Genomic DNA, 72,089 nt, shown 5'->3' with positions numbered 1-72,089 from the left:
AGACCCCGAATAGCCAAAGACATACTGAAAAAGAAAAACGAAATTGGAGGAATCACACTACCTGACTTCAAAACATACTATAAAGCTACGGTGGTGAAAACAGCATGGTATTGGCATAAGGAGAGACATATAGACCAATGGAATCGAATTGAAAGCTCTGATATAGAACCTCACATATACAACCACATAATATTCGATAAAGCCACCAAACCCTCTCAACTGGGAGAGAGTGGCCTATTCAACAAATGGTGTCTGGAGAACTGGATAGCCATATGTAGAAGAATGAAAGAGGATTACCATCTCACACCTTATACAAAGATCAACTCAAGATGGATCAAAGACCTAAATATAAGAGCCAAGACCATAAAAACCATAGAAAGCAGTGTAGGGAAACATCTACAGGACCTTGTAATAGGTAATGGATTTATGAATATCTCACCAAAAGCACGAGCACCAAAAGAACTAATAGATAAATGGGACTTCCTCAAAATTAAAGCCTTCTGCACCTCAAAGGAGTTTGTCAAGAAAGTAAAAAGGGAGCCCACACAGTGGGAGAAAATATTTGGCAATCATATATCTGATAAGAAACTTATAACTTGCATATATAAAGAACTCCTACATCTTGAAAATAAAAAGATAAACAATCCATTTAAAAAATGGGAAAAAGACTTAAACAGACACTTCTCCGAAGAAGAAATACAAATGGCAAGAAAGCACATGAAAAAATGTTCCAAATCTCTAGCTATCAGGGAAATGCAAATCAAAACCACAATGAGATACCATCTTACACCCATAAGATTGGCAGCTATGAAAAAAACAGAAGAATACAAGTGCTGGAGAGGATGTGAAGGAAGGGGAACACTCATCCACTGCTGGTGGGAATGCAGAAGGATCCAACCATTCTGGAGAACAGTATGGCGGTTTCTCAAAAAACTAGCCATAGATTTGCCATATGACCCAGCAATACCACTGCTGGGAATATACCCAGCAGAACTGAAAACAAGAACACAAACCAATATATGTACACCAATGTTCATAGCAGCATTGTTCACTATTGCCAAAAGTTGGAATCAACCCAAATGCCCATCAACAGACGAGTGGATCAATAAAATGTGGTATATACACACAATGGAATACTACTCGGCTGTAAGAACAAACACACTACAAACACATGTGATAACATGGATGAATCTTGAGAACCTTATGTTGAGTGAAGCAACCCAGACATTGAAGGACAAATACTACATGACCTCAATGATATGAAATAAACAAGCTGCCCTAGATAGCAAGAGACTGAACGATAGGCTTGCAGGAAATCGGAGGGTGGAGGAAGGATATGAGCCGATGTCTGCAGGGGTGGAATTTAAGACGAGATGGTGGTAAGTATGAACACAAAGAAGAGATAAAAGGGGGGCAAGGGGTTGCCTTTGCTTGGGGCTTTGCGGGTTTGAGGGTGGCTGGGGAGGGACGGGTGGGTAACGTTGCCCAAAAGTGGGGGGAGGGAGGGGTAGCATACGAACCAGGAGAGGGTCAGGTGTTGGTGGAGAGTAAAATGCCGAGAAAATCATATCAAAATATAATAAAGAGGGTTACCTGTTTAGAATGCTCGGAGGGGAGGGTCTGATGCAGGACGGGCTCCTGGGGAATGTCTAAATGCTCATTCTGCCAGAGTGGGTGACACCATGGGGTAGAAACCCAAGTAGTGAGAGTGGGGGTGGACCCACATCCTGGGGAGGACTAATGCCATCCAATAGAGGGAACTGTATCCCTCGAGAGAAAGGGTGGCTCCCAGGGCATTGGGGCAGTTGAGCAAGTTAGGCCCTGAACACTATTCCATCTATCTCTGGAAGTGGCTCCTCAGGAAACGGAGGTTGGCTATCACTGAGGGCACCAAGGTGGAAGGGAAAATGGACGTTAAATGTGTGGAACCAAAGTAAATGGGGGGTAAGAGAGGAGTTTCTTGAGAGTACACAAGGATGGATATAAAACATGTAATATTACACCATAACATATAGGAGATGACAGACTGATAATGTAAACCATAATGTAAAACATAGGATAACTAAAAATGTAAAGAACTGTGTATCCTAAAGTATGCACCATAATGTAAGCACAGATGTCACCTTGTTAGAAAGCTAATGTCTCAGACTCTGTACATCACTTTAAGTAAATATGATATGAATAGGGCGTAAGAGTATCACTGTGGAAGGGAAAAGGTTTTCTGGTGGATGTGTGGGAGTGCTGTATATTATATATATACATTGCTGTGGTCTAGGACTCCTGTGAAGAAAAGCTGAATAATTAGGGGGGGGGGGGGGGGGGGGAAAGAAAAAAATAGGATGTGGAATTTTTTCAAGTCAACATTCTTTATCTAAGTTCTTTATCTAACTTTATCCAAGTTCTTTATCTATCCTTTAAACTCATCGCTATATGCCATTCCCTAGTAAGGGACCATGACATTATATTGGGCTTCAAATTTCGGGGAGTTCTGGATCACAGAGTGTTTCAACAATGGCAATGGAGGGATACTGGTATGGGATACCAATGACAGGTGATATATGACTGACAGGGAGCTGTACAGAACATATGTCCAGGGTGCATGGTAATGTTTGGATATACTCATAGTGGCAATAATTAAAAACCACAGTAGGGGGGGTACTGGGTTCCTGGCCAGTGGTGCTCTGTCGTGGTCCCTAGGGGAGCAGCGACAGTCTCCCAGGTACAGTGGTGGGGACCGGGAGGGAGTGAGGGTTCAACAGTGAGCCCCAGATGCTAATGACTATGCTTGTGAGCTGATAAACCCAAAATAAGAACAAGGCCTAGAGCAACTTTGTGCCTGGGAATTTACTTCTGTCAGCCTTCATGTTACTCAAATGTGGCCAGTCTCGAAGCCAAACTCAGCATGTAAATGCAATGCCTTCCCCCCAGCGCGGGACATGACACCCGGGGATGAGCCTCCCTGGCAACGAGGGACCACTATCAACTACCAACTGATGATGCAACTGGAAAATGACCTTATACGGAAGGTTCAATGCGGATCAGCAGAATATCCATGTCTACATAAAATACCATGACTTTAAAATGCTGTTTGACCTAAAGTAAGGGGGAAATGGAAAGGAGAAATGAGTTTATATGGCTACGAGTTTCTAAAAAAGAGTCTGGAGGCTGGCAGAAGGTTTGCCCTCATGCACAACTGAGCAGAGTCAGAGAGACAGATAAAGCAGATACAACCCCCAGATATTGGTTCCTTTGAGGGCTAAAGAGACCCATGGGAGTTATGGTCATGGCCGATGGGGTTAACTACCAGGGCAGATGGCCCCTCTTTGGAAATGGTGTTTATGTGTGATGAATCTGGACTCAGATGGGATCTCCCTTCATAAGACTTTCATGCTAATGTGCTGGAGGTGCAGTTAATGTTGGGGTTTAAGATATATTTAGGGGATTTGAATCTCTGGACTGACAATGTGATAGCCAGATCCTGAGCCTCAACAGACTCCAGCACCTACAATCTGATTTATTGGACTTACCACACTCAGCTAAGATGGAGGTGAAGAAGGACAACCACCACACCATGGAGCCTAGAGTGATTACAACTGAAAATGGGAGGATTGCATCCAGCATCCAGGTGGAATCTGAGCCTCCTCTTGACATAAAGGTGCAATGGACACAACCAATCCAGTGTCCACATAGAAGAGGTGGCATTGGATTGGGAAAAGTGGACATAATGGACAAAGGGTATGGGGAAAGGCAGGAAGAGATGAGAGGTGGAGGCGTCTTCGGGACATGGAGCTGCCCTGGATGGTGCTTCAGAGGTAATCACCGGACATTGTAAATCCTCACAGGGCCTACTTGATGGAATAGAGGAGAGTATGGGCCATGATGTGAACCAATGTATATGAGGTGCAGAGGTGCCCAAAGATGTACTTACCAAATCCAATGGATGTGTCATGATGATGGGAACGAGTGTTGTTGGGGGGGGGGGGGAGAGGGGGGGGTGGGGGGGTGGGGTTGAATGGGACCTCACATATATATTTTTAATGTAATATTATTACAAAGTCAATAAAAAATAAAAAAATTAAAAAAAATAAAAAAATTCTTCACTTGGCAAAATGGGGATAATAACTTGCCCCAGAGGGTTGAGATGATGTCTATAAAGTACTCAGCATAATACCTAATAAGTACAAATAGCTTCCAAATGTTAGTATTTCTAGTTCACCGTCTATTTTGTAAGAGCCAATTAACTTCCTTCCAGTTTCACACCATTACGTAATTTGTCAAGTTCCACATCAAACCCATGGATTATCTGTACTTCACTGAATGTGAGTTTGATCATTTTGCTTACTTATTTTTTGACTAGTGTTCACTAGACTGAGAGTCAAAATATGTTGCTTTTAGTCTAGAGTCTCTCATCAAGCATGGACAATTTCCTCTCCTATAAAACTTGGGGGTTGGATACTAGGTATTATAATTTCCAAAGGACGTCAATGCAACATATCAGAAATGGGTTGGTTTTTAAAATGGAACTATACTGGGTTAAAAGCTTGCAGTTCTGAGGCTGTGAAAGCTTCCAAATCAAAGCATCTTCAGGAGATGCCACCTCCCTGAAGCACAGCTGCAGGCAATCCTGGACTCCTTCCATGTGGCAAGACACAAGGACAGCTCTCGGTCTGGGCTTCTACTCCAGGCTCACTTTTCCCCCAAACTCAACCATTAGCAATCAGGCATATGGCTCATCTCTCCCCTCTCCTCCAGGCCTCCTCTCTTTGAGCCTCTTGGGGGCCCCTTTCTGAGCCTCTGTACCACCGATTCCAGCCACGGCCTCCAGGGCCCCTCTTTCAGCCTTTCAGGGTTTCTCTGTCTCTGTTGCCATCTTCTGAGTGTCTCTGCTTTCAATCCTCCATTTATAAAGGACTCCAGCAAGAGGGCTGTAGCAGTTTGATTTAATTGATGAATTCCAAAAAGAAATATTGACTTACGCTTGTAATCTGATCTATACCTAGGCATGATTGAATTATGATTAGGGCTTTGATTGGGCCACGTCATAAGGGTGTTGAGTCCCACCAAGGGGTGGGGACTCACAGATAAAAGGCATGGCAAAGGACAGTTGGAGCTTTTGATGCGAGGGTTTCTGATGTTGGAGTTTGATGCTAAAGACTTAAGCTGGAACCCTGGGAAGTAAGCTCACAGAGGAAAGAGAAGCCAGCCCCAGGAAGAAAGGAAACTTAAACCCAGAGAAAAGCAAGCCCCAGGAAAGCAGGAACCCAGGAAGCCTGACCCCTCGCAGATGTTGGAAGCCATCTTGCTCCAAATAGACTTTGGTGAGGGAAGTAATGTATGCCTTATGGCCTGGTGTCTGCAAGCTCCTACCCCAAATAAATACCTTTTATAAAAACCAGCCAGTTTCTGGTGTTTTGCATCAGCACCCCTTTGGCTGACTAATACAAGAGCCAAGACCCCCTGGTCATGCCTCACTTAAGCAATCCAATCAGACGGTCCCACACCCACAGGAATGGATGAGCTCCAAGAGCATGATTTTTTCTGGGATCCACAAAAAGCCCCAAACTGTTACACTAGGTAACCCCTAATTTTCCTTCCAGAGCTAAAGTTTCTGTCCTAAAAAGGAAATAGAGAAAACCAAATACCACATGGGTTACAAAACATTTTCAACCTTCCAAAACACTTCCACATTCATTATTCATCTTCAGAAAAACACTGTAACATTGTTCCTGTACAATAAAGAGAACGTTCACTGACACGATGTGACTAACTCGAGTCTTTCTGCTTGTGCCCAGAGAGTCAGAGCTCACAACTAGGATTGCTGATCCCCAAATCTGACGTTCTTTCCATTATATCTTCTACATAGATGGCTAATTGTTGACAAAGCTTGATGCTACCATTTCCCTACATAGAAACATCGTGGATATGCATAGAGTGTCAAGCATCGTTACCTTAAAGCACAGCTTGGTCAAGTTAACTTGATCACTATAATACTTTCTTGAGCCAAAGCCACTTTGGAAGGGGCTTTATTCCCCATCTCCCTTTGCTTTCCTAAGTACACTGGGTAGAATTGTGAAACTCTACTATTTTCAAAGGCAAAATGTCTAGAGAAGTGGTTCTCAAACTTTATGTGCATCAGAATCACCTGAGGACCTGTTAAAATAGATTACTGGGCTTTAGGGTGGGGCTGGAAGAAGTTGCATTTCCAGCAAGTTCCCAGGTGATGCAGGTGCTTCTGGACTTGTCGCCACTGTGAGAACTATGGTTCTAGACAGAACAACCATATTCAATCTCTTTTTGGAATCCTCAGCGTGGGTGCCATGCTGTCACACTTTTTCCTTATTAGGTGGTTTTCCTCCCCACCATGCACACCTAGAATCATGAACTAGAACTTGAACTGCGATGACTGTCATTTCAACAATGGAGAAAGAATGAAGCATGTGAATTTGGCCTCAAGCCCACCAAAGGTAGTGAAGGAGGTGGGCTCTGTGGGATTCTGAAAAGCTGAGAGATTACTTAGGGACATCTTGTTTGATAGTTGAGAAAGATTTCCTTATAGGTAAACTCAAAGATCGTTAAATTTCTCAGGTAATGAAAACCTGAGTGTGTGTATTATTTGTGTGTGCATATCTTTTTTAAAGTAGCTTCTTTCTCAAATTCAACAGAACCCTATATGGCTATCATGGCAGCTGCATGTCCCATGGATTTAGTAACCATATACTCTATCATCCAAACCAAGACACTTTTGAGAGTCAAAGGGAGCAGCACATTTTTAATATAATAAACTTTATTTTTGAAGAGGCTTTAGATTACAGAGAAGTTACATTGGTAGTACAAGGGATTCTCATATACTCCAAAGCTCTGCCTCTCACATCTTTCCCCTATTAATAACATCTTACAGTAGTGTGGCACATTTGTTAAAACTGATGAATAAATATTGAAGCATTTCCACTAACCAAGGTCTATAATTTACATTGTGATTTACTCTCAATTCCAGTGCCCTAAAAATGTCCTCTGTTCCACTTATTATTCTCTCCCCCTGCCCTCAGAACCTCTGGTAACCATTATTTTCATATCAATGTACATGTTCTTCTATTACTAAAATACTAATGTTTACTGTGTCCATGGTTGCATTCCCCTTTATGTTTGTTCATTCCTCAATCATGAGGATATGAGGATGGTGATGCCCTCTCTGCCTCAGATTGAGAGGGGACTTAGATCTTCTGGGGCAGATGGAAGGAATTGTTTTCCTTGCAGTTTATAGATACTCTCTTTTTGGGGGTGGGGGTTGTCCATCTTCATCATTTTCTTAGTTGTCCTGGGCAAGGCAATGAGCTGGAGCATAGGTGTGCCACAACTCTGCTGAGATTCAGCAGACATATGAACAGACCGAAGATATAAGTCTCTGGGACATACATTTAATAGGTATAGTGCTAATTATAGGTTCAACTAAAAGGGGTAGAAGAATCATGTGTATGGAAATTATACGTGAGTAGTTCTATTACATTGGGGAATGGGTTGTCATATATTTCAAAGTAAGGTCCACCGACAGGGTGCTGATTAAAAGGGGTTGTGGGCCTTGCCTACAGAGTCCAGATGGTTCTAGAGCCCTCAGAAGCACCCCTCTTTGAGGCTCTGTTCTCGGTGGCAGTTAGTGAGATCTGCCCGAGACATGCATAACCTCTAGAATGATTTCCCAACTCATTTTTAAATCTCTTAGCCATCAAAACTCTTATATTTGATGTTTCCCCCTTTTGGACAAGGTCTTTTTCCACATGCATTGCTGGTTGGTGCCTGGTATTAATCCCTTGATGCCTGGGAGGCGCATCACTGAGAGTCATGTCCCAAGCTGGGGGGAAGGTAGTGCATTTATTTGCTGAGTTTGGCTTAGAGGGAGACCACATTTGAGTAAGGAGGAGGTTTTCAAGATGTAACTCTTAGGCAATAGTTATTAAGTTTCAGTTTTATAAGAATCAGGTTCATAGTAATATTCATAATATTGGCATATTGGTCTCTTATCTTTTATTAGGTACTGCCTATGTATTTGAGAGACTCTTGCCCCTCTATTTGAGAATGTAGCAGGACTCCCCAGGATGGGAGTTTAATATTTTCTCGTTTATTGTATGGGTCTCCACCCACTAAGATAACACCCTATGACATTTCTATGGAAGATGAACACATTCATATCCCACAAAAAGGGGGGTACTTTTAATAATTTTGAAGAGACCATTGTAGGCAAGCAAGGATGTCGGTACAGGATCAGTCCACCAAAAATGAACCAAGGAACAAGAGAAAACGTACACCTAAGTATGCTACACCTGACCTTGCCTGGTGCAGCCACGAAAATTCTAAATCTTGGTTGTAAGTTAGGAAACTTCAAAAAGTATTTGAGGTTACAAGTTCTTTTCCTTCTAATTTTTTTTCTTTTTTTTTTTTTTTTTTAATTTTTTAATTTTTTATTGACTTTGTAATAATATTACATTAAAAATATATATGAGAGGTCCCATTCAACCCCACCCCCCCCACCCCCCCCTCTCCCCCCCCCCCCCCCAACAACAAACTCACCTACAAGGTAAAGTAGCAAAATGCTTTCCCAAAAGGTTGGAAATCGGATGTGTTCACTCGCTCATTCTAATCACTTACTTCATGGTAGCTTCCTTCAAGGTGGCTTTTACAGTAGTACCAAGGCCACAAACAATGGCCAACACTAGCTTGTTCTGACACCCTTTCCTTGAAATTGGCACAGCAATGAGCCAGACACCAAAGGTTGCCTCGGATGCCCACTGCCTGGTTAAACATCTTTGAGTGGTCCATGTCCGCGACTTACCTCCAGTCTTCATCCTGCTTATCTCAGCTGAGCAAGGTTACCCTTCTCCCACCTGTGGATCGCCTTCTGGCTCCTGGAGGGGTGTCTTGGGACTGGACCTTTCCTATCTTTTTTCCTAGGCCAGAAGACTTGAACTGGCAGCTTGCTCCTAAGTCAAAAATGGCCTGGAGGGGTGTTTTACGTGGTCCACATAGTTTGAGGCAACAACATAGTTTGTGGGTGTTCCAGACATAATTTTTTATAAAAATCAGAGGATGCAATAACCCCAGGGCCATTTAATAAAGGATGGGAGGCGAAGGAAGAGTTGGAGAAGAATGGAGTCATGAAGACAGACAAAAGAGAAGGCAGTAGGGCCCTGGAAACTAGAAAAGCGAACAGTGTTCCAGTAAGAGAAGCCAGGCAGTGGCGTGGACAGCACAGATGCTGTGGATGACAAATAAGAAAATGCCTTCATAGTTGTCTAATAAAACCTTAGAGGTTTATTAGCTGTGTGGGTGGAAGAAATACTGCAAGTAGTTAAAAAGGGAGTGAACAGGACTAAAATTAGTGAGCAAACATCAAGTGCCTAGGCTTCAAAATTCATACCTGCTACAGGAGATTGCATGATTATAAAAGTTCGAATGCTGCTATGATAAAGGGAAGGTAATGTCTGGCAATAGCAAGAGAGTTGCTAATGCAAAGCAAAGAACTGAACGCACCAAAAACCAAGGGCATAATCATGGCATGGCATCCCAGAGAAAACGAGAAGAGTTGAATTATAAATTCCGGATAGAGGGGCTAACTTAGGAGAGAAGACAGGATGACTGGAGAATGGATGATGGTTTTGGATGTCAAATTCACAGTCATATCATGCACCCAAAGTGCCCAGGTGTGTGTTACCACTGTTTCCAGGTGGCACACTCTTGAGAGAAGGCTGCTTTTGAGGGCTCTTGAAGGATCTACAGAATATATCTGCAGTTTGGTAAAAAAAAATTTTTAAGTATTTTTCTTATTTGTCAATAAAGTAAACTAATGTTTTTTGGAAGCTATTGTGAACTAGTAGGAAAGACCGCCTAACACTTCCGTGCATAATTTTATAAACTTAAATATATGAAAATATGACAGAGAAGCGCCAAGCTTAAGGGAATCTTTTTAGAAACCCAAGGAATATCTCTGTTATGTGAATATTTACTTAAAAGGATGGCAGTCTCTACTATTTAGGTATCTACATCACCTAATGCTTAAACAAATTTGAGGAGTTGAGTCAAAAATAAACTAATGTGCTGCAGGTTCACAAATTTACATAAGATTAGTTCTTATAACCATTTTGGTAAAATTTTATGTAAAGTAAAATTAACAATTTTTTAAATGGGTTATGTACAGAATTTTTAAATACAATGCAAGACATCAAGAATATTTTTTCATTTTTTAAATTTATTAAAATAAATCTACACTTCTGTGCTTCTTACAGTATATTAACAAGCATAAAAAGCAATCAACATTTCCAAATAAGTTTAGCTCCCAAAATCAGGCAGTGTTAATTTACAGCACTTTATAGTAATTCTCTTTACAACAATCTAATATTTCTTTGTACAACAAGCAAATAGTTTAACACCTTCCATCAAGGCATTTCAGAGCTTTGCATGTTCAAAAATAATGTCAAAAGGCTCTTTCAAATGCAATCATTAGTTTGTATTAAAACTAAAATGCCAGATGCAAAGTCTCCAGTTACCATAAGTGTTAAAAAAAAAAAGTCAGATTTTACACCCCAAATTTCTCATATTATGTCTTAGAAATCTCAATATATGTTCTATCCTTTCTAAACACTAAAACCATTTGTGGGTAAAAAATCTGCATTCACTTGTGCAAGGTTTTCTTCTAGATCTGAATTAAAACCTTAACTATTTGTCCCAATTAATCCTTGTGTTAATTCTGCCACTGTCATTGAAAAATCCAGTATTGTTGATGGCTGATCTTTCCACTGAAGGAAAGAGCTCTGACCACCACCCGTATTACCAGTTTTCTGTGCTTATGATCTGCAGGGAAGGCAATATACATCCATTAATTTCAACATTCGCTTATACAAAATGCATGCAAATTATGCCTTGGTGCCGTTTGTTTGTCATTGTTTTATCCCCTTAAAGAACTACCTAATACAGTGCTTCCCTAATGTTTTCCCTGGGATTCTAGTGAGATTCATAGGTGTCCACAGGAGGAAAATGTCCTTGAGTCACAAAAGTTTGGGAAGTACTGGGATAAGCAGGCTCTTTACTGCAGGATACTGAACCCTTAATGCACTAACATGCACTACAAGTTTCCAGGAGAAAGGTTCCCCGAGCAAAGTTATCTTACCACCAACACCTTTTCTACAAAGCACCTCTGAACATCTCACAGGGCACTCAGATTACATGGAGCACTATGGAAATTGCTTTTCAACCTGAGGTGACTGGAAATTCCACCATCTGAGCTTATAGTCACTGCATTCCCTGCATATATATCCTCTCCATTTACCCTCCTAACTTTGTGAGACTCCACCATCCGAGAAGGAAGACTCACGGTGCTTCCTCTGTTATCAGTTCTACACGTCATGCTGGTCCTTCACTTCAGTTTTTCTTGAATTTTTAAGCAAGAGGAAATTACTTCTCCTCTTCTGAATCACTTACAAATTCTCATTTAAAAAAGGGGGGGGGGGGGGTACAGTTTTATATTGCTTATTAGTTTTGTTACTCTTTTTAATTTTACTCACAGTCTTCCCCAGGAGGGCAAGCATTTCAGCTTTACAGAAATGCAATAGGATAAACTGTAATTAATTATTTACAAGCACCTACTTGGTTGAATCTTACATGAAAGCATTCTGCTTTTGGAAAACAATGAAAATATATCTGTTAGCAAAACTGTACCACCTGGAAGCCTTACAGTGATGATGAATGTTTTTTTCAGTAACGAGGCACTGAAGAATGAGTTGTGCTAAAATTAACTCAAGGGTCAGCTTGTCTAGATAAGCATAACTTTGGTTGAGATTTTTCTTCCTTAAAAAGATTTTCAAAGCACCAGTTAATTACAAAAAGCATGCTTATTTATTCTCACAGTGAGTTTAAGAGATGAAAGAGCTAGCGAATCAGGCATTGCATTTCCCCAAAACATCTGAATAGATTTTTAGAAAACAAACGAACCAAAAAGGAAAATAAGGCCAGAAAAGCTGTTGTTTCTCTGCTCAGGCTGGCACAGCAGCAGCTCTTCACAGAGGTAACAGGACAACAGTCTCCACTGGGAAGTCAGCCCCAACCTGGGGTTTCCAGATAACTAACAGAGAGTTTGAGTATCCCTTGATCTCTAATTTAGAGGATAAAAAGAGAAAGCAGTGAAATGTTTGATTCTCCAGATAAGGAACACTCATGTGAATAAATGTCTCCCTGTGCATTAGGAAGAGTTTCAGCCAAGGGAAGTATCTTCTACCCTGGTTAATAAAAGAGTGAACAGACAAAACAGTGAACAGGTGACTCAATTATTTTTAAAGGACCCATTAATTATTAATCAAAATGCTAAAAGGTGAATATCTCACTCCATACCAGGGCTGCTACAACATTGATAATGACTTAATGGTACAAGTTCCTATAAACATAAAGAATATATTTTAAATGTGGAATTTGAGTGGGAGAATATCACAAGAGTTTAGCATTATTGCTATGGGTTTTGAACAAGAAATTTTATACACTTCTATAAATACCAGTCAGTATCCTTCCCTCTCCCAAACGCACATGTATATTATTCACAAGACACTATTAGTGTTTAAAATCCATCCAAGTTTATAAAAGTAGTAACTTAATTCTCAGTACATTTATATTAAATTAAAAATATATACACAACATTCAACATGAAAAATTCTTAATTCCATAATATTGTTGAGATAAGGGACAGTCAGCTGTTAAGAGAATGTTTTAACATTATATGATCTTTAAGAAACCACCAAAATTACTACGATTAGCTAGGAATTATGCTCCCTGCTCACAAAATAGACAATTATGAACAGACAATTTTTCATAATTATTTGCTTCTGTGTGACATTGGGGTTTAGGCATGTACTCATAATTTTTTTTTAACTCAAATTTTTAAAGAGTTTTTCCTCAAAGCTAAAAATCCATAAAAGTTTCTGATCATTTACTAGTGTGTAGGGCCATCAGGCATACTGCACAAGCTGCACACTGTACAACTGAGTGGGTACCACTCACCCAGGCAGCACCTGTCACTGTGTGCCCTACAGCCAGCAGCCTCTAGCCAGAGTGCTAACAGAGTCTACCAGGCCAAGTCAATCGAGTTAGGATAGGTGCTATGCAGCTGGAGGGTTTCAAGGAAACAGCTGTATACTGTGAGAGGCAGGTACTACCTGGAGAACAGAAAGGGTACAGACATAAAACAGTAGTTCCAAAATACTTGCTGGTCATTTAAAACTCAATGGCACATTTTTATGAGGGCAAAGATTTTCAAAGCCAGTTTTCTGGTCAAGTTTATCTTCAATTTTGCCAGACAAATTTACTTGCTGGTGTTGCCTATTTGATTATCTTTATACCAGACATACTACTATTGCCTATTTCGTGTAGCCCTTAAGACACTCTCTAAATCTGATGGCAAAGGATGGCACAGTGATATCTGGATATGGTGTATATCAGCCCATTCATTTGTAAAGCACTTTGGGATGAAAGGTGCTCCCATTTAAAATATGGCTGCGATGATAAAACTGAAGAAAAACAACAGTGAACAGATGACTATTACTTTTAAAGGAAGCATTAACCATTAATCAAAAAATATACCAAGGAGCTACCCAACAGCATTAAGTATACTATACAAGTTTCGGTTCTAGCACACACCTACATTTATGTGTCCATCACAGTCCTTAAAAGCAGTACTTAAAATGTGAATCTTTAACAACCTCCAGAGTAATTTATTGAGATTCATTTGAAATCTACTAATTATGACTTGCAGATGGAGGCCAGGGACCCCCAGACTGTTATCTGTAGGTTGCTGGGTCATCTCAGAGTTGGGACGAACACAGATCCATGGAGGGGAGAAGGCACTTGTCTTCCAGGAGGTCGGGTGAGGTCATGTCAGGCCTGACCACACGACGGCACCTTCCGCTCTCGAGTCAGAGGCTGGAGCCTATGAGAGACTCGTCCCCATGCCCTTTACTTGCTGGAAGTGCCGGGAGTTACCTACAGCACCACAAAACTCAGAATATATTCTAGGAGTCGTTGCCGGTTGCACTGAGGTAGAAAGGTGCTGCTTAGTTCTAAAACAGACCCTCTCTTTTGTCTGGTCTCTTTGAAAACCTAAAGAGAAAGTTTAGATTAAATTAAAGGGGGAAAAAAAAAACCCAGGACGTTTCTGTTGCCAACCCTGAGCAGAGTCCTGGACAGTGACACTTAACCCCAAAAAGCAACTAAGGCACATAAAGCCAAACCCTGACTTTAAGTAACGGTGTATGTGGTTGGGTATGACTGTGGGGTGTGGAGGTTATGGGTGCATGTGGGGTATTTTCTTGGGTAGAGTTCATCATTGTACTTTCAAATTAATGTTAGAATTAAGTCACAAAAAGTTCCTTACAAAGGCCACTAGTATGTCCGTGAACACGTGTTGTTCACGTTCTGTGATGAAGGTAAGGGACACCTGAGGATGTGCCTAGCGATACTGGTAATACTGGTAAAGGTAGGAAAGTAACTGCAATGAGGAGCAATAACAAATATCCCCCCTAAACTTGCGGTAGCATCTTGGAACACTCTGATACTGGTTATATAAAAACAGTTTTGAAATGAATGTGAAGCCAGCAGAATCCTATGACATTTGAGTACATCGACACCGAAAGGCCTCACATGCAACTTCCCCCCTTCCCCTCCAATCCCCAGCAATGCCTTCAGGATAGACCCAGCAGAAACTGCTTCTCTCAGGGTCCACCCACCACAAAGGTGGCTAGAACAGGGGACCAGATCTAATTAGAAAGAGCACAGAGGTTAGCACAAGCTTCTGTATCCTAAGTGTTGGATACCTACCCCAATATCCTTAAACATTTTCACAGCATTCTTCACAAGACAGTATGTGGCACTTTCAGCTGTGGAGAAAGAGTAAGACGATGTCACATGTTGCAGCCAAGGCAAACACAAGAATCTTGATATCCTTAGTAAGAAAGTAGGGGAGGCTAAGGAGGATTAGAGCGAGGCAGCTGACAGGGGTCAAGCTCCCTTTCTGCTACTGGTGACTTGCAAGGTCTCGAATAATTTGCTGCTTCCTTAAACCTCCTTTGTCATCTATTAAGTAAAAGAGAGAGGCAGGGGACAGAGGGAGAGAAGAGAAGAGAGAGAAAGACAGAAAGAGAGAGGGAAAGGAGGGCGGGAAATACCTAAAACATCCATCTTGAAGGGTTTGGGGAGGACTAAAAGAGAGGGCGTTTCAAAATTCTTTTTCAACTACACTATGACGCATGAATGATTCCTACATCAGTGGTGCCAGAAAGAAGACAAACCTAGAGGTCAGAAAGCAAGAGTTCTAAGCCCAGGCTTGGCCTGTCAACTAGCTATGTGACCTTGGATAGTTTCCTCATCTTTAAGTGATGTAATTGGATTAGATTATCCCTAGATCCCTCTGGCTCTAAAAATTACTGATCCAAAGTAGTTTCAGTGATATTCCAAACAATCACTATAAAATGTGGTATTCCCACCCCCACTACACCTGTTATCGAAAGGTTATATAACAGACCACCACCGAGCACTGGCCGGGATATGGAGCAACTAGAACTCTCACATGGCTGGGGGAGTTGTAAATTGGTATAACTACTTAGAAAACTGTCTAGTGGTATCTACTAAAGTTGAACATACATGTACCCTATGAACCCTATTCATAGATACATACTAAAAAGAAATGAGTACCTATGTTCAAAGACATATTCAAGCATGTTCATAACAGCACTATTCATCATGCTACACTGCAAACAACCCAAATATCCATCAACAGAAGGAATAAACAAAATACGCATGCAACATACATGAATCTCACAAATAACATTAAGGGGAAAAAGTCAGACACAAGAGTATATAACTGTATGATTCAATTTATATAATATACAAAAAGAGATAATCTATGATGTGAGACATGGAATAATTTTGTATTTTTCTAAATTTTTAATAACAGGCGGATTTTGGTAAATAACGGTTTAAAAAAAAAAAGTGACCTAACATACCATATACTGCAACATTTCTTTCAGTTCTGGTTATCAGGTATTTGTGCAACTTTTGCAGGTATTCATGCTCCGGAACGGGACCGCTGAAGTTGTGAACAAAGATGGCAGCAGAGCTATAGGCCTCCAGCAAAGGCCCAAGGAGTCTCTGTAGGAAGGTGATGAACTGCTGGTGTTCCTTGGATTGGCTCACCTGAGAGTGCAAGTACAGGAAAGGAAGTCAGGGGAAAGGGATCTAAGAACAAAGCAAGCTGACAGAGAGCTATCTTAGGAGAACCGGGAACATGAGAAGATGGTCATTCACGCCAGCTTCACATGAAAGCAGCCTACTACTCCCTAGGCAAATAATCTCTGGTGAAACAAGTGCTGGTTTAAAAATGCATTCCTTATTGTAATCACTCACTTTTAGAGCATTTGAGGATTGCATTCACTAAGTTTGTTGAAAAGCCTGCCATAATGGAATGACATAATTATGCCATATTGTCATCATTGAAAATAGCTGGCCCTGAGGGAGACCCTCCAGGGTTTGAAGCCTGGGTCCAACAGTCATTCAAGTGTGCAAAAATGTCATATGCTAGGTCTGCAAAACCATCTCTGCCTTCCTCCCACCCCACTTCCTACCTCCCCCACATGGCTTTCAGCCCACAGCCCAGCACTGTGGGGAGTGGATGGCAGTGGTAGCAGGGGGCTTGGTTCCAGTAAAGCTCTCACTGTATATCCCCTCAATGAAAAAAAACTGCAGGCTCATTTGAGCCCCTATGGAGTGTGGAGTGTGGAAACAAAATCATTACCCCATCAAGAAACTAACAATACCCTACATGGAAAAAGAGAGAAACTTCTATATGTCATTTGGAATCTCCGGAAGCTACACCTTCTGACTACTCATGTGTGCATATGCATGTGTGTGTTTATGTGTGATCTACTTAGGGTATTCAGAAGATGGGCCATCTAATTTCGAAATTACAAATTAGACAAAACTGAGTTTTCTATATCAAAGGCAATAGTCTTTGAAAAATCCAAATTTTCTCCTGTAATAGGATGTTTTAATCAAAGGCAAAGAGTTTCATTGTGTGAAATTTTGGGAAGGAGGGCAAGACTAAGAGAAACTCAAAAACCAGCAGGGGAGGGAAGAGGATTTGGTTCAATGGATAGAGCGTCCACCTACCACATGGGAGGTCCGGGGTTCAAACCCAGGGCCTCCTGACCCACGTGATGAGCTGGCCCATGTGCAGTGCTGATGTGCTCAAGGAGTGCTGTGCCACTTAGGGATGTCTCTTGCATAGGGGAGCCCCACATGCAAGGAGTGTGCCCCGTAAGGAGAGCTGCCCAGCACAAAAAAGTGCAACCTGCCCAGGAGTGGCACCGCACACATGAAGAGCTGACACAGCAAGATGATGCAACAAAAAGAGACACAGATTCCAGGTGCCGCTAATAAGAATACAAGCATACACAGAAGAACACACTGAATGGACACAGAGAGCAGACAACTGGGGAGGGGGGAGAAGGGGAGAGAAGTAAATAAAAAATAAATCTTGAAAAAACAAAACAAAACAGAAAAAATACATCAGCGAGGAACAATAACAAGCCAATGCCAGCTGAGTATTAGTTTCTCTCCATGCCTGGCAAACTCCTTTGCTTTGTTGATGACTGAGCTAAAATACTGTCTCCTTAGGACTGGGCACATGCATGAGTAAAAAGGTATGTACTTGGGTATTCTGGTGAGAGGGTTGTGAAAGGATCACCTCTGGTGTTCATCTCCCTGAGTTTTCAGACTCATTTCCTTTTCCATATACCTAGGCCATGTAGAACAACTTAAGGTATTAAATGAATTCAAACACTTTGAGTGTTTTTACTAGGAAGAAAGTACCACAGCTGGTTCATGGGTGCTTTAGAAATGAGTAAGTCACCACAACCTGAGTTTATAGGAACCTCATAAATAGTGGCAACATAAGCCTCAACTCATCACTGTAATGCCCACCAGAATTCTTCACCAAAGTACCTTCAGGAAGCAATCTCGCTGCTCTTCACCAAAATCACTGTCTTCATCTTCTTCGTCACTTCTCCAAGATAAAGGTTCTGGAAGTTTCTTGTCCCACTGCTGCTCAGCAAGACCTGGACTAATGTCTTCCTGATCATCTTGCTATGCCAAGGAGATGACCAACAGTAAATGAAGGTGCACAGGGGCCCCACACAAAGCAGTCCTTTCACCTTCTCTTCCAGACTCTTCTATGCTTAGTCATTCACAACATTAACCACTTTCCTTTCCAAACTCAAAAATCATTTGGGAGGAAATAAAGGAGGAAAGAAGGAAACAAGAGTTGGGGAGAGGAGAGGGTTACCAGATAGATCACATAAAAATACCTTCCCCTCTTCAAAACTGGTCTCTACTTTCCCAGGCCATACCCTCTATACTAAATCTACCAATATCAAAATAAAACCTCAAAAGAAACAAAAATGGGTATGTATAAGTTGCAAGCACACTGGTATGTTTACTATCTCATTTTAGAGTGCAAACTTCTGGACATCAAGGAATCAAATCAAGATATGTTTTAGCATTCTAAAATTGACTGAAGTGACTACAGTACAACTCTGTGATGAAAATGAGAGCCACCGAGTATACACTTTTAAAGAATTGTATAAAACATGGGATTATAACACAGGGAATCCAGGGGTAGATGAGGAACTATAGTTAACAAGACAAATATGAGAACATTCTCTCGTGAATGATAATAAATACGTAATACTAATTTAGGGTGCATATATTGGGTAGTAAGTCAATTTGATATTATTTATAAATTCCAAACAGAGATATTGATTATGTTTATAAACTGGTCTGTTCCTCTGGGTTTGATTGTATTTGACTGTATTAGATTTGGCTTAGCCGTCTGATTAAAATGTTAAGATTAGGGCTTTGATTCAACCGCATCATTAGAGTACAACTCAGTGTTGAGTCCCAGCCCCCTTGGTGGGCTGATAAAACAGACTCTCACATGAAAGTAGATATACAGGAGAAGAACAGAGGAAGAGAGATGGCTCATTAGACACTGCAGAAGTCCTGGGAAGAGAGATGAGCCTCACAGTCTACAGGTGATCTTGTGAAGAGAACAGAACAGTTGAGCCTGGAAAGAAACAGCCCCGGGGAGAGAGACAAGCCTTATGCCAGCTGAGATCTGAAGAAGAAGCTGGGACCAAGGAACCTTAAGAGTATAAAGGAAGGCTAAACCCTGTAGACACTGCCTGCCATTTTGCTTCAATACATGGCCAATGACTTTGGGTGAGAAAGTACCTCTTATGGTACCTTGAGTTGGACTCTTAAGGGCCTTGTGACTGTAAGCTTCTACCCCAAATACATACCCTTTTTAAAAGCCAACAGAGTTCTGGTACTTTGCATCAGCACCCCTTCGGCTAAGTAATACAGGTGGGGGTGGGGGAAAATACACCAAAAGTAAGATACAGGCTTTAGTTAGTAGCAATATTTTGGTAATGCTCTTTCATATAATGTAACAATGTGTCACATCAATGTAAGGTGTTGGTGGTGGGGAGATATATGGGAGCCCTGTATGATGATATGCATGTTTGTTTTGTAAAGTCACAAATTTTACTATAAACTTAGTAAAAAAGATACATTTTAGACACCACCAGTTACATAAAAAGAACTAAAATATTAAACAATCCCCAAAGACACTTACTCTTCCCATTTTTATTTTTCTCCTCTCTTCATCTGAACATGACTATGTATCAAACATAATTACTGGTTAAAATAGAAAATAGAAAAGGTAGGAAAATGAAGAATAAGAAACTAAATAAAAGAAAGCTATTCCTCTTACCTCTGCCACTACGAGAATGCCATACTGGATAAACCTTCCTACTGTTTCATGGCAAACTTGATAAAATGTCTGGCAGGGCTGAAAAGAAAAGGCATTTAAATGTAAATTGTTCTTTACATTTTGGGTTTTCTTTTTTTTTTTTTCTTTTTTTTTTATTAATTTTTTTTATTTTTTATTGACTTTGTAATAATATTACATTAAAAATATATATGTGAGGTCCCATTCAACCCCACCCCCCCACCCCCCCTCTCCCCCCCCCCCAACAACACTCGTTCCCATCATCATGACACATCCATTGGATTTGGTAAGTACATTTTGGGTTTTCTTGATGACAGGAAAGGCTGTACAAAGCAGCTGCCAAATACTTCCGTTGTAATACCTACCTCACTAGTCCAGTCCTATGATTTCCGATGCCCTCCCTCCTGATCAGTACACAGTCATGGTCAAAGCATGAGGAGGGACCCTTAACGTCCAGTGGCAGAGAATCCAATGCAGCACTGCCTACAAGGGGTGCTCCTGAGCCAAATTTTCTCTGCCAAATGGAGTAACCTCTCTGAAGGACTGCTTGTCAGGCCTCCTACCACCAGTTTCTTTTCTTTCTAAGACAATGCCCTTGCAAAAGTCATTTACAATAAATACTATACAACAAAAAGGTGGTGGATGAGGAAACGCAACATTCAAATAACTGAAAAAGACCCAGAAACAGAACAAGGACAATTTTGGGAGCCTAACTTGCCCCTTCCCATGTTGCCACCCAAGGTCTATGCAAAACAGATTCTCTATTAGGGCCACCAATACACCACAGACGAGGCAGGATGTAGATGGGCACTGTATTAATAATACATGTACTTAGAAATACCTCAAGACATCCGTATAAGTGGAAGAGAATATTATAATTTCAGTAAAATCTGAATTCTACCTGTTGACTACCCGGGGGAAAAAATCTCTCCATTGCTTAATACATATTCCTCATTATAAATGTCTAGAAGTGCTCGGATATATAACGAATGCTTATTTAAATGACAAGGGGTTATAGTGCAGTGTAACATTCATAAAATGCTAATTAAAAATGAAAATTGGGGTTCATATTATTGTAGAAGGTAAAGCTTAACATTCTGATGCTAGGCCTTAGTTTCCTCATTTGTAAAAAGAGAAAGGGTTGAGCAGGTGATTTTTTTTTAAACTGGGTACAGATGCATTTATTAAATAATCTTTACCACAGATAGTTGTTTAAAAACACACACAGAAACAGCACAGCCTCAACATTCATTTCGCTTTTCAAGTACCTTGGGCTGCATGTGGGGAAACCCTCTCTAGAACAAAGCTGAACTGATTCAAATCAGCTGTTTCCAGGCACCTCAGCTTTTGACACATATCCAGCTCTCAGGGAGAGCAGCAAAAAAAGCTAATTTTATATTCTCCTACATTGTCAAATGTTTGGGTGACCCACAAGTGCTCAGTAACTCTGGAGCTGACTGACTGCTAATGTTGAGCTATCTGTCCTATAACCCTGGCAAGCTGCATGAAGGGGTCACTGGAGCTGGAGCAGTGACCAAGACTGAAAACTATGATAGTAAATGATGACTGGTGGCCCAGGAGTGGAATATAAATCTTCGGTAACAGGCCAAAAATTCTCTAAAGAGAAAAAAGCAAAGGTGGATTGTATTTTCATGAAAAGGTTCAAGGAAAGAACAATCTGGACATAAAAAGAGGCAACACTAAGCAGCATTCACTTACAAGCGATATGGTGCCTTCGTTAGAGAGCAGGTAACACAAGCTGGCAGCCTTCCGCACCAGCTGCTCCTGGCTAATCAGGTTGGGAGGTGCACCAGCAGACCCTCCTGAGCCCCTCTTGTTCAGAACCGCATAAAGGCTGCAGGCTAAGGACACGAAAGCATCAGTGAACCCTGGGAACTCTTAAACTTCCACGAAAAACTTCACCTGGCTCTGATAACCAGTTACCTTAATAGATTTTCAACCTCGAAAACAATGACCTGCATTCAATGGCGACACTGAAGTAAAGCCCTTCAAGATCAATTTCACATGATTCTGTTTAATCCCAATTCCATCAAACACCTTCCCCAATGGCATTTGCTCCAACCTTCTTCTCCATCATCTTTTTAAATTTAATTTTAATTATCTTTTTTAAAAATTAATAAGTCACACAAAATGTTACATTAAAAAACATAAGAGGTTCCCATAGACCCCACTCCCCACCCTCCACCCCCATAATTTAATTGTTTTTTTTTTTGAAGATACATAGATCACAAAAAATGTTACATTAAAAAATATAAGAGGGTCCCATATTACCTCCCACCCCCCTTCACCCAACTCCTCCCACATCAGCAACCTCTTTCATCATTGTGGCACATTCATTGCATTTGGTGAATACATTTTGGAGCACTGCTGCACCACATGGATAATAGTTTACATTGTAGTTTACACTCTTCCCCAGTCCATTCGGTGGGTTATGGCAGGATATATGATGTCCAGCATCTGCCCCTGTAATATCATTTAGGACAACTCCAAGTCCCGAAAATGCCCCCACATCACATCTCTTCTTCCCTCTCCTTGCCCTCAGCAACTACCAGTGGCCACTTTCTCCACATCAGTGCTATCACAAACTAGCCCCTTTACCCTCTTCACTGTCATGTGTATTTCTCATCTCAGTAATTAGACTTTAAACTTCTAAATAGCAAGACACCTGACCACTCCTCCTACTATGCATATGGTAATTCAGTAACTAGCCACTGAATAATAAAATTAAAAACAAACTACAGTGATAGAGCAGTAGATTACATTTTCATTAGAAAGCTGAAAACATAGCAAGCATCCCCTCCAACAAGGGACTTTCTTCTAAACTTAGGCAGATACTGCTACATGTGTTAGGCCCTTTATTTTCCATGAAAATAACTGAAAATATTTCAGGGCCTGACATACCCACAATGGCCTCCATGACAAAGACATGGAGCACCCCATTGCTGTAGAAGTTGAGTTCGAAGACAGACGGAACTGTTGTGCTTGGAGTAATAAAAAACTCATCATTCCTACTAGTATGGGTGATTGTAATGCAATTTCCCAACAGCTGTATGGCATGCATGACTACATCTTCAGAACTGCCTGAGAACCCCAGGTCAAAATCACGAGCCAAGACTTCCTCCTTCATCACAAAGAAGTCTTCCACCAATGTGGAGAGATCAATTCCCTAGAGAAACAGACAGAAATGGTCTCATGAGAGCAGAAAACCTACCTTCCAAAAGGCTGAGGGGCCAGCATTCCAAGGACATTTTATTTTGCCCTGGATTTCATAAGCTCACGGTTGGCACATATAAAAATAAGGCCAGAATGCCAATGCAGAGCGAGCTGGAAAACTCCTTAAGCTGGATCACTAGGAACATCAGGGAAAGCTTCCTCATGCCACAGAACACTCTAGCCTTAATACATGATATGAGCACATAAGATTACCAAGGGAAGGGGAAGCCATCTGAAAGTAGGCTGATTGCAAATCCAGCAGAGAACATTCTATTCATTTTTAGCAGAAATCTCCCTCATATTAAATAATTGACAAACATTTATTTGGTGCCTGTCCATGCATTATGCACCAAGTACTAGGCTTGGTGCTGAAAACATGACTGTGAACAAAACAGACACAGTATCTTCCATCACAGAGCTTAGTTAGGCAAGTGCACTGTGGGAGGCTGGGGAAGTGGGTTGTAAAATACAAATCGAATCACTTGGAAATTGATTCGAGTCAGCGTACTGACCACAGGTCAGTGAAATACACCTTATGATATTAACTATATTACCCAAGGAATGCCTTATTGTTACATATCAAGAAGTCTGATATTTTTTTCAGGTAGATTTCTTCTCCACCAGGTTTTAGGCTCCTGTGAGCAGGGTCCTTAGCTTATATTACCATTTATGGCACAGCACTAGCCAGGAGTGGACTAAATCTATCAGTGAATAAGTATCTGAGTAGCTAAGAAGCACTCTTGTGCTGTCTACTTAACTCTAGGTGACAAAAGAAACATACCTGCCGGTGTCTGTAGAGGAGCAGACAGGCCACAATATGTGTTGACATAATGGCACAGGCTTTGCTAGCAGCTGGAAAGCAAAAGCAGAGTTTCAGTTCCACATTTGTTTTATAGAGCTGAAAATTTTGTAAAGTACCTAAATCTTCAACAGAAGCATTTAAAACTAAAAAAGTCCTCTAAGGTATTTCCCATGACCGTGATTTGGCCAAAAGAAGTTGTAACATTAAACCATCTTCTGATACAACGGAACCTCATTGGAGATCATAGTTCATCAAATAACAGAATTCCATCCAAGAAATGGCATTCAAGCCCAGCCAATAGAATTTCATTACTGAATGATCAAAAGACACATTTATTGAATACTGAGACCCAAAGCATGAGCCTGTTCTAAGAATTGTGTGGGGTGTTCCATTTCTGTGCATCTTGCCTTGTTCCTGGCTACAGTCTGGTATAATCTATAATTCTACCTCACTCTTATTGCAGGTATTCACCACCATACCAGGACGACAGGGTAGTGGAAAGAGAAAGTAGCTTTAAGGTCAGAAGGAACTGGGCTCAAATCCGAACTTCTATACTAACTAGCTTCATTACTTGGGGCAAATGACTTAAATTCCTAAGCCTCGGTTTCTTCATTGGTAAACTGAAAACACTACCTAGCTCATTGGGCTGTGTGAAACCAAAATGACTGGGCTGGCACAGTATCTAAAGAAATGGGTACTCAGTATATTTGCACTTCCTCTCTTCAACCTAGTCCAGCAGTGGGTAAGAGGTTGGTTGGAGGCGGGGAAGAAGAAGACAGACATCCATTTGAGAATGGCTATAGTCCATAACCCAACACTTTGAATTTATAGAGAAATACAATTGTATAAATTAAATATGAGAACATCATGGAGTAATTTGACATGAAGATATTTATGTATTTTCTAAGAGATGACAACTAATTCATGGATACTTCACTCACAGTTGAAGCAGTCTCCAGAGTTTATATATTTAAAAAGTACCAAGTACCATATTTATAGCCTTTAAAAAGAATTATCAAGAGTCTTTTAAAACATGGATAAATGCTTACATTATAATGGAAAATAGCACAATTCACAACTGCAAAACATACTTTTAGAGACTAGACTACAAGCCCACTGGTTATTTGGGTGGTAGGGTTTTTGTGACCTAATTTATCTTTGCTTTCCAACTTTTCAACAATAAGGATCGGTTAATTTCAGAATCCAGATTTAAGCAGGGAAGAGATGCAATCAGATGTGCTGAAGAAAGAATACTCTGACCCAGCGTAAAGTAAGAATAGCAGCAGTTTGGGTGGAGGGGGCACACTAAGGTAAGGAAGGTTTTGCAGCAGTCAGGCAGGAAGTCTGATTAGGGACATGGTGCTGGGAATGGCAAGAAGGAGATCTGGCCTGGGCAGGGTACGGGGCAGCCTAGTAGAGCCATGGGATTTTAAAGTGGCCTCTGCACAACATTCCATAATGCTGTAATATGGAATCAAGAAGGCTAATTCTGTACTCAACTGACAGCTCAGCTCTCAGTCACTCCCATTTTAATTGTTTGTACAACTACCCCACTGAGAAAAGCATATACTCTGTGAGTACAGAGCCATTAATTATTCAATTTGTATTTCCCACAGCTAAAACAAAAATTAATACATTATAGTCATTTAATATTTGCTAACAAAAATAAGCATGAGGTTAGAGGGGAATCAGGCACATAGATATTATACTACAAGCTGGTTCAAAGGAAGAAATTCATGGGCAAAAAAGGAAACACATCATTTGACAATACTGTTTTCTAAAAAGCACCTACTAAGCCTCAGGCACCCAGGGAGGTGTTTTACCCATATGATCTCAAATCCCCAATGTATCACAATGGTGATAACTTACCTATCACCACCCAGGTAATAGGTGATAGAACTAGATCTGGAACCCAAACTCAGCAGATTCCAAAACCTATATGGTTTGCACTGTGCCATGCCAAATCTGAATGGGAGGATCAAAGAGTTTGCTATTTTACTTACTGAATAGAATGTGCTCTGCTAGATTTGCAATCAACCTTCTTCGGAAAGATTCATCTGCTGTATTTCTGGACTCATTCATGGAATTGTCTGCACCTTCATAAGCAGCATCATTGGGTCTGAAAAGTTTTTTCAAATTGAAAAAAAAAAATCAAGCTTCTATAAATTCACTCTTTTACAAAGCATATGGGACTATATGGGACTAATCTGTAAGTTACTGCATGTTCTAAATGGTACATTATTTCCAAAATCCACTGACAAAAAGAGCAAGATATCGCATTTAAAACATTTCCAAAAATTCAACACTTCCATATATTAAAGGAATATTCCATTTGAATTCTAGAAAATTCAAATAGCAAGATTCATTTGTACATTTCACTTATGCACAATGTGCATAGGTTACTACAAAAAACAATTCATTTCAAACACTCAAAAGCATAAACCAAACAAGAACGCATATTTGAGTCATAAAATCCCTGACATGTTATAATGCAAATTATCAAAAACCTCCGAACTAATATGAAAGCAAGTAATTTCAATATCCTTTATCAGACCAACTGAGGAAGTGAGGAAGTGAAATCAAGGTCATGCACGTTCTTAATCAGGTTACCTGTTTTTCTATACAATGTAAGAAACAACAGACATTTGATAGTTCAGTTAGGTATTAAAAAATTTCCACAAATCTCACCTTGATGGAAGTATAGCTGGTAGTAGTGCTTGCTCCAGAGAAAGTGGAGCTGGCACAGGTTTCTGACTTTGGTTTTCCAAATATTCCTAGTGGGGTGGGGGAGGGGAAAATAGCCATTTACTCTTTCATATCAACATATGAAATATAATATGATCTTCAAAAACTAAAAATGGAGTTGTGTATAAAATGGGCCATGCAATGGAGCATGAGAAACAATTTCTGTATCCTAAAACTAACTTCAGAAGTCAAGAATGATTCATAGAATGCAATTTGGAACTTAAGAAGGGCTAATTCTGTATTCAACTGACAATCAGCCCTGGGGTCACTGCCACTTGAATTGTTTTTGTACAACCATCCCGCTGAGAAGAGCATAATATGCAGAACCATTAACTATTCCATTTGTATGTCCCACAGCTAAAACAAAACTTTAAAGATTATAGCCATGAAAACTTATAGACATAAACAACAAGATGATGTAGGCGGAAAAATATTTAAAAATTAAAGGAAAAAAAAGAACTTTTCTCACATCTTCATGAAATGAACATTTCTAATAATATTAATAATGATCATCAACTCAGCCATGCTTTTTAAAGGGAATCTAGCAGCCTGGCAGTCATGTAACATCCAAGAGTCTCAAACAAAAAACAAATCATAACAAGCAGAGAAGCTGTGCAACAGTTTTTCTTTTTGTTTGTTTGATTAAAAAAAAAAAGGTGGTTAGAAATGATGAGGTCCTTAAGGCCAGAAAACATGTAGCTGAGCAGTTAGAATCTTTTAACGTAAAACCAAGAGGTGGAACAGGAGAGGCAGGACCTTTGCTCCTTAGCCCTGGGTTTTCTGCTTCCTTGCATCATCCTTCTAGCTCACCTTTTTCAATTCAAAAATCTTAGCAATTTAAAGCTACACGGGACTCGGGGACCTGTGAGTTCCAGGTTTCTCAATAAGGACCAATCAGTACTACCCCCCAGGGTATGCAGATCTTAGATTCCACACAATAGGAAAGAACATATTCCTAGACTGTCAATTTTATCTCAAAACAAACATCAGGGGAGATATTTTAAAACATTTCCCTAAAACCGTGGGAAAATTGAGGAAGCACTACTCTTGTGAGAGTCATTTCACAGGGGAGAAAACGGGGCCCCGAGTGACAGACAGATGGGTTAGAGCCAGGACCAGCGCTCAGGTCTCCTGACTCCAGGTCAGTGCTTTAACCTAGTTTCATTTCAGCAGATATTCACCTTTAGGGAAAATGGTTGTGCAAAATCCACCCGGACACACCCATAGTTTTTGCGTAACATTCTAATAACGCCTCTTGCTACACTCCAAAGGCTCTCGTTCTTCTTAGGCTTGCCCTTAATTCCAATTATGAAAGAATAACATAATGAGAAATAAAGTTAACACATATTCAAACATTCTGTTATCCAAAAAATAATGTGTATTACTCTTTTTTATGGAAACTAAAGGTTTATCTTGAACAAGATGACATCAAATGGAGAAGGAAAATAAGTATTATTAACTAAGACCTGTCAGAAATGTTTAGCATTAAAAGATGTAATCATGTTATTGGGAGAGTGTAGCAGTTTGATATGGTTATGAATTCCAAAACCAGATATTGGATTATGCTTATAATCTGATCTGTACCTGGCATGTACCTCCACTTGGAGGGTGGGGACTCTTGAGATAGTCAGGGTGAGTGGTAGATACATGGAAGACAGACAGGATATATGTCACAAGTCAAGAGTGCCAAGTCTCATAAAAGACAGATAATAACCCATGTTTAGTCAGTAAGCTGGAAACAATACCTTTCCCAAGACTTCCAAACTAAAAGAGGACAAAATTAATTTCTCTGGAACTCTCACACTGTTGGTAGGAGTGGTATGTTGGTACAACCATTTTAGTATCTACTAAAACTGAACATATATATATATATATAATTTTGACCCATCAACTGCACTCTCAGGTACATACACAACAAAATGCATACATATGGTCATCAAGAGACATGTACAACAATCATCACCAAAAACTGGAAATCACCAAAATTTTTTTCAGAAGAATAAATTGTGCTACACTCGTACACTGGAAAACTGCACAGCTAAAAAAATGAACCAATTATAACACTATACAACAACATGATGAATCTCACAAACCCCTTCTTAAGCAAAGGAACCCAAACATAAAAAGAGCACATACTACATTATTCCATTCATATAAAGTTCAAAAATGGGCAAAACTAATCTATTCTGTTAGAGGTCAGGATAAGTGGTTTCCCTTGACAGGACAGTGATGGGAGGGGAACAAGGGGGGGCTTCCAGGGTCCTGATGATACTGTTCCTTAATCTGGGTGCTAGTTACAGGGGTATGTTCACTTTGTGAAAATTCAAGGTACATGATAAATATTTGTACAAAATATTTACAGAAAACATAACTGCCACTTCTCAAATCAAGTTGTGGCTTCTTTGCCAAGCCTAACTTAAAATCTGCACATGAACATGTAAGCACTGGGTGAGTGCTACCCCACCACATTTCATACAGTGCTTTAAACTTAGAGAGTTCATTCTAACAGCACCAGTCTAAAAGCAAAGACTTTTGTGTAGTCAGTCCTCTTACCAGTTGCTCACCATTGTAGTGACCTTCAATTATCCGATCATAGGAGATTCCCACAGGTATTACCAAGATGTCTGGGATGGTATTGGTGGACAGAGTATCTACCACAACTGACAGAAGTCCTGCCCGAGCACAGGAGGTTTTTCCACTTCTAGAGCGGGTACCTTCCAGGAAAATCTCCAGGAATTGCTGTTGTCGAAGTAGTTCAACTATATGCTAGGATACAAAAAGAAAGTAAAACATGAATTCTAAACCACTCATCCTGGAATGAGCTCAGCAGCATGAAATCCTAAAAAAAAAAAAAAAAACAGTAACTATGATTTCACCACTAGCAGATAGTCACTCATACAAATAATAGTAAGGCAGTTCCTCCAATGCTATCTTTCGATGATAACAAAAAATCATCATCAAACCCATATCTCCAAGCAATATTTACTCAAATTATTCAGAGAGCAGTTTTGGTTGTTTGTTTTTTTCCACCTCAACTCAATCAAATCTTTTCTTCCTCTGAGACAATTAAAACAATGGCAGTAAGGATAATCAGAGATAATACACACCCCGTGGAGTAAAGCTCTATAGAGAATATCTTTCCGTCCATCTGGTGTTTCATCTAGCCTCCGTCGTATGAAGAAGCCCCCAAGCTTATGGATCAGGGTACTATAAATACAAGAATGCATGAATTATTTACAAAGAAAAATATATAAAGAATATTCCAATTTCAAATTACTGAACATATTTGCCATTTGGACATAAACCATATATATTATCTGGGCTGTTAGTGAAAATGTGGACATTTATCTACTTTACATATTATTCATCAGCCTTTAGAATATCACTGCGTATAATGAAACTTTATCACATCTGCTCCAAACTCAGGAGGCAGGTGCATAACACCTACAAAGGTGATGCTATGATTTTAAGAGGAGTATGGAATGCTGCTGAATTTTAAAACCCTATCCAGGATCTCAAGAAACTACCCTTACACATCCTGAAATTTTCCCCATTGCATATTTACTTTAAATTGAATGTGATGTTACAAAAGTTCCTTTAGGAAACTGTTCAAAAAAGTACTGCTCAGAAAGTGTCCCTGTGAAACAGCAATAATCCTATCAAACTGAAAACATACATAATCACCTTCCTCAAACACAAAACAAAAATTTGTTTCATTTACATATACATAGGAATAAAACAATTATTTTCATAATACCTCTACATCACTGATGAACTTCTATATGCAGAAGAAATTATCCAATACTTCAGTCAACTTTTCCAAACTCACAGCCTCCTCTTCTTTACAAATTGAGTGAAATAATAATGTACATACATATATATACACATAAATATATGTAAATATATATACAAATAAACATATAATATAAATATAGACTCTTAGTGTCTTCTATAGTCAATGTAAGGGGCCACAATAAGATGTCCCTAAAGCTTAATATCACTCTTTGAGAGTGAATCTGCAAGAAAAATTCATAATGGATGAGACGAGCCATCCACAAAAATAATCCACTGTGAGAGTTGGTTTGTAACTGTGTAGACTGACATATAACAAAAGAAAGCTGCAGATAAATAGGCTAGGCTCTCTATCGCCTGTCATGTCTGAAGGAATGATGAGCTAAGGAAAGACTGGCAAAAAGATCATGGAAGGGGAAGTTGGATTATGAAAAATTATCAGTATTTATAAAGCAATTCCAAGAGACCTGAGTTGGGGGCCAAACCTGGAGGGAATGACTATATGAGTTATTCAGAACATTAGAGGCAAACTATTATGGGGCAAGGCTCCTTTAGAGCCCAGATGGAATACTCCTCTTTGTTCAAAGCCTATGCCTACCAGCAACTTTCAAGTGACTAATTCACCTTCTCCAGTTTCTTAAGAGGTGCCCTGAAAGCAAATATATCTATCTTCTAAGCCTGGGAAAAGAATGTCTCATCTGAAGGATCATATCACAGTATTACAGGTAGCTATTCATCTATACTCCCCATGAGATTATATGATATTTGAAGGCAAGGACTACATATCTTGTTCACGACATCTACAGCACAGCTGGATAAATACCGGTCACCTGCATGAATGCACGGCTTCTCTTCAGTAGGCCACATAAGTCTGGTAAACTACAGAGCTCTGGAAGCCTACAGAACTCTGAGTCCAGGGATTAGGAAGGGCTCCTTGGACCATGAGGCTGAGGACCAGACTTCACAGTCTGCAGGCCCTACCTTCACAACCTGCCAACCCACTGGCCTTGCCAATCTCCGTCCAAATTCATCCTCCCTTAATCACTCTCTCCCCACAGAACTGATCTTAGAGATGCTTATGCTTTCAAATTCTAAGCTTCAATTTCCCAAATCAACTAAACCTATTCCTCAATGACACGTGGTTGGTGATCAGCCCTATTATCTACCCAGTTTCGTAGGAGTCGTCCTTACTCCTTCCTGCTCCTTTGAGCCTCACATCTGGACTAGCACTTAGGCTTGTAAATTCAACTTACTAAAAATGTTCAAATCTATGCCCTCCTTTTCAGATCACTACAATGCCTTTAATGTATGTCTTCATCATCTTTTGCCTGAACTATTATAATAGAGTCAGAGTTGATCTAACTCCCTCTAATACAGAATGACCTTTCAAAATGCAAATCGGAACATGTTGCTCCCCAAGTACAGGCAGAATCCAAACTCATGGCTTAGAAATTGGTTTGATTTAGCTCTCACTACCCTTTCAGACACCACCTTCTGCCTGTGACCCTTCCTAATGCAGCCTCCATTCCAGTCTTACTGAACTTCCATCATGCTCTGCGTCTCCGTACCTTAGCACCTACTGTTGGTTCTGAATGGAATGTACTATATTCTCCTGAAACCCTCTAAAAAAACATTTTCACATTACATTGTAATTATTGTACGTCTCTACCTCTACTAAATTATGAGACTGAAGTCATAGATATGTTAATTCTTACTTCTTATATCTTTAGGTCACCACCTCCGCTGCATCTCCCCCCCTTACCCTCTGACCCCATTTCCTCACTCTTGAGCCAGGGATGGTAATTTGCTATCCTGCTTTTTTAATTTGATAAATATTGCCTATGAAGTTTAGGTATTTGCCAAGTATCCCATATAAAACAGTTAAGTAATGGTTATGTCGTAATGCTTTTTGTACTTTCCAAATTTTCCACAATCAACAACCTGATGTCATCTTTACAATAACATGTATCAAAAGACATAATGGGGGGAAACGGACTTGGCCCAGTGGTTAGGGCATCCATCTACCACATGGGAGGTCCGCGGTTCAAACCCCGGGCCTCCTTGACCCATGTGGAGCTGGCCCATGCGCAGTGCTGATGTGTGCAAGGAGTGCCGTGCCACACAAGGGTGTCCCCCGCGTGGGGGAGCCCCAGGCGCAAGGAGTGCGCCTGTGAGGAGAGCCGCCCAGCGTGAAAGAGGGTGCAGCCTGCCCAGGAATGGCGCCGCCCACTTCCCGTGTCGCTGACAACAACAGAAGTGGACAAAGAAACAAGACGCAGCAAATAGACAGCGAGAACAGACAACCGGGGGAGGGGGGGAAATTAAATAAATAAATTAAAAAAAAAAAAAAGACATAATGGGAAAAAAATTCAAAACACAATCTTTTCCATACTTAAAATTTCAAAATAAGTTGATCTTACCTGAAGATGGGGATATTGAGATTATTGCCTGAAGCAATGTATGGTGCTTTGATGTTATGGCAGAAAAGAACGAAAGTGAGCAGTAGGTAGTCAATATGGGATCTATGAACTGGTAGAAATATAAGCGGCAAATTCATCTAGTAGAGGGAAAATGCCAAATATAAAAGTCAAATGTAAAGTTTAATCACACTTTGCAATTTGATATTTTAGTTAGAATCACTCAAATATTAGCTAATCAGGAGCTCTTCTTTTTAAAAACACTTTCTAGTAATATGGACTTCTTTAAATTTAATTCTTATATAACTAAAGAACAACAATTAAAAAAATAAAAATAAATGAGCTGGGGAAGAAGAATAATTGAGAGTTCTAGTTGACCCTTTATATCTTCTGAGAGGGAGTCCCAATCATGAACAAAAACACAGGTTTTGGAGTCAGGTTTGGTTTGAAATCCTGGGCAACTTAGTGATTAGGTGTTAACTTAGAATAATTCTTAAGATGTACTTACCAAATCCAGTGGATGTGTCATGATGATGGGAACGGGTGTTGTTGGGGGGGGGGGAGAGGGGGGGGTGGGGGGGTGGGGTTGAATGGGACCTCACATATATATTTTTAATGTAATATTATTACAAAGTCAATAAAAAATAAAAAAATTAAAAAAAAAAAAAAAGAATAATTCTTAATTTATCTCAGTCTCTTATTTCCTCATCTGTAATATAAAACAGGGATTGTTTTACCTGGTTTTCAAGGTTGTTGCAAGGTAACTTACAAAGGGAATCGCTCATAGCGCTTGCAGATTCCCTTTTTCCCACTTCTCCCCAAATACACAGATACTGCAGTTATCTTAACTGGACAAAACCTTCCAGATGGGTTGGAAGGACAACAGTACACAAGGGAACACAGGGAAAACAGAATGACAGAGTCACAAAAATTCTTGCCTCTGTTGCAGATTTAACCATCTCAAGTTGACCTTTATGAATTTGAATGTTCCAAAAGAAGCTGTTAAATAGTTTTAGCAGCACCCATCCAGTCAGTCTGAAAGAAAATAAAACGTATTTAAATGTGTGCACATACATTTATACACACAAAAAATAAATATAGGTGACTGTTGTCTGCTTAAGTTTCTTGATCCTACACCTAAGAATATCTGTAAATGGACTTTGTGCATGTACATACTTGTGAACTGTGGAATTAAAGAGCTCATTTTACATATATATTACTCATAGAAGTATCTTTTAAGGACTAAAATCTTATATTTCACTCTAAACACACACTTTATTCTTCAGAAGCAAATGACCAAGTGGATATACTTAGGTGAGCAGAATGATTCCTCTAATGCACACAAAACGACTGCCTTTAAGAAAGGGATACACGGAACTTGGCTCACAACTAGTTTCTGAGAACACACGTCAGCAGTAAGAGGACAGCTGCTGTCATCAGTCAGCAGGGCTGAGGGCACTTGAAAGCCTATCACAGGTTACTTTGCATGGAACTTGCATGGGACTAAGAAGAGAAGTTGCTGCTGTTAACATCAGAGCACGTTAATACATCTTTTGGACAAAGAACACTGTGCTAGGAAAGTAAAGTTCAATGGTTTTGTCTTGTTTGCGCAAAACAAGATGGCTTTTGTGGAAATCTTTTTGTATCGCCTTTTTTTCCTCCCATAAATCAATAATATTTTTATTTCATGGAAATATAGAATTTAAAAGAGGATAATGGCAGGAAAACACATTCAAAATACAATACCTCATGTTCATTCCAATTTTGCAAACATAACTAAATAGAATTTATAGGAATCACCAGTTTTCAATATTTTTCTTGCTTTCTGGGATCATTTATACTCTAAATTTATTTTTATTATCTTTTTTTTAAAGATACATAGATCACACAAAATGTTACATTAAAAAATTTAAGAGGTTCCCTTACACCCCATTCCCCCACCCCCCCATTCCTCCCACATCAACAACTTCTTTCATTAGTGTGGTACATTTATTGCATTTGAAGAATATATTTTGGAGCACTGCTATACAGCATGGATTATAGTTTATGTTGTAGTTTACACTCTCTCCCAGTCCATTTAGTGGGTTATGGCAGGATATATAATGTCTTGTATCTGTTCCTGTAATATTATTCAGGACAACTATAAGTCCCCAAAATGCCCCCATATCACACCTCTTTTTCCCTCTCCCTGCTTTTAGCAACTCTTACAGCCACTGATCCATGAGCCAGTGGGATCTAAGCCCCCTCTCAATTTAGAGGTGGAGCGGCATTGCCATCCCAGGATCTTCAGGATGGAGAACTAAAATATGGATTAGAGTGGACTTACTGGTATTCTAGTATAGAATTATTGTGACTCTAGCAATGGAATAAATTGTGTTGTCTTTTAATACCTGATCATTGCCGGAGAGATGGTGGCAACCATTTCTTGAAGGATCCTTTTGGCTTTCTTTTTCACTTTGTTGGTAGCTTTTGATTGCTGCTGAGCAGAACCATCAGGACTTAATTCAGCAGCCACTTCTGCAATTGCCTCCTGTACTCTGATTTGAAAACAGAAAGATAAACAATGTAACTGGTTCTATGCTGCATTCTGTATTTGGTATTTTCTGAACTGCAGCTATAAATCACAAAACAAAATGTACCTTCTCTTTAATACAGCATAACATGAGAAAATAAGTTTATAGTTAAAAGTGCTTTCCTGGGTGTCTAGTAAATATTAAGAATATTATATGCTTAAATCAATGAATCTGTGAAGAAACTGGAAGGCAGACTAAAGAATTTAATTCATATTCACTGGGTGACAACAATGTGCAGGGACCTAATGATGCTGTGAGACACAAAGTTTGATTCTAGAAGAAGGAGAAAAAAAGATTATTTATCCCTTTAGGCATATAATTCAGAGATATCCAAAGCCAGCTGCCAAAGTCATGTGATTTTTCTTTTAAAGACCTAATTTACTTTTCATTTACATTGTGATTCCATTAGTAGAACGACAATGTAAAACACTCTAGGAGGGATCAAATAGGGGTATAAATATTTGCAAATGTTCTCCAAAGCAAAACAATAATTTTTAAACATCACTGCTAAAGATCAAAACAGCACAGAGCAATAAGCAGTAAAGTAAAAGGGAAGGTTTAACACAGTTTTGTAAATCTCCCACTTGACTTAGAGAAGAAAGCATAAGGTTAAACCTCCTTAAACAATTTCTAATATCCCAAGTACTAGTCAAAATGTCTGGGTGGAATGGAAGGTTTTTACCAAAAAAGATAGTGTCAAATAATTGTGTTTTTCCCACTGTTGCTACTGATTTTAGGCTGGTGGAATACAGTAAAACTTAACGTGCCCCAATAATTCTTTCATGCAAAAAGACAAATTCTACAGGGCATGGATACAAAAATGTATTGATACAGTCAAATCTATCCCTTGAAATAGCATTTATTTCAAGCTGGCCAGGAATGTTTTCATAAGTAATTGACATAATTATTACATCTCCATCATCAACTGTTCACTCACTCATTCAGAAAATAATTATCGAGCATCTACTTTGTGACATTACTGTCCAAGCCCTGTCAACTACACAGGGTGTCAAATCAGCCTTTCAATCCATCCCGCAGTTATCGTCAGTGATATGAATAACATCCCCCAAATCCAGGTAGAACTCCAACATGGGCCACACCAATGAGGTGGAACAGAGAACAACATTCACCCAAACTCCCACTCTAGTGCCTAAACTTCATAATGATTCATTTGTCCACCTCATGTGAGTTCAAGTCCATCTCTCCCATTTCTAAGTAAGCTCCTCCAAGAGCAGGGCAGGCTTATTCTCTGTACATTCTAATGATAACTTTCTCGTACAAGAATTTGTGCGTAAGTACACAACAACTGTTTAACAAAAATATAAGACACACTTCTCTTTCGCCTGTAAAATAGGAAACATAGTATCTCAAACACTCAAATTACTGAGAACTTAACAAAAACTCTGGAAAAAGGATATCCCTGAACTCCACTTTGCCTCTCATACATTAGAAAGGCATTAGGTTATTAATCCATGAAACAAGACTGCTATTTCCACATGGCACTGTTCAATAAAGCCATCTGTTCTGCCTTTCCTTGGATTCCTTTGGAGCTTATATTTTAACATTTGAAAATGTAAATACCTACTGAGACAAAGTCCCAGAGAAATTAAAGGTTAATAAAGGGAACTATTTCCCCACTCCCACTCCTACCACCCACCCCCTCCCTCTCTCCCTCCCCACCATGCCCTTAAAACAGCATCCCCACCCTTACCTACTGCTGTTCAGTACATTTTCAGTCACATTGGTGGCAAACATGCCCTTATGGACATCTCGTTCTTGAACAAAAAGCACATAAGAAAGACGTCTTGCAAGCCATCCTCGGTGCCTACAAAACAAAAACGATTTAGCAGAAAAGAACTCTAGGGACACCTAAAACAAGTTGCTTAAATTATACGGTTGTTTCCCTCCCATAAATACAAAGTCTAATTTCATCAACTCCTGAGGTTTAGGGTTCTCCTATAGCAAATCTTCTTAGTAGTTCAGGATGCTATATAGCCAATTTTATTCATAATTTCTTTCATGTATTCTCAAAATTTAGACTTGGAATTTGTGTATATTAATACATTGAACAGTGCTGCCTGGCCAAATAATAAGCTGAAGATAAAAGCAAAAGAAATAAAGACGCCTGCCTTTATTAATACCATAAAAAAGGCAAATATGTTGAAAGTTGTAGGTTACGAAAAGATAAAGTTGGAATTCTTTCCCTACCATGAAGGGCAAAAAATTTTTTTTATTATAGTATTTCTTCCAAGACAGTCACTGACTTTCAAATTGGCAAAGCTGACCACGTGAGAGAAGTCAAGATAACCAAACGTTTGTGCTATGGGTTTACGAAGCCACAGCCTTTTTTTTTTCCTACCCTCACATTCAACATCAGGGAGAAGCAGATTTCAGAATGCTCAAAACCTTCATTAGGTAATGATTTGAAACCATTTGCAATGACTATATAATGCTTCATTATCATTTCCTTTTTGATGGCACTCATAGAGCAGATGAATTCAAATATAAATTCACTAATTCTGAAAAGATCCAAAAAGGCCTTGACTGAGGAAAAGTGATGTGAAGAATTGTTTATGAATCACAGGCTCCTTCATCTCTCCTTCCTATATTCTCTTTTTCTTCCTCCTTTCCTTTGTCTCAAGCCTTTGAAAACTTGGTCCAATATGTTCAGTTTTCAATTACAAACTCTTTCTTCAGGGAATATATTTAGTATTATATTGGAATGTACAAAGTCCAAGATCTCTATGAAATTTTTTTGCAAGTGAAGACTGAAAGCACTGCTTATAAATTTGTGAGTGTGAGTATGAGTGAGTGTGTGTGTGTAAAAATGCTTGGGCTTTGCCTCATGTAACACACAGAAGGGCTAAAGAGCCAGCTCAATTGCAGAGAGAGCTCACTACATTGAATAGCAGTTTCAATGACTAAGCAATACAGTGCTTAGTCAATGTATCACATATCATTTTTCTTAATTGCCTCCAATTGAGGGCAACAAATGAACCTGTTGGCTTTATATGTAAAATGTCTACTTATGTAAAGAAAAGACACTATGAAACTCCTTTTCTTAGGATCTTAATCACACCAACTAAAAGGAAAAAAAATTAAATCAATGGACAACAGTGTCTTTGCTCTTCTTTAAATTTAAAAAAGAAACAAGGGTAGCCTGGGAAGGGCAAAAACAATGTCCCCTGACTTTAGTTCTATTAAAACAAAAGCAATACACTTCCACCCACCTGCCCCATGGGATCTAAGCCCCTCTCAATCAGGCAGGGTGGGCATCACCGTCCCAAAATCCTCAAGATTAAGGAATGAATAAACATAAGGGGAAAAAACAACTATAGACTAAAGTAGACATTATAATTCTAGCAATGAAGAAATTGTAACATTGATATAAAAGCAGTGGTCACCAGAGGTTCTGAGGGGAAGGAGAGGGAAGAACAGGTGCAACACGGGGGCATTTTTGGGACATTGGACTTACTCTGCATGACATCTCAATGAAGGATACAGGCCCTTAAATATTTTGTCAAAACCTATAAAATTGTGTTGCGCAAAGTGTAAACTATAATGTAAACTACAGTCCTTGGTTAGTACAATGCTTCAATATGTGTTCATCAAGTACAACAAATGTACCAAACTAATGAAAAATGTTGTTAAAGTGGGAAAGTGTTGGGGGGAGGGGAGGGGATACATGGGAATCCCCTATATTTTTGATGTAACAGTTACATAATCTAAAGATTCTTTAAAAATTAAAAAAAATTTAAGCTAATACATACACGGATTTTTGTAATACTCTTTTATGCTCTCATATCAACAAAATGTAAGAACTAACATCAGAAAGGCTTCAAATGTAAGGATTTCTCGTCTTAGATCAATTTTTCATAGAGTTTCAAGTATTTTTCATCACTTTAACCCACTTCTTACCTCTCTGGGCACCTACTCTCTGGTAGCATTTGTGGCAGTGGCTTCTCTCTCACCCGAGGGATATTCACACAACTTTCCTACCCTCCTTCCCTATCCTTAGCCTCCAGTCACACAGAACAAAGTCCCTTTTCTTTCCAGTAGACCATGTCCCTATGCCTGGAATTTGGAAGTAAGAATTTTAAGAAAAGTCTTAAGCAAGTAACAAATTAAAGAACATTTGCTCAATAGAGGAAAATATTTGCTGATACTCTATAGACAGATTTAAATTATACTTTTTAGAAAAGTATAAATATAGTCACAGCAGATCATGACAGTCAAACCCACACCTCTCTTCAGACAAATCTTCATCACATTTTGACACACTTCAGATGCAGACTCAATACGAAAGCAAGTTAAACAAAGCTGTAAATGACATCTATATTCTCATGAAAATATTTACTGTATAATTACAGTGATAACAGTAAAAGATCCCTCAGGTAGCTATTATTGCTTCCAATTTTCAGATAAAGCCTCTTGTGTCAGAAGCTCATAATCTATTGAATCTTAAGACATAAAGAGATTCACCCTAATGTGTGGTAATTGATTATTCTGGAGCTTTTCTTTTGTGATTTATTAGAAGCATAAAAAATTTCTTTTTTACCTTGTATGAGTTTCATTGATATAAATAACATTCCGCAAACCCAAAGACGGGATACTGGGATTGAAAAATTTATCCTACATAGAACAAAATAAATGTATACATTAATAAACAACTGGATTGGTGGTGAAAGGCTCACATTATTGGTCCTTGATAACTTAAAATTCAAGCATAAAGTTCAGTATTGCTTCAAAATTCTAAGTGATGAAGAAAATATATGGTTTATTGAAAATATATGGTTTGGCCTCCAAAGAAGGTCACAAACTCAAAATTACTCCTTAAAACTTACAAAGGAGATAGTAGCTCTCTCCTTCCTGCCCCACTACCCATCCCAAAAGAGTTGAAGCTACAGACAGCTTAAATCATTGGCAGGAATACTGGAGATTTTAGTGTTCCCAAAATACGAGGTACTATGCTAATTGCCATGTAGTTGTTAGTTTACTAAATCTGCCAATAATCATGTCACATATGAATTATTACCCCCATTTTATAAGTAAGAAAATTGCAGGTGGCAGAGTTTTAGGATTCAGTCCCAGATCTTGTACTCTCTATTCCCCTAAGGTGTCTGCTTACTTAATATAAATCTTTATCCTAACATTTTAATGACCATCCTTCACTACATAAAGTCAACAGATACACCCCAGGATCAAAAGCTTAGTAACAGAGAAATAGAGCAAAACCATAAAAAGTGCTTCTTCTGTCCTATTATCGCTCCCTCATCTTGCTAGGATTTGAATGTTAAATGCAAAAGCTATTCAACATTTGGAAATGAAATGATGGGTTCCCACCAGCTCTTTGGAAGAGTTAACTGAAAGTCTGGTGAAAGACATATTAGAACTATAAAAGAACCAGAAGATTGCCTAACATCATCAATGGGACCGATATTTCCTGAACAAATGAATGGAGAGAAAAGTTAAGCCAACATATTTACTCGGAATATCTGGAGTATAAATGTGAGCTTAAATTCTAAAAATAAATTGAATTCATGAAGACTACATAATAACAAATTTATATAATCTGAAATACATGTCACATATTTTGTTCTGTTTATCGGTTTCAATGAGTAGTAAGATCCTTACCCAGCTCTGGGGAGTGCAGGAATAGCAACATCGTCCCACAAATGGCCTTTTCCGGTTCATTAGGTTTTCCTTCCATTTTAAAGTTGCAGATCTGAAAACAGTAGGTCTGAAACCACACTCACTCTAACAAATATTGAAGAAAAAAATATGTCTAAATGGCAACAGAGATACTCAGCTTTTTAATCTCTAAAATTAAGACTTTTTCCAGGTAGAAGAGAAACTTACTACATATTTTTCTTTTGGGAGTATAAGCATATGTCTTTCACAAAGTAATTTTCATTTAGGGCACTCCCTCTCTGATCAATACTTGGAATAAAGGTCAGCGCATAAACAAAAATTGAGCACCTATGAATAGCAACAGCTAGTTATGAAAGCTGCATACTCAAAGCAGCATTCAATGCTTTAAAAACTAAATTGTAAAAGATCAAGCAGACTTCTGACAGTAGCAGAATGAAAAAATTTAGCATCCTAGATGCTGATGCTAAGAACTAACCTCACTCCCTCTTAAAGCACATGCTCTACAATAGAACTACAAAGGCCTTATAAAGTAAGCAAGCTGTTATACTACAGCTTAAATTATTTTACTTTACATGAAAAACAAAGTAAATTTATACAGCATTCCTTTATCCCATCAAGACAGTTTAAAGACTAGAGTACAGATTATAACTGCACTGTCCAGGTAGAACTAAACTCTGCTCTTCTAAACAGTTTTTCTCTTACTTTTGAGCTCATCAGTTGCTCAAATTCTACTGATTATAACATTCTCAAAAGTAAGCCAAAAAAAAAAGTACTTTTTACATAAAAAGCAGATGGAGTTTGAGGTAATATTTGAAACATGCGTTATATTTCCGATGCTGAAATAGGGGAAACAATACCAGAAAATGCATCCCTTCAGACTGATTCATACTAAAATTCATTTCCTACTTTCACTTTTAAAAATAAAGTTTATTTCCATGATAAAATTCATGCTTATTAAAAATAAGCTGTGGAAAGTAGGTACCAAGAGAACGGGAAAAAAAATCTTAAAATCACACTATCCAAAAACAATTACTAATAACATTCTGAGTTTTCTCCTGTGCAAAGGAGTTTTGCTTTTAAACATAATCACCGTACTTAAATTTCTACCCAAATTTGTTCTTCCATATTCACACAAGAATTTTTAAAATATTACTAAACTTTATAAACATACATTCCAGTAGCTAAAACAGCCTCTGAGTGACAGTTTCTGCAGGCTACCAGCCTCTATTTGATATTACGTTGCTGCCAGTTGTTTCCATTTGTATAAATGACATTGAAATAAACATCTCTATATTGAATGCTTTTAGTACTTTACCTTACACTTACCCATTCCTCACTTGCATGTTTACATCGACCAACACTGTATTCTGATGAATTTGGCAGATAAGAAACATCTATTGTGCCAAGAGTCAGTGTGGTTTCATCCATGTCACAGAATGTAATTCCCAAATCAGGTGCTATGAACAATACATACTCATTTAAGTTAATGAGGAATCCAGACATTAAATCTCAGAACTCAAAATTCTGACTTCTGCATTGTTTTGCTCCATAGTAGGATATCAAATGAATTACTACTGCTCACAATATTGAGTCAAAGTATAAAAAACTGACTTTAATGTGTTTTTATGAACACATTTACGGTGCTCTGAGGAAAAGTAAAATCAACATTTTTATCCTTAGACTTCCTGGACATATACTAAACAAACAAAGCAATTATGCCTAGTCATGTGCAAGTATAAATAATAGCTTATTTCAGGTATATGAGAAAGAATTCATTTATGTTAATAATTGAAAAATAATTGGGTAGGAAGTCATGTGTTTATTTAATTAAATACATGTTGCATATATGCACACAAGTAGATATTTTTAAAATTGTGTGCCAGGAACTTGGAGTCGCACATACTTTGCAATGTAAAATGGGTAAAGACAATTAGGGCACCCTCAAGCTTCCCATGTATATTGAGTTAAGCTCTTAATTTTATCATCATGCCTTAAAAGAAATGTTTTTTGTATTTTTAGTACATCTACAAAGCTCTAAAACAAAAGCACACTATTTTGAAACATCTGATTTATAAGTGTTCTTCCTTTTCGATATGTCTTTTCCTATCCTAAAGGAAAATGTTCATTAACATTAAAGTCCCAAAGAGAACAGATGTTAACCTACAACATCAAAATTTTCTAACAAAATCTCCATTCTCAAACTGCTTTGGCATTTGCCTATTTCTCACCCTAAATTATTCCTTCAAAATCCTGAAAGGTCACGTCCAGATTAACTGTGTTCCTTGGAGGGTATGTTCTGACTTCTTTACAATCCCATATAGGTTTGTAAGCAGTTAACGGATATACTTAGTGTAATTACATATGTCTTTCATCACTTAACGTAAGTAACAATCTAACATAATAGGAGAAGGGAGAGAATAGTAAAGCAATGCACCGGGCTTGAAAGTTCTATGTTTAAAAACTTCTGCTCTCAGCCATCAGTTTCAGGTGCAGAATGTCCCTACAACAGGGGGAGCCCGCCGCTGCCTGAAAAAGGGAAGACCACGCAGGGCTGAAGTGTGGGGGGTGGGGGAGAGAAGCGGTCTAGAGACAGGAGACTAGTGCCAATAGGAAGTTCAAGCTTTGCTCCTCCTCCCTCCCCACAGCTTTCACCCAAGGTCGAGGTTTAAAAAAAAAAAAAAAAATCCCAGCTGAGCTAGGCTTAGGGATACAGGCGGGAGGTCAAGCACTGAGGTCAGAAAAAAAACAATTCAAATCCCCCACGTCGCTGTGTGACTTTTGACAAGTTGGTTAATTTTTATGCCTCAGCTTCCCCATCTGAAAAAATGAGGTATTGGATAGATCCTACCTCCCGGGTCGCTACGAAGACTAGACTGTACATGCAAAGCGCCCAGCACAGCATCTGACACGGCGAGCGCTCAGTCCAATAAATGATGGCTGCTGTCATTGCACTATGCCTAATCTCAGAGTATCCCTGCTGCCTTCAAGTCCAATGGCCCCAAAGGACCCGGAGCTGGGGAGCCCCGACCCTTTCAGGGGCTTAGGGTACTAAGCCCATAAGGACTTCCCTCCTTCCCAGGAAGGACTCATGCCGCAGCCTGGCCTTCCCGGGAAGAGCATAATCCCGAACCCTCATCCCAGCACGAGCCCGGCCCATTTCTCAGGAGGAACCCCAGAGCTCGGGAGACGGGGGTAGGAGGACACGGACCGCCGCGGCAATTTGTAGCAGTCGCGCCAGCTGCTGCAGAGAAGGGCGACGACGCACCTGTCCCAGCACTCCCGGCACCAGGCGGCCTCCCGCAGCAAGCACTCTCCCCGACGTCTCGCACACCCGCTCCGGCTTCTGCTGCTGCAGCTGCCCGCAGGTTGTCTCCGCCGGCTGCCGGCAGGAATGTCGCGCCCTGGTGACGCAACCGGCGCGCGCGAGGGAAGCGGAGTGGGCCGCCGGCGAGCGCATTCAGGGGCTGTGAGGGCCGGAGGGCCGGGGGCGGGAGTCTTCGGGACCTGCGGGTTACCCGCGCTGTCTGTGCGTCTCAGTGTAGAGTGCGCACACTAGCGCGTGTCTGTGGCTAAGGACGATGTTTGAGTGCCTAAACAAACGGTGATACGGCCTAGGCTTGAGTCACGTGAGAGTGAGCGTGCACCGGAGAGCGGAAGGTGGGCGGGGCGATACCGAATCTGAGCGGTTCTCTACGGAACTGTGCTGGTCTTGGAGTTTGTATCTCTGCCCGGCTTTATTGGAAGTGTGTGCGTGGGCTGTCTGGGTTTATATGTATTTGTGTGGTATGTCTTTTCAGGAGATTTGTAAGACAATGCAAAATTTATTAGGGATTAGATGGGGGGGGGGGGGGTGAATGGTTATGTTACGTAATTTCCGTAAGAGTATTTGATTGCCCTTTCCTTTGAGGAGGAAAATGAAGAATCAGAAGGGAAACAAGTAAAGCTTGAAAGACTGAGTCCACATTTTCCTATCTTTAGCTCTTAAAACAAAATAACCTGAGGCACGGATGGTTCTTTCGTAATGTTTGTCACGCCATTGACAAAGCCAATGGTTAGCAAGATCAATGGCAATTTAGAAAGAAGAAAAATAACCTTTTACATGCACTTAAGCAACAAGCAAAAAGCATGAACTAGGCTCTGGAAATACAAAGATGATTTAAGACATAGTCCCTGCCTTCAAGCCTCTGCCACCAGTCCTTGTCCCCACTGCACACAGATAGGGACCCTAGCCCTATCTGTTCAACACAAATCTTCATGCATGTCCTCCCCAGTCAAAAGCTATCTATCCCCACAGTCTAAATTCCTTAGTCTGGTAGGCAAACCCTCTATTGATTGGCCTTAACTTCTTGCCCACTATTGTCCAGCAGGAACCCTTCGGATCAACCTCTTAGGTTGCCACCAGACAAGCAGTAGACACTCATACTGCTAATTCTGCTCATGCTACTCTTCTCCAAATTTCCTTTTTCTTTCCTAAACAAATTCTTCCAAGACTTCCCTCATCTCTCCAACCCTCAATAATCACATCCTCCTGTGCAATCTCACAGATTTACTCTGGTACCACACCTTGGGTATTTATCAGCTTGTGTCAGACTTTCGCAAGATTATAAACTCCCTGATGTCAGTCACTTGTCTTTGGCGCCTAGGAAACACCACAGTATCTTGATTATAGTTACACCTCAATAAATACTTATTGAAGTTGAGCAACAACAAGAAAAACAAGAATTTCTTCCCTTGATCTTTCTACTTCTGTTTATAAATCCATCCCAAGATGCAGATGTGTTCCTCTTTTAAAACATCCCAAAACAATAGAGTGACTATTTGTATTTGAAAAAAAGATCTTAAGACCAAGGTCCTTATCTTTATTCAACTTCACACACACCTTGGCTGTAAGCACAAGCCAGAGTGCTCAAGGACTGTTTGTTGGCTAGAATAAGGTGAATTCTAATGCCAAAACACCTTGAAATTTTTTATACAGATTACTGGTCCCTGACAAAGGGGGAAAAAATGTGTCCCCAAATTAAGAGAAAATAAAGGAGCACCCCAGTGAAGTCGCTGCTAAAGAGAAAGTAATGGGAAATGAGGTAGAGCTTCTCAGTAATTAAAATAATCCAAATGGGGAAAATTAGATTGTTTTAGGCAACTCATCTTTAAGGCCCATTGCATAAGGGTTACTGCACCTGTTGGGCATGTGGATTGCAACGTGAGATATTTCATGTTACTTAATAAGGATAGTTTTGGAAACAGGTGACACCCTTGGTAATATATTTTATCAACAGGAACACAAAATTTTATAGTAATCCAGTCTCATCAGCCAAGATGGAGCAATAGAGACTGAATTTACCCTTCCCCCTAAAACAACTTTAAAAAGAGGCAAGATATAGAAAGCAATGACTTTCAGCCTTTGGATATCAGGCAGCAAAACAGGACATTGGCCTCTGTGGGAGGGGAAACAAATGAAGTGAGCCCTATAATGGCCTCAGCTTACTGCCCAGATTGCAAGAGAGAGGTAGTACAGGAAGAGCTCCGCAGACTCCTTAAGTTAAGGAGATAGAAGCTAAGGGCAGAGTACCAGAGAGGCAAGAGCTTCACAGAAAATGAACTCTGGAGATGTGCAGAAAGTCTCCCTCCAGTCTTCAAATAAGTAAGGATCAGCACTTGCATGTGAGGAAACTACCCAAGGTCGGAGAAAATGCTCCAGAGGAGCAGAGAACAATCGCCGGAGCTTACAAAGGGCATGGAATTGCTCCTGTTCCTATCAGAGTGGAAGGGTACCCAGTGATCATACAGAAATAGTGCCTGATCATATCACTCAGATTGGAATATCTCACAGTTCACAGGGCATTGAGCAGAGGACCCAAAAGTTCTTGCTTTAGGAGTGGGGCAAAATTAGCTCTAGAGTAAATGCTGCTCCATTCCTGAGTAACAAACCTTAAAAGGCAGCTCCAAAAAGATGATACTATTTCCAAGTAGTTTGTGTCCCAGAACAAAGCAAAAGAATATTTTTAGGAAATAAAAAATATCTAGCACCCAACAAGATCAAATTCACAGTGTTTGGCATCCAATCAAAAATTATCAGGCATAGTGAGGAAAGTACAATTCTTAAGCTAGCATTTATTGAGCACTTACTATGTTCCAACCACTATCCTAAATACTTCATAGGCATTATCTCAGGCAACCCTCTTGCAATTGTCTTGGTGCAGTCAGGAAAATAGAGCCCATACCAGGCAATTCAGTTGTAGGACTTTAATATGGGAACTACTTAGGTCTTGGAAGAGCTGAAAGGGCAGAAGGGAACAGTGAGCCAGGCCCACTGTTAGCAATGCAAGATCACTCCCCTCCCTACAGCTAAAGTGGCAAAGCAAGGTGTTAATAGAGCTCAGGAACCAGAGCCACCATGGAGACCTGGGACCAAGAAGAGAGGAGAAACCCATGTGGAGCTGAAACCACAGAGCCGCCACTGCTGAGATGCTACCTGAGAAAGAGAGGGATACCCTGGCTTCTACCCTCTTGCCACCCTCTGATCACCTGCCAGCCCCTTCCATTGGCTGAGCCAAAATGCAAAGAAGCATAGGGAATGAATTTTCAGAGGCCATACACCTAAGGTACAGAATAGAACACAGAAAGATAGGGAACGGATGTTGGGGCAAACAGGCAGATAAGGGGTCTATTGTCCCAACAGCCCCATGGGCTAGAAATTTTATTGCCCCCATTTTTCAGATGGGGAAACTGAGGCATAGAGAAATTAGGTGAATCTAGCAAATGGCAGAACCCAGTTTGAATTCAGCTGATAGTAGAACCCAGGTCTTAACTGATACATTATACAGCTGGTCTCCTTGAGAGCCCAGTAGTGCTCTCAGTTTGAAAGTGAATTTGCTAATGTCCACTTAGTTATTGGGTTATTTTGAGATAAAATGGAATAATGAACGTAAAATAATTATCACAGTCCCTGCCACATGGTGAGAGGTTACTAAAGGGTGGGTTTTATTATTGTTGTTAGGATGTGCTAAGCAGTGACCATTGTTCTTCAGGGATCCTCATCTCGGGGTTAGGCTGCCAAGGCCTTGTGCTTAGAAAGAGTACTTCTTGCAAGCACTCTGGAGAAACAAGCAGAAATCCTATTCCTTTGAGCTTGAATCCTAACAAAGAATCCTAAAATTTCTGAAGTTCATATGAACCTTAAGGTAGCTTTGTTCTGGGAAGACTATCTCTGTGTCAGTCAGGATGGGCTAGGATATGATACAATAACAAACTTCTCAGAGTCTTAAAACAACAAAATCCATTTCTTTCTTATGCTATATGTCAAGTACCAGTTATTATAGGGGCTCTGCTCATCATAATCACTAAGAAACCCAGGCTGATGGAGGCTCCATCTTGATTCATGCTTCCTTAATTGCCAAGGTGGCTGATAACCCACACATCACTTCTGTTCATACTTCATTGGCTAAAGCAAGTCACATAAAGCAAGAGAGTGAAGAAGTGTAATCCCACCACATGCCCAAAACAAGATAACTAAACATTTAGGAACAGCCTAATAACTACCAAAACAATCTCAGTGACCCTTCTCATTTGTAAAGGACAAAGCAAAGGTCCTAATCTGGAATAAAGAGATTGAGAAGCTTCTAACAAGCCAGCCTAACCTGCAAAACATCATAAAAGCTTGTCTTTGTTGTACCCAGAATTGCATCTCTGAAGGCAGGATTTCTTTTAGGGAAACCTTTTTTCCTAAATTTTGCTTAAGTTTGCTGCCCCGAAAATAACCACTGGTTCTGGGCAGGTATGGCCCAAGATGTTTCATGGAACTGAGATGCTGGCAGGAGGGATGTTCCTTCTTCTGGAGGAGGAATCCTAATGTGAGCTAGATTGTGAGTACCCAGAGTCAGTCAGAATTTTTCTATTATTGTATAACCTGATGTCAGATTATTGGGCACTGGTAGATTACGGAAGTCCAAGATCTGGGTACAAAGAGCTAGGGCTTTCTTTTAAATTTCTCAACCCCATGCCTTCCTGAGTTTCTCTCTATATCCTGAACTGTTTTTCTTAACAGTTTTTTGCTGACTTGAGGCTTTCCTTCATTCTCATTCCATGTTGTCTCCTTTGGCAGGCCAGCAACCTAGGGGTCATTCTTGACTTCTTCCCACATCTAGTGTAATGCTAACATCTGTCAATTTTACTTTCCAGATATCTCTAAACCCATCATCCACTCGTCTCCCTCTATGCTTCCACTATCCAAGCCCAAGTCACCGCTGTATTACCTGGGAGGCATAACAATTTACTACGTGGTCTCTCCTCATACCTGCTCCCTCTACCCGCCACCCTTCTTCCCAAACATTCCCTACACGTAAGCCAGAATAAACATTTGAAAATGCAACACTGAACATGTCAAACCCCCCTAATCTCCCCATCTCTCAGGTTCATCCGCACTTCAGTTGATGAAAATCCTTTAAATTATTCCTAATGGTTTTGGGGATTAAGTCTAAAGTCCTTACCATGGCCTCTAAAGCCTGGCACCACCCGCCCTTCCTAACCTCACTACCTCTTCTTCTTCCACATCCCCTTTCTCTTCCTGGTTTCAGCCTCCCTGGATTTTTTAAGTTCCTCAAGAATGCTGGGCTCTGCCCTTCCCTTGCACATGCTGTTCCTCTGACTTGAATCGTGTCCCCTCACTCCGCGTCATCTCTCCAATCCGTGCTTTGTAACGCACCTCAAATGGCACCTCCTCATGAAAACCTTCATCAGTTCTTCAAATGAAGTCAGGCCCTCTGCCAGATGATTACCCCCATGGGTCTTATCACAATTATAATTAGATGTTTAATTGTAGAGTGAATCATTTAATATCTGCCTGTCTTGACTATCATTCTTGACTTCTCCCGTTCCCTTCCTCTGCTTCCCTAGCACTTAACAGTGCCTTTCACAAAGCAAATGCTCAGTATCTATTTGTTGAATGTCTAAATACAAGATATGGCTAATTAAATAATTAATTAAGGCGAATGAAAGTGCCTATTTCAATGGTCAATAGTCCTGAATAAGAATAGCTCTAGGAATAGATATGCCCAAGCAGGGATGTGTGAACTATTGAGTTTTGGGAGTCCAGGACATTGTAAGTTCTGGGGCAGACATGTATCCAAGCTTGATAGAGAGCCTGGAAGCAGATTTTCCATCCCTTCCACTCCCTCAGCCAGAATAGCAGGAGCAACATGAGTAAAAGGGAAAATGGGGCCCAGATCTCCAGTGGTGATGGCACTATGGGGGGTGGTCCACCACAGAACTGAGCACCACTGTTGAGGACAAGGCAAAGCAGAAGCTGAAAGGTAAACATACATGTGCCCAGTATACTAGAGGGAAACGTCACATAGCTGGAGGCAGACTTATTTTTATTGTTTTCCCTTGGAATCAATCTTTATCATTGAGGAAAAAAATTTTCAGAGACAAGAGAAGAACTATTTGGCCTTTAGATAATACTTTTTCTAATAAGTTCAGATAAGCTAGAATCTCCCTTTTTAGGTCTAATTTGAAGGAAAATCATTATAAGTTCAACTAAGGCTCATTTTTAGAATATTTTAAATGAAATTTGATTTTATTACTTTTGAGGACATATAGAAACTCAAAGATTTTCTTTTGAAAAATCTATTCTCTTGGGTGTTCTATATATACCCCTGTCTTTAGCTTTTAACATATGGCCTTTTCAAAAGAGAAGAACACATTGACCCAGTTTCTAGTTATCTGAAAATTACCTGGTCTAAAGCAAAACTGAGTGAGCAAAATATAATTAACTATAGTTGTTTGTTTTTTTAAAGGAGGTACCAGGGATTGAACCCAAGACCTTGTACATGGGAAGCAAGTGCTCAATCACTGAGCTACATCCACTCCCCAATGAGAGTTGCTTTTTTTTTTTTTAACTTGTTTTGTTTTTTCAGAGGTACTGGGGAACGAACCTGGGACCTTGTACATGGGAAGGAGGCTCTCAACCACTTTAGCTCCCCAACTGACTGTAGTTTTAACCAAATTATTTTATTCCATAAATACTTAAAATTTATTAAAAATATGATCTCCATACATGAAAGTCAATTATTTAAGAATAAATTTCCATAATCCAGATGGCAGAGGACCACTGGCCTTAATCTCCTCTTTTAGCCCCATTTTGTGATACTATTGACCAGGTGAGTCATTCATTGACACTGACCTTCAGGCTGTAAGGGGGACTTATATCTTACCTATTCCTGTTACACATCCAATTTTGCTTGTGAAATGGTGAGATATACTTCCCCTTTATCAAATTGTTTTGCATTTACTTTTTTCCAGAACCTCTAAAGTCTGAATCATTATTCTTACTTTACTCCATGAATTATTGGAACATATATGTAAACATGTACATGAATTATAACATTCCTAGAGTCATGATAACTTACATGTGGGATTAAACAAATCTTAATGCCTATAATGATGATTTTTTGGGTTATTTATAAACCATGTTGTTAGGTGATAGTCCATTTAAGTTTCTAGTCATCTCTTCTTTAACTGTTGAATAAACATCATCTAGGTAAAAAGATGAATTATATCTGAAGTCTCATCAATTGAACAAATCCAGAAATGAGTGAAACTTTAAGCTCCAAGAGATAAGGTATAGTTGACTTTAAGCTCTTCAGAGTTGTGGCATGCCTTATGTATACAGTGTGAATTTTTCGGTAGTTATAACAAGAAAATTACCTGCTCAGGCAGTAACCCCATTTTATATATCATAGTGACTCTCAGCCAAATTCTAATTAAGAAGAGTAGTCAGCTGGCTCTCCTCTGCATGTGATCTGCTAAACTATTCTTATTCATAAAATCAGTAGTGGCATGTATAGGAAGTCTGTTATTAAGCAGGCATATGCTTCAAGATTACAACATGGCCACTGTTCAAACATGTCCAGAGTGATCATTTTTCTGAACCAGTAGGTACAGTTATTCAAATTACATTATCCAGAATTTTTAATGTTCTTGGAATGTTGAGTGTAAACCCAATCTATAGTTTTTAATCACTGCATGCCTCAGTTTCCTCATCTGTAAAAGAGGACTTAAAATAGTAACTAGTAACTGCATTACAGGATTGTTGTGAGGATTATGAGATGTCTTAGATTCCTGATGGCTAAAACAAATACCAAACAATGGATTGGCTTAAACCAAGGGGGAATTTATTGGTTCATGGTTTTGAGGGTAGGAGAAGTTCAAAATCAAGGCATCAGGAAGGCAGTGCTTTCCACATGAAGACTGTGGTGTTCTGGGGCTGGTTGCCAGCAATCCTTGGGTCCTTGGCTTTTCTGTCACTTGGAGATGTCTTCTCCTTTCTCTCAAAGGTTCCATTGACTTCCATTCTTCTCCTCTATGTGGCTTTCTCTTACTATCACTGAATTTCTTCTGTAATCTGGATTAAGATCCATTCTATTTCACTTGGCCACTCAACTAAAATAACATCTTCAAAAGGTCCTATTTACAATGGGTTCATACCCACAGGAAAGGGTTAAGATTAAGACTGTATTTCTTTCTGAGGTACATAATTCAACCTACCACAAGAGTTAAAATCTAAAAAGCACGGAAGCAGTGCCTAGCACACATAGACTTTATATAATATTTGCATATACCACAGAGTTCCTAGGAAAATGTCCAGTCCTCTGAAAGGAAGATTTCATTTGATCAGATATCAATCCCCCTTGCTTTCATAGATCATAATTGAAAAATGAGGTATTTTAGTATTTCATGCTGAACTAGCTACCCTACCCCAGCATGATTTAACTGTCCTGTTAATTGAGTCAGCAATATCTTTAAAATATCTTTAAAATTCTTAACTTCTGGGAGCTAGGGGATACTCTGAGAATCTGATAAAACCCCACTCTTTCCCAGGAAAAGAGTGCATATAAAATTTTGCATTCGATTTCAGGGGATTCATAACACCTTTCCAAGGTCATTTGTGGCCCCAGTGTTTGAAAGCATGATTTGGAAGATAGCCACATTTTGATCTTGTTCTTTTAACAATGTCTAAAGCAACTTGAGACAGAATCCCGTATTTGCACATTGTAAGGGAAGTATGAAGCATTGACTGCTGTTAGTGAGGCAGATGCTTTCTAATAAAGGGCTTTGTAGTAATGAAGATGAGGAAGAAGCAGGAGCAAGAGGTGTAGGAGGAGGAGTTGGAGGAGTCATCCAAAACGGATAAAGGCTGGTAGTCAAAGGTAGACTTTTACCTATAAATGAGCCAATTATGTGGCAGTGCTTTAAAACTGTTGAGTACTGTGTGGCTGTTATTATTAGCAACTGTGGAAGCAGTTTGAGTAACTGATGGTATCTAAAGCTTTCTTTTAAACCTCAAACAGCTAAAATATTATCACTGGGGCTCTTCACGGCTGTTCAACGGTTCAGACATAAAAGAAATGCTAATTATGGGAACTAAGCAATGAATTCGGAGTGACCCTAGGGATAAACTGATTATCTGGTAGTCTTAGGTTGTTGGAAATTTATTAGAGGGTTTTAAGATTACATAAAGTGGTTTTCACCTTAAGTGCTCCACCTGGAATTGCATTGGAGCTCTCCTGATAAGAATGCTCTCAAAGAGGTAATGGCATTGGTCAGAAGAACTTTCAGGTGAGTCAGGGGCACTGTAAGGAGAAAAGCTCAAGCAAGGTAGCTAGGTCCAGCTGGGGGAGCATGATGGACTTGCCATATCCAAGAGCTCCCATTTCAACATGGGCTCTCTAGGGCCCCTCCTCATCTCCTGTTTCAAAAGTCACCAGTGCTAGAATCCAAGGAGGAAGGATAATAGTCCTTACAGCAAAGATCACAGGCAGAGGCCAAGGACCTGGTCCAGATCCTCCCCATCCGTGGTCACAGATTTCACCCCTGCCCCTAAAATTCAAATGTCTTCCCTGCAAGCTCCTGCATGCTTTTGCCCCTGCCTGGCTCTCCTTCCTTGTTCCCTACAATTCTCCTCTACCTCCCTCTGTGCCAGCCCTTCTCTCTGTACCAGGACCATCCCAAGGTCATCTCTGGCCCAGGGCCTCTGGATTTATCACCTTCTCTGCCAGGAACATTTCTTCTCCAGACATTGGCATGTTTGACTCATTCTTATTTTTAAGTCTTAGTTCAGCCAGCAACTTTTTGTCCCCTGCCTTAACACTTTCTACCAGATCGCCCAATTTTAATTATAGCACTTGTCATGATCTGAAAATAATCTGCTGATTTATTTGTTCTCTTGATTATTGTCTGATTTCTCCCATTAGAGTGTGACCTCCATGAGAGCAGGGACCTTCTATGAGTTGATCACTGCTGTAGTTTCCCAGCCTACCACAGAGAAAGCACTAAACATATATGTGTTGTATAAATGAATGAATGGTCATCATAATAGCTGAGCATTTATTCTGTGCCAGACACAAAGCTGCAAGTTCTTACAAAGAATTTCTCACTACCTTCTCACAGCTACCCTCCAAGGCAAGTATTACCTATTATCCGGCGGTACAGATTAGGTTTCACAGAGAGGTTGTGCAGCCTTTTGAATGTCACAGCTAGCAAGGAACCAAGACAATATTTTACACGGACATGTTCTACTCCAACACTTAGGTCCAAGTCAGGAGTTGGTAAGCATCTTGTTTAAAGGGCCAGACAGCCAATATTTCAGGCTTTGTGGCCATGCAGTCTCGATTGCAACTACTCAACCCTGCTGTTATAGTACAAAAGCAGCCACAAACAACACCTAAACAAATGGGCGTGGCTGTGTGCTAACAAACTTGATCTGTCAGGTCCGAGCTCCTCAGCCAGAGTGGGGAGTCAGGGCTGTTGGCAAAGAAAAAGGTATGCTGAGTCAGAAGTTTAGACATATTCAATTTTTTCCATGCTTTTTTCCCTTTCCTTGTTTTCTCTCCCCCTTTCTGTTTACATGGGAGCTGCTTTCATCTCACTGCTATCAGAGTCCATGATTGGTTCCTACAATGGCATACCTATCATGTTACATAGCCTAATTAGCTGGCATGCTGGTCGGGACCAGGCCCATCCCCCAGAAGCTGAATGCAGCTATGCTGTGTCATTGTTCCCTGGACATGGCCAAGATGTAGCCAGGACATTTAGGCCATTTGACTATTAGGCTGTAGCTCCCCCTACAATCTATAAAACAGGAGTGGGCTGGATTTGGCCCAGGGGCCGTAATTAGCAGACCCCTCCCCTAAGTCAGCTACGCTAGGCTAGAAGAGGGCAAAAAAGAAAAGCATCAAAATGTGTGTTCTGTGCATGGTGAGCCCATAAGAAAGACAGCAAGTTGATAAAAAGGCAAAATAGGAGGTAGAGATCCAGTGGGAATTATGACTACTCATTCAACTTCTCGACTGAATTGCAACCATTACTTAAGCTACAGTAGAGTTTAATTCAAATAAATGAATCCATTTTAACCAAGGCCCCATTCATATTGTAATTACATGTGATTTCACAGGCCAACACCCTAATAGACCCACACAAACTTTCATTCCAAATAGGCCCAAAATAGTCAATATTGAAGGGAAAAAAGTATACTCAGTCACTCTGACTGTTAAAACTTCCTCTTCCAACCACTGAGCCTGGAAACTTCAGTCTTTCCTTCCCAAGCAAACTTACCAGTTACCGGCCAGAGTCAAAAGATAAGATAGAAATCACAGGTCTGAGTCAGCCCAGAGAAATCTCTTGCAGTCTCTTTGAGAAGGTGGACATTATTTGTGCTCAGTTGTTCAGTAATTCAAAGTGGCTCCCGAGACTGAATAAAGCAAAATATCAATTTCCCAGTCCCTTGGGTCTGGACTGAGAGGCAAGGACTGAATTCTGAGAAGGTGGGAGACCAAGAGACAAAGGAGGTGGTTTCTATAGTGCTCAGCTGTGCATAAGTAATGGGGTGGTGGGGGCTGGAGCCTTGGGGGACACAGTCTCCTCCTCTCACCACTCTCTTGAAAGTTACATGGAATTCACATTCTCTGTATGTGTTTTTGTGTATATGAGAGAGAGGATATGTATCCATTTATGAAGAGAGTGTGTGAGTTGTGTGTGTATATGATAGACGTATGTGAGAGTGTGTGTGTGAAAGAAAGAATGTATGTGTGGTAAGAAAGAATGTATGTGTATGTGCCAGAGAAGGTGTGTGAGAGTATGTGTGTGAGAGAGAGAATGTGAGCACGAGACTGTGTGAGTGAATGTTTGAGAAAGAGTATGTGTGTTTGAGAAAGCGTGAGAGAGTGTGTGTGCAAGAGAATGTGTGCGAGTGTGTGTGGCAGAGAAAGAGAGTGTGTATGGGAGAGAGAATGAGCGAATGAGTGTATGCATGTGTAAGGGACAGGAAAACACTCAGTCTTCTCTTCCTTCCCCACCTAGCTAAGAAGGAAGACTAGAAAGTCCCTTTCCTTCCCTTGGGAAGCCTTAGATAATTAGGAACATATTAGACAAAATATTCATTTCTCTCTTACCCTGAAAAAAAGAGTCCCTTTGGAAATATTCTCCAAGTCAGATTCTCTCTGCAAACACTTCATAGATCTTAAACCAATAGGCTTATTTTCCTCAATGTTTATGCAGTTTTGTAAACCTGGACTTTAAATGTTTGAACAGGAAAGCAGCCCCAGTATGGAAGAACCAGCATCAGTCCTGGAATCTGGAGACAGAGGGCCTGTGCCAGCTCTGTATTACCCAGCAGCTAGGTCCTGGGCAGCCGTCCCCTCGCTGACTTCAGGTTCCCCAACAGTAAAAGAACGAGTCAATCTCATGCCTTTTCATTCACCTACACTTCCCTCTTTTTGTTGTCTATTTAATACTCAATGTTTATAGTTACTTTTTAAGATGATGCATATTATTAATAAAAAATGAACTTCTTTTGAGCACTTAGTATGTGCCAGGATGGTTCTAAGTGTTTTCTGTGCATTCTATTACTTAATTCTCATCACATCCCTATGAGAAAGGGACCCTGTTGATCCCCAACTTTTCAGATATGACAGGTGAAGTCCAGAGAGGTGACATAAGTTTCCCAAGGCCACATAGGGCTTAAGTGGCAGAGCTGGGATTTGAACCTGGGCCTTTCCCCCCCCCCCCCCCAAAAAAAAGTACTGACTTCTTGTGCCCTATAGCCCCTGGTCAAGGTCTGACCTAAGAAGAGAAGGTGAATTGAAAGTCCAGCCTCCTCCTCTCCCCACTCTCCTTATCACTACACCATGATGCCTCTGGGCATGTCAGGTTAACAAACACCGAAGTGGTTTCCACTTGGGAAATGGTGCAGCAGCTGCCAGGGATGTCCAAGACTTGGTCTTTGTCCTTGAGACACTTAGAACCCAGAGGAGGTAATAAAACCCATTGTCCAAACACTGCCCCAAGAGAAGCAGTGCTGATAATGGTCAAGTAGGAGTTTCCTTATCTATGATTCCTTTTGACCATCTTGTGCACATGCAAACAGATGAAACAATGGTGTTTGCACAGCTCTGGTTACTAAAGAGTCTTTTTCCTTGCTAGTGTGAAGCAATCCCTTCAAGGATGGAGCAAATCAACAATTTGGTGATGCAACAGGTCAGGGGTCTCCTTGAAGCAAAGTGTTGTGGACTTTTAAGATGACATGTTAGTGCTGGTCTGACCCAGGGGTGGGAGGGAGGAGATGGGCAGAGTGAGGCTGGCAAAGTTAATGGTTTTCACAGGCTTGATTCCCTCTGTGGTGGAGAATAGAAATAGGGAGTGAGTTTAATTACTGAACATCTACTATGTTCTTAAGTATTGTCATGTATATCTACACACACACATCAGCATAGGGCCTGACAACAATGTGTCAAGTTGATGTTTTATAGATGAGGAAACAGGTTATGTAGCTAATAAGAATCCACACAAAGATTCTTTCTCCTCTACCTCTATGCCTCCCCAGACAGCCTAATTCTAATAGGAATCTTATGCAGTAGATGGCACTTTCTCAAAGAATATCTGTAAACATTTTTAGACTGTAAAGCTTAATCTAGTGCCTAGAACATAGTAGAAGCTCAGTAAAATGGGATGCATTAACAACTCTTAGCATGGTTTTTCAGGGGAGTGGATATAGCTCGAGTGGTTGAGTGCCTGCTTCCCATGTACAAGGTCCTGAGTTTGATTCTTGGTACCTCTAAAAGAAACAAACAAATGAAAAAACCAACTCTCCTTGGGAAGCAGATGTAGCTCAGTGGTTGAGCACCTGCTTCCCCTGTACAAGGTCCTGGGTTCAATCCCTGGTACCTCCAAATAGATAGATGGATAGATAGATAGATAGATAGATAGATAGATAGATAGATAGATAGATAGATAGATAGATAGATAAAGTGGTTTTTCAAACTGTGGTGGATATCATCTAATCTAGTAATGTTCAATTAGATTTTGCAAATTTGCCCACCACTCCAGGGGACGTTTGGCAATGTCTGGAGACATTTTTGGTTCTTCTAACAAGGGTGAGGGGTACTACTGGCATCTAGTGAGCAGAGGCCAGGATGCTACTAAACCTCCTATAGTACACAGGACAACACCCCACAACAAAGAATTTTCCCACCCCATAACGTCGATAATGCTGAGATTGAGAAACAGCTCATCCACGTCACACTGAATAGATGGATCAACCAAGATCCAGAGACATAAGAAGACTTGTTCAGGGTGACCGAGATGGGTAATGGCAACACCACGCCCAGAAACATCCCCTGAAGCCCTCTCTGGTCTTGCTGCTATGTCAAGCTGCTGACCAGCCAGACTGCTTTCTGCTACAAGAGGAACGGGCTCAGTGAAAAAGGCAAACCACGCACGATTATGTAAGCTCCAGTGCCCACGCCTGCTGTTCTTTGGCCTGGATCAGCCTGGGCATAAGCAGCCAGGTCAGGTCGCAGATCTGGGAACTAGGAGACCGAGACTCAGATCGCTTTGCCGCCCACCAGCCTCATCCTCCTACGTCTTCCCTTGCTTAGAGTTGTAGACCAAGCAATTATCAAGTCAAAGAGTTTTCTTCAAATAATTCAATAAGCAAATTAAAAATTTTAATAATGTAGTCGTATTAGATCCAGGTAGAAACTGCCAGAAACTGATTCTCTCCAAAATGTATTAGTCATCTGCATTATCATTGTCACCAATTATTTTTTGTCATCTCACTGCCTGCCAAGGACAGAGTTAGGGTCCCAAGGAGAGTTAGACAGAAGGAGAAGGCAGTGTCCACCAATATCGTGCAGGGCGCATACCCTTGACCTTGGGGTACGTTCAGTCCAAACACAAAAGTGTCCTTTGCAATTGCCCTCCCAGACCATAGCCAAAAGTGCAAACACAGGTAAAACAAAATCCTCCTTATAGCTAGATTTTTGTGCATAGCATAACTCAATTTAAATGACCTTCTAACTCAGAAATATTCCACTACAGCCCAAGAATTTGGGCTTTACCACTTGTAGTCCTGGGAGTTGACTTACCTATGGACATTTTCTCCTACTCATCAAGCTTCTTGGGGGACTTCCAATGCCCTGAACCACATTGAAAATGGCAGGGTGATCATATGTAACATGGAACATCATTTAAGCAGAGCAGATCTCTTAAGCAGGAGGATCCCCTAATCTGGGCAGGTGGTAGACAGAGGACCCTAAAAGTCTACCCCAAGTAAGGATACTGGTATCTTTTGCTCCCATCTCGAGCTGCCCTAAAATGAATGCTGGAGACCTGGTTAACACAATTCTGAAGGTCAATGTTTCTCTTGAAATATCAATGAAAAATTAAACATCCTGATAACAGTGGGTACTAATGGCTTTTATTTCCATTGCAACTGTCTTCTGAAATGGATAATTCCCCTTTAGATTTTCATGAGTTTGGCCCAGAAAGCAGATACTCAAGACATTAAACATACAGAAGCCTGGGATGCCAAGAAAACTGTAGTTTCTATTTAAGGATTTGGTTGCCACAGCCAGCCAAGAGTCTTGTAGAAGTGAGTGGAATTTGAATATATCAGCTCTGCTACTCTGCAAAAGGCCGGAAATCAGAAACTAGGAAACACCAGGGGCTCCTATGTGGGTGTAGGGCATAAGTGTTAACCTTAGACATTGTTGGGCAATGTCCCCCAGACTTTGAGCTAAAATAACAAAGGAATGCTAACTTTTTTATTATGCCCCATCACAATATTAAAATTAGACTAAAAATAAATTGGCATTCTCCAAACACCATCACTTGATAAAAGAAAGAATATTTTAAAACGTCCAAGTAAGCAGGAAAGATATACACTCAGAATAAAGGGGGCAACTGAATACATTTAACTGTACGAAAGGCTTGACACTTTGTCTTCATTTTTTTTATGCCACCCTAGACTGGAAAAAGCCATCTCAGATCAGCACCATCTGCAGCTTAGAAACAATGGGGGGTGGATGGGAAAGGAGAGGCAGGTTATGGGACTCTTCCTTTTGGGGTAATGAAACGTTCTAAAACAGATGGAGGTGATGACAGCCAACTCTGTGATGGCACTGAGAGTCACTGAGTGTACACTTGGATGGATTGAACAAGGCAGGGTGACTATATGACACAGTGCACCCTGAGGTGAATGATGGACTGTGGTTAACAATACAAATATGAGAATGTTCTCTCATGAACCATAATAAATATACAAGACTATAATACATGGTGTTAATAATAGGATGGTTTGGGGGGAAATAGACCAAATATAAGCTATGGACTCTAGATATCAGTAATATTATGACAATGTTCTTCCAGAATTTCTAACAAATGTGTCACAACAATGTAAGATGTTGGTGGTGGGGCGATGTATGGGAATCCTGTATGGTATGCACGATTGTTTTGTAAACTCATAACTTCTCTAATAAAAAAAAGAAGAAAGAAAAAAGAAACCACTGGAGCTTCCTGGAGAGTAACTAGATTTGAGACTGCTTGAACGGAGACAGTATTCCAGGACATGGGCAGGGAGGGGTCAGGTGAGAGGGTGGACTTGGGGAGCTGGAGTTGCCCTGTGAATACTCTGCTCTCGTCTGTGGTTGCCCTTTCCACACCATAATGCCACACTAAACTGCCTGTTTAATTATCTGGCCCTTCCACTGTGCTATGAGTTCCTTGAGAGCAGTGACTGAGCCTTGTTGCCCAGGGTCACAGAGCTAATTAGAAGTGGAGCAGGGACGGTGGTGTAGCAAGGGGGCCTTTAGAGGAGAGCTGGCAAAGCCCCAGGGATGCCCAGTGCTGCTCCACAGCCCCATGCACTCTGAGGATTAGAAGGCGCAGTTTCTATGACCTAAGCAGGCCCCCAGCCCCTGCGGCACACCCCACTCCCACCCCCAGCAGGCTCCCCTTGGGCATCCTCCCACCAGATAATTAAAATGGGCCCCATGGGGAGTTTGCTGGGGTCAGGGCCGCTGCTGCTCCAGTGAGGTGCCAGGGGACTGCGCAGCTTCTCTTCCACGGTCCCTGCAGATATCTGGTCGAGAGCAGGGCTAGGGGTGGGGAGAGCCAGCCTCCTGCCTGCCTGCTTCCCACCAACCCCCTGGCTTTCCCATGGCCAAGTCCTAGAAGAGCTCTCAGTTCTTCAGAGTCACTGTTTTTGAATTGACTTTAAAAATATCACCCGTACAGTCCTGGCAGCCCCCAGAGTTAAGCTCATGTCAACTACCCCACCTGTAAATATACTTGCAGGTGGCAGAGCATGGGACATGGATGTTCCTTTCTTTCAAGTCTCATTTTGGTGGTTTTTTTTCCGACCAGCCTGATTTCTGGCTGGATATTGAGGCCAAATACTCAGAGCCAGCCTCAGCCCCACAGGATGCCTGCTGTGTGCCAAATCCCAGCCTCAGTAAGCAAGTGCACTCATACAGGCAAGGGTGGGGGAGGGGAAGCCTTGCTTGGAGCAGCCTGAGAGCCCAGGAGTGACGATGGAGTATTTTAATTACTGCCTCCGCATGACAACCAGGAGGCCCACTCACTACACCTCTGAAAGGCTGCTCTAGTTAGAGAAGCAGGTCCCCCTGTGGTGGAATTAGCAAGGCTCTGGGACTCTGGGAACTGAAAGGTGAGTGTGGGCTTTCCATTACAAACTTGCTGCCATAGGCCTCTCATGATCCGTGGTGAGGAATTTACTTTGGGCCACAACTTGCCATCCCAAAGCTCTCTGTCCAGTGTATTTTTTAGTCTTATTTGGTTGCATAACATCTCCGTTTTTCTTAAAACATCCATTCCTCCAAGACCTCCTAGCACCCAGGGAGTTTTCATATCTGGAGTTCAGGTGAGGGAGAGTCCCTGGCCTCTACCTGTCTCCCCACCATTTTTGCTCCTTGGGACTTCACTTGCTACAAAGCTGGTGCCCCGGGAGGTCCTACTAAGCCCGGGGGCCACCCGGTGGCCAGCTAGCAAGAAGCAGGGATCGACCATGAGGCAGCTGGAAGCAGGAGTGAGGCTCAAGGTAGGGAAGAGAGAGAACCCCAGGGAATAGGGCCTTTGCAGGGAAGAGGGGAGAGAATTAAGGACACTGTTATCACCATTCTTCCAGGGCCTTTCATCACTCACTGCAGGGTTAGCCTTCCCACCACCTCCCAGAGCTCCGGGCTTTGTCTGGAAAAAATGCTAACCAGCTCTTTACAAGCGAGCTCAGTAACTAATGCCCTGGCCTGAGCACTCAACAAAGGAGGCTGTGTCCTGGCCAAAGGAACACTGTGCTGCTGGGGGAGGCTGAGTGGGTGGGGAGGGAGGCGGCCCTCGGAGGGCTCCTGGGCAGCCCAGGGACAGTGATGCATCCAGCGCCCAGAGCCCTTCCTCGGGAGGCCCCACCTCCAAACCCTCAGCTTGCTGTTCCCCACCCTGCCCAGCTGGACTGGGAATTTCGCCCTCAGGGAGGACAGCCCCAGGTGGGTTAATCATCCAGGCTGTACTAGTAGGTACTTGGGGAGATGCTGTGCCCATTCCCTGGGAAGGGGTTTTCTTCTGACAGCAACAGCCTCAGGGAAGCAGGAGGCTGGGCCCCAGTGGGAGAAGGCAGGTGGTGCTGGAAGATAGAAAGGGATTCTGGGAGAGAGAACCGGCCATCAGCAAGCCAATCCCTCCTCCTGCCTCCTTTGGATTGTGACTCAGCCTCTTTCCATCAGTGGAGGTGATTAGGGGTGGGCGGTCAGGAGGCCCTCGTTTCATGGGCTCTGTCTGGATGTGCTCTTTGCTGCAGGTCCCTAGCATCACAGCATGCCAGAGATGGGCGGCTCAGGTGTCGAATAATTTCGTCCAGCCACCCCATTTCCTACTCACAGACTCTGAGCCTCACAGATCTGCAGGGACTTGGCAGTGTTGCGCTAACTGAGCAAGAACTGTGTTCTGCTAGAGGGGTGTCAGGTGTCCCTCAACCAGGCCTTCCTTAGCTAGCTCTCCACCTCCATCAAAATTAGGTTATTTGCTCTTTTTCTCATCACAGATTGGAATCACCTATTTATATGGGTGATTTTTCTTAATGGCTATATCTCCCATTCAACTGTAACCTCCATGAGGGCAGGGACCTTCCTCCATCTCCATCGACATTATAGTCGATGGAGACTATAGACACTATTTTCAGAAGTAATCCCATGAGTGCAGAATTGCACCCATTTTACAGAAGAGGAAACTGGGGTTCCACAGTCTAACAAGTGGAGAAAGCAAGATTCAGCTGTGGATCTGAGTGACCCTTTTCAGCAAGCTGTACCACTTTTCTAACAAAACCTGGAACCCTTAGAGTAGGCTTTTTCAAGGACCAGATACCCCAGGCCATTCCCTGAAGGAGGAGAGGAAGAGCTGTCACTCTAGGACCACAGGCAGCTCAGAGCAGGAGTCTCCAGGTCTTGCCAGACCAGGCACAAGTGTGCGACCCACAAGCACCAGCCATCAGGCAGGTGTCAGGGATCAGGGAACCAGGCAGGGAAGATGAGGCATAGAGCCAAACAGCTGTGAGGGAATCAAACAGGACTAGGAAGAGGGGTCCAATCCCCCCAGGATCCGGGGACTCCCTGGTATGGTAGAAAGAAGGAGCAAGTGTTTTGAGGTTAGACAGTTCTGACATTGAATTTTGTCTCTAGCACTTTTCCACTTGGGCAGTTTACTTACCCGCTCTTAGTCTCAGTGTATCCATCTAAAAATATTGGGGCTGGTGCATATTTCAGCCTTGAAGTCCCTCTCAGTCTTTCACTGATAGCCCCTAAGGGATGAAACGTGGCTACAAAGGCAGGTGGGGGGTAGTGGTGGTTGAGATCAAGAGAGAAAGAATCTCAGTTCAGGGACTGTGAGGATATGATTACCACTGTATCCTCAAAGCCCTGCCCACAGCCTGGCACATGGTTGGTGCTCAGTGGGCTTAGCTGAGTGAATGGGAGCAGGTGGGAGAGTTGCCAGCATGGCAACAATTAAGCTGATATCACCCACTTGTTCTTCACTGATTCAGGTGCAGAGTGGCACCAGAGCATAGTGGTGAAAGCTTGGGTTCTGAAATCCACCATTTGCTGTATTACTGTGTGCAAGTTCTTAACCTTGCAGTTTTGTCCCGTTAAATGGGTTGGCATCTATGGGCTTGTTATGAGGATTCATGAGTTAATAACTATAAAGCACTTAAAACACTGTTGGGCAGGTCGGTGTTCCATTGTTACCAGTGTCTACTGGGTGTCAGAACCTGCAAGGCTCTGGGGATCTAGCTGTGAGCCAGGCAGGCATGGTCCCTGCCTTTGTGGAACTTCCAGTCTAGTGGAGGCAATGGATCATGAAACAAGTACGATATGATCAGTGACCCAATAAGGGAAAGTCCAGTGGACCCTAACCTAGAACCACAGGAAGTGGCTTTACTCAGAGAGACCAACTAATCCGTAAGACTTGTCCAGACTTGGGGGCAGAGTAGAGAATGTTCTAAGCAGAAAAGAATGTGATAATAGTGGGTGCAAGGAACTGAAAGTGTCTGAATAGTGGAAAAGGGATGGAGAAGGGGGAGGGAAGAGACCAGAGAGGTAACCAGAAGCCAGGCCATCTAGACAGTGGGCAAAAGGAAGAAGAGCACCCCAAAAAGCAGAGAAGAATCAGGAGCAGGAGGTGTAGCCCCTTGCCTTGGTTGTTTCCTCCATCCCTTGGCATTTACCTTAAAATGATGAGAGGGGAGCAGTGCTCACTTCGATGAACTTCTTAGACCTACTACTCTGGAAAGCCTCAGGAAGGCCAATGGAGCCTCCAGCAGAGAAAGCTCCTCAGAACCACAGCAAGTCAGCAGGAAGAAGGCTCCTCCATGCTGTGGAGGATCTTGGTGGGGCAAGGTCAAGGCAACGTCCCACCACAGCTGACAAGGAGGGACAACCTGCGTGTGAACTCTTAGGATTTAAGATAACCACAAAAGCTTTCTTGTCCATATAATGCCAAAATTAAATTATTGTTTTCCTCGCTTTCCTCCTCAGCTACCTCCAGCCAGCCCTGACAATTAGAGACGATGGAGTCTATCCTTTTCTCTGTCTTTCATCTTCATTCCAGGTGATTAAATCCCTGCTGGCACCACAAGGAGCCTAGTTTCAGTGATAATGAGGAAGTCCTTGGACGTGAAGCTCTGGCTGCCCTGCCCAAGCTCAGAGGACAACACGGAGTTGGGAATAGGATGGGGATGAGAATTGGATGCCGCACATCAAACACAGATATCCACCAAGTAAAATGAAGCCCTCATAAACGTGTGCTCAGCCCCCCTTCTCTCTCTCTATCACATTTCAGGGATTGGAACAAGGATTTATCCTGCTAAGTGGAGCCTCTCAATGCCATGCCCCATTTGCAAATCCAATTTGATGATGTTTCCAACTAAAGCAACTGGATTTCTCCTAAAGTGTCCAAAACCCTTTCAGAATTTTGGGGTTCTGAGCCAGGGAGTCCCAGGAGGAGCTAGAACTCAGAACCAATTTGATGGGGAACGAAAGCACAGCAGAGAACATATTTGCATCACAAACGCACTTGCACCTCTTTCCAGCAGCAAACAACTCAAAGTCTTGGAACTTTGGCTTTGCCTTTCCTCAGAATTCCAAGACTCTGAACTCTCTCTTCTTTAACTTCCTTCCTCCCGCTCTCTCCTGCCTTTCTTGCTTTGCCTTCTCAGCCCTCCATCCAATCCCCCTTCCTAATGTTGTGACGCCCCAAGAAATTAGACCCCAAAATTGGATGAGTACCTGGAGCCTTGATTCTGTGGTGTTTGAAAAATTGTGTCCAATCAGTCGACGGGCAACGCTGACAGAGGCTCTGGAGATTTCGGTCCAAGAGTGCAGGTGAGTCAGTGATAAGGTCCCACTCCACTGGGTGCCTGTTTGTATGGCCAAAAGCTGAGGGACTTTGGGTGCTTGGCCAGAACCTCAGAAAAAGTCCCCTGGCAGCAGCAAACTCTTGCAGCGTGGACGCCACAACCCCTGCAAGTTTCGAAACCTCACAAGAGGAGGAAGGCTCTTTAATCAAATAATAATCAGCCAGAGATAAGGCCTCTAGGCCCAGCCAATCGATAACTGCCTCCTGACCGCCGGCAAGGACAAACAGACCCAGGCTTCTGGAGTGCCCGTCAGGGCTTGTTATAATTTAATGATGCAGCTGATGGTGTCTTCTTGGCTTTGCCTGGAGGGGATTTTCTGACTGGAGAGTGAAGCTCCAAGCACAGTAGCCTCATTCTTAGTGGGGGCGCTGGCCCAGAGCCACAGCTGAGCATCTGAGTGGTCCCAGAGAGCTCCAGGCTCCCAGGGTGACCATTGCCAAGAGTTCTCGCTGCAGGGAGAAGTAGCGTGGCTTGAATAGGACTGAGCAGTGTGTCAGAGGGAGGGGAGGTGGTGAGCAAATTTCACACCAGGGGCACAACCCAATGACTGTGACCCTGAACAAGTGGAGGAAATCCGAGTGACTTGCTTTCACATGTTGGGGGTGCTTTACCTTCATTTCTTAATGATCCTTTGTTAGTAGTAACCTGCAGTTTCTACATTGCTTTATCCTTCCAGCTGCCCTCCCCTTCCATCGTGTGTTAGGACACAAGATGCATTGTAGAGAGGGTGGGTTCTGGGAGTTAAGCAGACCTGGGAGAGAATCATGACCCCCATCTTGCTAGTTCTGACTTTGCACCTATCCCTTAGATCTTCCCCACCCATGGCTGCAAGGATTAAACACATGAGAAAGCCTCCAGCCCCAAGGAGCAGCAGACCAACCCTTAAATGCGGATTGATATTTCTGAGTTCAACACTGAAAGGAACTTAAGAGGAACCGTTTCGTTATGCTCGATAGCCATTCAATCAAAAAATAGTTTTGTTTTTTTTTAAAGATTTATTTTTATTTATTTAATTCCCCTCCCCTCCCCTGGTTGTCTGTTTTCTGTGTCTTTTTGCTGCGTCTTGTTTCTTTGTCCGCTTCGTCAGCGGCACGGGAAGTGTGGGCGGTGCCATTCCTGGGCAGGCTGCTCCCTCCTTCGCTCTGGGCAGCTCTCCTTATGGGTGCACTCCTTGCGCGTGGGGCTTTTCGCGGGGGACACCCCTGCATGGGACAGCACTCCTTGCGTGCATCAGCACTGCGCATGGGCCAGCTCCACACGGGTCAAGGAGGCCCGGGGCTTGAACCGGGGACCTCCCATGTGGTAGACGGACGCCCTAACCACTGGGCCAAAGTCCGTTTCCCAAAATAACTATTTTGACTCTGCTATGTTAGGAATTAAGTTCATCACCAGAGAAACCAAGGTGAGCAGAACCTGAGTCGTTGCCTGCCCTCAGGAAGCAGTTTTATATCACAGGAGCAGGAGCCTTTTAAAGGGGTCCCTGGTGCCATGGAACCAACTGACAGAGCCAGTTAAGGGGGCTTGTCACAAAGGGCTTGGGCCTGTCTGAAGGAGACAAGGTAAAAATTAGCAATAGCAACATTCTCCAAGGGAACTCCCTGCAGGGCTCATGCTGGGAAAAAAGAGAAAACTCTAAATTGTATTTCCACTCCTTTTTATTTGTTAATATAACAGTTATATTGAGGTATAATTCACATAGCATTTAACTCACCCATTTAAAGTGTATAAATCCATGATTTTTAGATAATTCAGAGTCCTGTAGCTGTCATCAAAACCAATTTGAGAACATTTTCATCACCTAATGAGTAAAGAAACCCCCTACCCATTAGCAGTCACTCCCCATTTTCCCCTCAACCTCCCCCAGGCTCTAGCCACCACCAATCTACTTTCTGTCTATTGATTTGCCTATTTTGGACATTTCATGTAAGTGGAATCAGTAAATATTTGTCCTTTTGTATCTGGCTTCTTTCACGTAGCATAATGTTTTCAAGGTTCATCCATGTTGTAGCATGTATCAGAACTTCATTTCTTTTTATGGCTGAATAATATTTCATTGTATGGATGTGTCATGATGATGGGAGTGAGTGTTGCTGGGGGGGGAGTGGTGGGGTGGGGGTGGTGGGATTGAATGGGACCTCATATTTTTTTTAATGTAATATATTTACAAAATCAATTAAAAAAATATTTCATTGTATGTATTATTCCACAGTATATCCATTCATCTGTTGATGGACATTTGCGTTGTTTTCACATATTGGCTACTATGAATAATTCTGTTAAAAACAAGTGTATACTTAAGACATGTGAAATTGAGAAACAAAACCAAGTAAGATATTTGAAATAAATGAGAAAAAAAGTATATCACAAGTGGTCAATGGAAATTTTAAATTAAATTATTCTCAAGTTAATTATACTGAATCATTATATTGCTCAAGACATGCCATATTGTATAGTCCTGAAGTGAGTTAAAATAACTTATTTAATAAATGCTGGAAGGAAAATAAATTTTATTTGTGATTTAGAGAATAACCAACTGAGTTAATAGTTGATACTATCTTACAAATCCAGATGGCTTGCTATTGAAAAAAACGTGTTATTGCTATTAAATTGAATTAAACCTACTATTTCAACAACAACAACAACAATAACAAAAGCAAGTGTATAGTGTCTACTCCTTTTTGTTCACAATTTCTCAGCCCTATCATATATAGCATGGAAATAAGAAGGAAAATAAGTGGAAAATAAGGCAAAGCAGGTCAGAGAACTATCCTTTTAGAAAACAAACAAACTTGTTTTTGTGTCATTAAATATATTTTTTTAAAGATTTATTTTATTTATTTATTTCTGCCCTCCCCCATGGTTGTTTTGCACTCACTGTCTGCTGCTCTGTGTCTGTTCCTCTCTCTTCTTTTTTTTTTTAGGAGGCACAGGAACCGAGCCCAGGACCTCCCATATGGGAAGGAAGTGCCCAATCACTTGAGCCACCGCCACTCCCTGCTTGTTTGTCTCTTATTATGATTCCTCATTGTGTCTCCTCGTTCATCATCATCTTGTTGTGTCGTCACCTTGTTGCAGCATCACCTTGTTGCAGCGTCACCTTGTCATGTCAGCTTTCTGTCTTGCTCATCCTCTTTAGGAGGCACCAGGAACCGAACCCAGGATCTCCCATGTGGTAGGCGGACACCCAATTGCTTGAGCCACATCTGCTTCCCAAGAACTATCCTTTGAAGGGCCTTTCTACAGCCAGAAGTTATTATGTCATAGCAATAGCTAAGTCTGACTTTTGCACATGTTTTCAAGTGCACAAAGAACAACCACACATTCCAGCTCGTACAATCCTCCCAACAACTCTGGGAGAGTGGAAGGTGTTATTTTTATGGCCATTTTAAAGATTAAGTCATAGATAATCACAAAGTTTGAGTAACTTGCTGAAAGCTACCCATCCAGAAATTAAAGCCAGAATTAAGTCTTATGTTCTTTCCATACCAGTTTTTCACACACAAAACAGGCCTTTATTCCTCTACATATTCAGCCTTGGCTTCCAGGATATTTAGTTCAAGAACTAAAAAGAAGAAAGAAATAAAGAACAGCTTCATCATCATTTATGGAGAAAATAACAATTAGGTAAACAAATTGCTTTTATGGTATGTAATTTTAAATTTTTAAAGTAAAATTTCTTCTCTAAAGGGCCAGAGCTAGTAACCAGCCATTGAAGACTCAAAGGCGAGCTCTGATTCCAAAACACAAGCCTGGTCAGCTTGATTTCTTCCTAGCAGCTGAGAGCAGCACCTCCACAGAGGACTTGGTTCTTCAAGAGAAGGATAACTTTGAAAGGGGCCACTGCAGGTGCAGGTAGGCCTGGGTGAGGAAGACACAATGCCTGGCAGGAGGGGTGGGGGTTATGGGACATCAAGTCTGAGGATCCAGGGAAAATGTGGCTATGAAAAGTTGGAGAGTAAGGAAGAAAACAGAGATAGAGTGGGGAGGGTCTCTGGAAAGGCTGGCCAAGTTTCCAGTGTGACCGGTGGCCAGGAATGTCTCCCCCACACCCTTGAGGTTATTTGGTAAATGAATAGAGCAGAAATATAGGGTGGAGTGGTGTCAAAAAAATCAGCCAGGGACAAGATTGGTGACCGAGAGCAAGACAGTCTGCCTAGATGCTCATCACCTGTCCAGCCCCAACTGAAGTCCACCGCCCTGAAGGAGCACTGCCAGGGAGGGACCAGCCCACAGTCCGGAGGACAAAACCCTTCTTGGGCAGGGAGAGGAAGCCAAGCAGCCTGGGTGAGCACTTTCGGCCACAACTCACCTCGGAGGTGGGGATTCCAGGGCAAAGTGCTTCCCACCTGGGAGGTAGAATGGTGACAGAGTGGACAGCAGGAGTGTGGGAGTACTGAAGGTTGGAAACCACTGGGCATTTCATGGCCCCTGGATCTTGATTTATGGCACCAATATCATGCTGACTTCATTTGGTTTCCCATTTATCACTTGCACCCATTATTTGCAGAATTCAGTACACATCAAGCGAGCCACTATCAAAAAATACTTGGAAACTATACATCCAATAAGGGTTTAATATCTAGAATGTGTAATGAAATCTTTCAACTCAACAAGAAGACAAAAAAAGGTTTTTTTAATTGGCAAAAGACTTGAGTAGACATTTCTCCCAAGTACACATACAAATAGCCCCAAAACACATGAAAAGATGCTCAGTATCATTAGCCATTAGAAATGCCAATCAAAATCACAATGAGATACTGTTTCACACACACTAGAAGGACTATTACTTATTTTTAAAGATTTATTTTATTTATTTCTCTCCCCTCCCCTCTCCCCCAGTTGTTTGCTCTCTGTGTCCATTCACTGTGTGTTCTTCTGCGTCCGCTCGCATTGTCAGGGGGCCCCAGGAAACTGCGTCTCCATTTTGTTGCATCATCTTGCTGCATCAGTTCTCCATGTGTGCGGTGCCACTCCTGGGCAGGCTGCACTTTTTTAATGCTCACGGCTCTCCTTTCAGGGCGCACTCCTTGCGCGTGGGGCTCCCCTTCGCAGGGGTGCCCCTGCGTGGCATGGCACTCCTTGTGCACAGCAGCTCTGTGCATGGGCCAGCTTACCACACGGGTCATGAGGCCCTGCGTATGAAACCCTGGGCCCTCCATATGGTAGGCGGACGCTCTATCAATTGAGCCACATCTGCTTGCCAGAATGACTACTGTTTAAAAAGGAAAATTACAAGTGTTGAAGAGGTTGTAGAAAAATAGAAACATTCATTGTTGGTGTGCATGTAAAATGGTATAGCCACTGTGGAAGACAGTTTGGCAGTTCCCCAGAAAGTTGAGTAAAGAATTACCATATGACCCAGAAATCCCACTTCTAGGATACACCCAAAAGAATTGAAAACAGGGATTTAAACAGATACTTGTACACTGATGTTTATAGTGGCATTATTGCCAAAAGATGGAAGAAACTCGTTTCCACTAACTGATGAACAGATAAGCAAAATGTGGTATATTCAAACAATGGGGTATTATTCAGCTGTAAAAAGAAATGAAGTCTCATACATACAACAACATGGATGAACCTTGAAGACATCACGTTGAGCTGACACAAAAGGACAAATAATGTATGATCTCACTGATTTGAAATAATTAGGATAAGTAAATTCATAGTGTCAGAATCTACAATATAGGTTACCGGGGGTTGGGGTAGGAGTAGGGAATAGGGAGTTAAGGCTTAAAATATACAGAGT

General features: G+C 41.2%; 1 protein-coding gene and 1 long non-coding RNA gene across 7 annotated transcripts; one reads left to right on the top strand and one right to left on the bottom strand.

The window, feature by feature from the left end:
• Window positions 1–12,585: 12,585 nt before the first annotated feature.
• On the bottom strand, window positions 12,586–66,920 carry GPAM (glycerol-3-phosphate acyltransferase, mitochondrial). Of its 5 annotated transcripts, none has more exons than XM_058298437.1 (21): window positions 66,210–66,920; window positions 42,412–42,542; window positions 41,068–41,190; window positions 39,992–40,065; window positions 37,145–37,258; window positions 35,251–35,397; window positions 33,799–33,895; window positions 32,864–33,000; window positions 29,759–29,858; window positions 29,205–29,417; window positions 27,833–27,946; window positions 26,595–26,680; window positions 25,910–26,025; window positions 23,886–23,956; window positions 22,793–23,057; window positions 21,590–21,732; window positions 19,853–19,930; window positions 18,025–18,165; window positions 16,029–16,218; window positions 14,845–14,903; window positions 12,586–14,127 (listed from the first exon to the last, which is right to left on the bottom strand). In XM_058298437.1, exons 2-21 carry the CDS (start codon window positions 42,511–42,513, stop codon window positions 14,011–14,013), a joined length of 2,487 nt encoding a protein of 828 aa, XP_058154420.1. In that variant the 5' UTR covers window positions 42,514–42,542; window positions 66,210–66,920; the 3' UTR covers window positions 12,586–14,010. The 5 variants fall into 5 exon arrangements, with proteins under 5 accessions (XP_058154420.1, XP_071071776.1, XP_058154419.1 ...); XM_071215675.1 differs by having other exon boundaries at window positions 41,068–41,158; window positions 66,210–66,803; XM_058298436.2 differs by lacking the exon at window positions 66,210–66,920 and adding an exon at window positions 44,351–44,727.
• LOC131278684 (uncharacterized) lies at window positions 62,793–68,993 on the top strand. 2 transcript variants are annotated; one of them, XR_009186081.1, is made up of 3 exons: window positions 62,793–62,918; window positions 65,533–66,305; window positions 67,149–68,993. It is a non-coding gene; the product is annotated as an uncharacterized lncRNA (long non-coding RNA). The 2 variants fall into 2 exon arrangements; XR_009186080.1 differs by having other exon boundaries at window positions 65,460–66,305.
• The last annotated feature ends 3,096 nt before the right edge of the window (window positions 68,994–72,089 follow it).

The sequence above is a fragment of the Dasypus novemcinctus genome, chromosome 6, assembly GCF_030445035.2.
Source record: "Dasypus novemcinctus isolate mDasNov1 chromosome 6, mDasNov1.1.hap2, whole genome shotgun sequence".
NCBI classification, from domain to species: Eukaryota; Metazoa; Chordata; class Mammalia; order Cingulata; family Dasypodidae; genus Dasypus; species Dasypus novemcinctus.
Note: the sequence above shows the minus strand (reverse complement) of the source record. Positions and strands in the feature narration are given on the sequence as shown.

Excerpts from the sequence above, each read along its gene's own strand:
- GPAM (XM_058298437.1), bottom strand. The coding sequence starts at position 42,513 with ATGGATGAAACCACACTGACTCTTGGCACAATAGATGTTTCTTATCTG. Across the intron at positions 23,058-23,885 it reads TCCTCTACAGACACCGGCAG|GGAATTGATCTCTCCACATT; the intron begins GTATGTTTCTTT and ends CTGTTTCTCTAG. Across the intron at positions 21,733-22,792 it reads TGTCATGGAGGCCATTGTGG|CCTGCAGCCTTTATGCGGTT; the intron begins GTATGTCAGGCC and ends TCGTGTCCTTAG.